The sequence below is a fragment of the Ambystoma mexicanum genome, chromosome 1p, assembly GCF_040938575.1.
Source record: "Ambystoma mexicanum isolate Mex_15411 chromosome 1p, UKY_AmexF1_1, whole genome shotgun sequence".
Lineage (NCBI taxonomy): Eukaryota > Metazoa > Chordata > Amphibia > Caudata > Ambystomatidae > Ambystoma > Ambystoma mexicanum.
The window spans coordinates 1392375923-1392448011 of NC_090921.1; positions in this window are offsets into that span (position 1 = coordinate 1392375923).

A 72089-nucleotide genomic window follows, 5' to 3' on the forward strand; every position below is an offset into this window, starting at 1 on the left:
TTGCCAACGAGTCTGCATAATGCCAATACAATCCTTTCAGATCTTCTAGTATGGTGCAGTACAATCACCATGTGGGCGAGTAGTGCTTCACAAACCCCTAAAAAATGTTTTGCTTTTCCCACTTTATTCGTAATTTCTTAAACCTTCGCTACTCCTGTCAACTGTTTATAAAAGCGCCCTTAACACACTGAGACTTCCTGTGTGATTACTAAGCAGTTTAAAACCACAGGGGATCTTGGGTGGGGTGTCCAAGTACCGTAATTAAGAAGACATGGGCTGAACGTAATGAAGAGTAAGTAATTACCTCATCATCTGTCTTCCTCATCACAGTTGTTACAGTTTGAGGATGTACCAGGACACCATGGGTGTAATTTTAGAGGGGGGCAGGGGTGTTTGCCCCCCCAACTTTCATGGAACACCATTTTGTCCCCATTCATTTGGCTGGGGCACCTTTTCTTCAGCTGTCATGTCCCCCCCAACATTTCAAGCAAAATTACTCTGCTGCAGGACACAGATTGATTCCTCCCAGAGGTATAACCAAAACACACCCAAGCAGGCTTTGCTTACAAAATATGTGCTTTGAGAGCCTGGTTACTCATCACAAGATACAAAAGCAATTGGGAGGAACTGGAGTAATAAAACAGCTACTTGTGCATGTGGTATTGGTGAAAATAATCAAGGGCAGTAGGGGCGCTTAAAGCCAATACCTGAAGCTTCCAATAAGAATCTGGCATTTGACAGCCTCACCTGTAATTCGGAGCCATTGGAGAGAAAGCATTCCCATCCTTATTTTGTTCAAAACCAATCTAAAAGCCTACCTCTTCGCCTCCAAGTTACCCTCTCAATCTACCTCTCATCTGCCTTCTAGCTAACACTTTCCCCTCCCTTATACCCTGCTGCTGTCCCTCACTTTCTTCTGCCTCCACTCTAGCACTTCATCTATCATGGTCACATCCCTAACATTGCTGGCCGTACTGCCTACCTGAATTTAAAAATGTCTAATATTGGTTGTCCTTATTCTATGTTTGTCCACCCATGTACTGTCCCTGGTGACTGTTCCATTTACTCCCTCCCCACAACCTAGTCAAAATATCACTCGAACTTACCCCATTGTAATAACCTCAAGGCTTCCTGTCAAATATGATTTTTTAAATCTATTTAACATTCTTGTGTGATCAAAAGAGCATTGCTCCTCCGTGTATATATAAATAAACAATAAATAAAATAATAAATACCCCAAAAAATACTAAGGGCCCAACAAACACAACACAAGATGTTAAACCTATTGACAAGACAGTGAGAAGCATTGTTATTGTTATTTGTTATTGTTATTTTGCATTTATATAGCGCCTTATTTACCATTGATATGGTCTGAAGGCGCTGGTAGGTTGAACGCCCTTGGGAAACGAAGTTCAGATCAGAAGAGAGAGTAGAGAGAGTCCAAAGGTGCGAGTGCGCACCAGGTATGTGTGCAGCTGGTGCGGAATTCGAGTGGTAGCTGCTTCTTAGCGGTAGGTGTGGTGGTTGAGAGATCAGGAGTATGTGTTCGCTCTGGCCAGGTTTATCCAGACCGAGTGTGGCTGCGTTAGGCCTGAGGAGAACGCCTGGCTGGGGGAGGTGAAACTAGCAGTGTTTACTTAGAGTGATGTGGAGTGAGCGGAGATGTTGATATGAGAACAGTTATACCGAATGGTGTCATAGTATCTCTGTGTTCTAGTTGAGTGGTGGTGTAAAGGAGAGAGTAAGCGTGGGGTGTGGTATGATGTATGCTCTTTCAAATGTTCCCTGTATTCCATTTGTTCATTTCTCCAAATCGTGGCCAGCTACACATGCTTGAAATCAGAACAGCTGGAGAAAACACCCAAAGGAACTTGTTAGAAGTGAAATGCAGCCATGGATAACCAAACAGCCTGACTCGACGATAGGGAAATGGTTCCTGTTGGGCAGGCTAAAAGACATGAAAAATTCATTTCCAAGCTTTTTGAATTTTGAGAAGACACAAAAGATGTCAAAAGTGAAAAATGAAGACTGATTCCAGGAAGTCAATCCTGGGTATAATAAACGCCTATTCGCCGTAATAAACAAAGGGAAGTGAGAGCAATCCCTGAACGAAGCGGAATGAAGAAACCGAGAAATAAATCTGATTTACTGCCTAATCCTAAACATCAGAGGGATAGGTGCATTGATGACCTGTTCCATAAGTAAAAGGCTTAGAAACAGGTGGTAGTGGAACAAGGCCTCCCATACAAGGCCAGCCTGCTTAGCTTGTAGGAATGTACCAGCTTCAGCCATAGTTACACCACATGGAGATCATACTCAAAATCCCACCTGAAATCCCAAATGAAAGCCCTGCAGTTACCACAGACTAGAAATCTAAAGGCCTGAACCCTGAGACCAATCTAGAATGAATGGAACCAGAGAATTCCGTTTGGCAGTATTTTGGCAGATAAACCTCCAGAATACAACCAAACTCGTAATGAGGCCCTTTAAAGTCAGCAATATCGGTGCAGATTACGCTGAGTGCCTTGCCCAAAAATAACATCGGGGACAGTGTTCCTCTGGCTCATGTCTGACATTTCACCAGAACCACCAGCTCAGGACTAGTTGAATGACCAAATAATAGTGTATCAATCGATGGGCAGGGGCTACAGCTATGACTATGTAGAATACCCTGTAGTGAAAAAGGAGCAGACATAATCCCTTTCACATGGACCTTTTTTCCAGTAGTTTAATGCAAACAACAGTGCAGCTACAAAACATGCTTAGAAATGGCATGCATAAAGTACTGTTTATTTCATAAAAAGAAAATAAACATAGCTACAAAGGCACACACACCTCCAGTTTAGGGGGACTAGGATTAGTGGCAGCTAGACACAGGACTTGTAACTTCACAGGAAATCATGTGAGTAACCAAATAACGCAGACATTATTTAACATCTTGCCTCAAAGCAACTCAACAAATGGTTTGACTGACCTCCTCTAAAGCAAGACTGCTTGACATTATTGGATGTCAAATTGAAGACATGTATTAAAAAGCCATTACCATTATCATTGAACATGTCATTCGCCTTCTCAAGAAACGTAATGACGGATTGGTTAGTATGACCTCCCAGCATAAAGGAGCAGATTCAGAATGCAGGAGCATAGATTACTCCCAAAAAAGCTGTCCATCAAGACCAAACGCAGACCAAGAACCTGCACATTCATTTTTTCAATGTTGACTTGAAAAGGTAGAATTTGCGGCCTTACTTCCTCTTAGCACTTGCAGTATTTAGTAGACAAAACAAGACTGAACCACAACGAGATTCACTCTGTACACAGAACCCCACACACAGAAGGAAGTCTGGCATGAACACACACACCATATTTTCTTTTAACACGAAAACGGATGCATGAATAGGTTAAAGCCGTACCTGCTCAACTGGCTGTCGGCAGAGCACTCTATGCAACACTGATGTGGCTTGAGTGGTGCCTTCTTTTGCTTCCGGAGGTCTAGGTTCCTACATGGCACCTTAACAGAGTGTGTTAATATCATACACATTTAAATCACAGGAAGTTTGAAAACAAAACACTGATGGGGTTCAAACATTGCAACCTGCATGCTGAAGACAGATGTTAGTGACAAGTGTTCAAACCCTCGAGTTCCATGAGAATTTACCAGGAAGTAATTTCTGCTCACATGCCAAGACTGCGGGAAGTTCAGTTCGCTATTGAGTAAGTTAGCATGAAGCCCGACATACATTTTTGCTGCTATCTATTTAAAATTGTATTTATTTTTCCCCTTGTGCTGGACTGATTCTAACCAACTGTGATTTTAGGATTTAGTTGGTCTTGGAGCTTAAACTCGTGACCCAGGGTTCTCTGTTCTACCACGTGCAAGATACGCCCGCTTAAAAAGGTACAAAATAACAATTTACATGGAAAATTCCATTCAATTCAAACATTATTGTAAGAAAGATTTTGATTGGCAACCAAACATGTATTTTACCTGCACAAATGTAACACATTATATTTTCCTTTAAAAAAAAAAGGCATAGCCTGAAACAGACATTATTGTTCGTCAAACAGATGTGCGTAGAAGGAAAAACATGAGACAGAGATGAGAAAGCTAAATTGTGTGAGCCTGCACCTGAATTCAACACTTATCTGCAGGGATGCTGGCAAGCTTGCCTGATTAACAGATCCGCTTCCGATGCTGGAGACCCTGGGTTACCATAGTAAGCAGGGAGACATGTAATTCGCAAGCGACCAGCACACACGGTAAATCCAGCATTACCCTGCTGCTAGGAGCCCAATCCTCATTCATGGTGCACTGAAGGGAACCTGCTAGCGGCTGGCCCATGTTATATGCACCGCATCTCCCTGAGGCTGTAAAGAAACACACATACAACAGAGGAGAGAGCATGGGTGAGTGGATGGGCAGAGAGTAAGACTCATAAAAGTCAGTTTGTTCAATCAGGCTCTTTCCTCGGGGCATGAATTTTACTATCCCAAATATATATCAAAACCAAGGAAGAAAGGCAGCCGCGGCCCTGCAAAATGACAATTCCTAAAGAATTGCTGCAGTTTTTTAAGTGTGTGAAACACATCTTTCTTTTCCATAGATTCTGCGTCACATTATTTGACAGCATCAGTTCACATTCCTGTGCCAAGTATGAGTGCCTGACTCTGATATCTGTCCTGATGGTTGTACGTTTTGCTTTAATAACCAGCCTCAAATCCATGTCTGGTTTTCTCCCTTTGATATTCATTGAAGAGGAACTTCCAATACAACCTGGAACCAATGGACCCAGACAAAAATCAAGCGGGGAATATTTCTGTATTTCATCAGTCGCCTGTAAACTGCCAGGTTCTGTTTTTAAGTCAGCTATTTTAAGGAGGCATACTTTTATGGCTTTAAGACAGTGCTGCAGAGGGGGCACCCGCAGCTCGAAAGCAGGGGCAGGTAACCGGAGGGGCAAGAAGGGCCGGAGAGAAGAGGGGGATATGACAAATGGGCTGCAAACCACTAGGGAAGCCTTACTAGGATACATTTAAACATTTACACTGCGCCACACCAAGTGATTTCATATGTACAATTGTACAATATTTGATTGTTGATCAGATCAGCCTGACACGTGTTTCGAGGCTTGGCTCTTCTTCTGAGGATGATACATATAAATCATATTAGTTTACAATTATTCAAGACAGTTATAAACAGTTGTACAGATTCCCATTAAAAAATGAGTAGGAAACAAACCAAGGTAGCATGAGGAGTGGTACACATAATTGCATTGTAAACAAACATTGTTATATTGTGTGTAAACAAAACAGTAAACACAATCCATGTCAAAGTAATTAAATCAACAGTTAAGGTGAAATGACCATAAACATTACCAATTGTATTGTAGTATGAAGGAGATCCGAAAGCAAGAAAACAAAATTAAGGTAAACGCCTATTAGTCACACTGGAGGGCATACATATAGCTGTGGTCAACATTTGTGGCGCACCACCATTAGCACTTTAAATTAGGAAGAGCATTAGTTATATATTTACCAGTTCCACTTGTCTACTCTGTTCAGGTCACTATAAAATAAATGTGAGTACCATTTACCTTTTCACCTTTCCACTCGATTGCGTGTATTTCCTCGTATTGTTATATCTGTTTCAAATATGTGTTATTTGCCATAAACTTACTAATTAAGTCGGTTTCTCAAGGATTAAGTTCAAAGGCTTGTTTCTATTAAAGTAAAAAAGAGAGAAAATTGCAATATATCAGATACCATCTAGCCTGGACATCTGCCATAAAATAATGATACATTCGATTCACTTACGATTCTGAGTGTTACCTTAAATGATGCTGTTGTAATTCTGCTTATTTACATACTAACTGCAACGTGTACGGGACCGCCGTTGTGCGTATAATTTAGATCATTAGTCCCAGTGTCCATGTTGACATCCACATTGAAAGTTTTGCATGTACGTAATGATATACAAAGAAAAGGAAAGCTGTAATGGCCATAAATTAGTTGAGTCCCTATGATTCTTTTGCCATCAATTAGCATCGGTCAGGGACCATGTGCAAATATAAGCGATGAATGCTTACCGGCCTCTCAGCATCTGTTTCTTGGGAGAGCGGGCTGCTGTGTCTAGACCGACTATACAGTAACGCTGCAGCGTTAACCACCATGTTGTGTTGTGCACTTCTATTTAGCCGCCATCCTAGGTGAGTATTCGGATTAAGAAACCACCTATGTATCAATGTCAAACCGCATCAGCTAATTTGCAGTGCACGCCAAAAAATCTTACTTTCTTGTAAGGTATCGTTTGTTTAGTTAGTGCAATTTACTCATTAAGGGAAATAATTCTGAACATTGCAGCGGTCAGCGACACGGGTTGCAGACTAAACTCTTATAGTGCATTCTCTATTATTAGCCATGTGCTCTGATTAGAGAAACAAGAAGGGGGCATCAAGCAGGAGACCACAGCACATAAGCTGCCTGGTCCACTTAACCACATGTATCTCAATGCTTATTATACAATAACAGACAATATAAATACACGATAATGACGTGTCACTGGCAGTTAAATAGCAATATTTCATTATTCAAATTGCACAATATTGTCATAATGAGGTCCAATATAAAGCTGTGTTCAGGCACATTCCAAACTAAGGCTAAACATTTGTATCGAAATTTAGTATAAACAAACATTTCATTGTACAATAGATCAGTGTGCGCAAACCATTAGCACAGTGCTATTGCCACTTTGGTATAACATTTTAATTGCGTTGGGAGCAAAAATAAACCTGCTGGCTTAAAGAAATCCATGGAATTCATGGTCCAAATTAAAACCCCTGATCACAGTTCTATGCTTACAAATTAGGCATGTTTCCAATTGCCTAAGTTTAAGCTCAAGGTTGCCCCCTCTTTTAGAAAGGGAGACATGGGCTAGTCCAGTGAACCGGATCCCCTTTGTGTCATCCAATTGGTGCCTTGTTTGCCAATGCGTGGCAAGAGGGTATTTTGATTCTTGATTAGAAATTGTTGACAAATGTTCTTGAATGGGAATTTCCAGAGGCCTAATTGTACTGCCAATATAGAATAAGCCACATATACAAATTATACAATAGACTACAAATTTCTGTTGCAGTTAATAAAGGAATTAATAACATGTTTGCCCGTTATTCCAAAATCTAATGTATCTGTTTCCAATGTATATGTACACATTTTGCGACCCCCACATTTGTGGAAGCCATTGGGTCGGCCCTGTGATAACCATGTATCTCCACCTAGTGGGTTACATATAAATGATGGACACAGAATATTTTTATGTGTTGGAGCTCTTCTAAAAATGATTCCAGGATTGGGATCTAGCCATTTGGCTAGGTCTTGATCTAAATGGAATACATGCCAGTGACGTTTCAGAATCGTGTAGATATTATTGCTGTCAGCATTGTAGCGAGTAATCAATCTGAGTTTGTTCATTTGCACAGGGGCACATCTTTGTTTCATTTTGGGTGTCAATAGCTCAGCTCTCATCATACTTGACACTTCTCTTTCAGCTTTAATGAGTAACGATTTCTTATAGCACCTTGTTCTAAATTGGCCTTGAATCAACACATTTCTGCCTCAAAGTCAGCATTATCAGATCAATTTCTCTTAGCTCTAATATACTCCCCTTTAGGAATATTATTTATTACAGAATTGTTGTGGCAAGTTGATGCACGCAACACTGCGTTAACTGACGTTGCTTTGCGAAATGTTTTGGTCTTGAAACCATCCTCTGACACTGATATGTTTAAATCAAGCAAATCAATTGAAAAATCACTATACTGGTGTGTGAATTATAAACCCCAGTCAATCTCATTGAGAAATTCCACAAATTGAAATAAAAGTTCCACTGTGCCGGTCCAAATCATAATCACATCATCGATATAATGTTCCAAATGTATATTGATGAAAGAAGTGTAGTATTGTTGAACACATATTGTTGCTCAAATTGGTGCATAAATATATTTGCCACAGGGGTGCAAAACTTGCCCCCATGGCAATACCAATCAATTGTTTATAGTACGTGTTATTGAACAAAAACACATTGTTTTGCAAATCACATACGAGTAATTCTTTGATCATTTCAATATGCAGATGATAAGATGCTGATTTTTGATGGAAAATATAGTTTATACTTTCAATCGCTTTCTGATGATCAATAGATGTATATAGCACCTTTACTTCGAGCATGACCAATAATAAATTGGGTCGGTATGGCAAGTTCTCTAATATATGTAAAATGTGCATTGTATCTCGTACGTGTGTCGGTGTTGTGCATACTAAAGGGGCAATACATTAATTCACATAAATCAAGATTGGTTCCATAATACCTCCCTGTCCACTAATAATTGGTCTCCCTTCAGGGATATTCTCATATGGCTTATGGATCTTCGGGAGGAAGAATGCCGTTGGCATGGTTGATTGCTAAGAGATTAAGAAGCCGATTCATGGAATTAATGTGCGCAGAAAATCGCAGCGCAAGCATGAAAATCGCAGCGCAAGCGTGAAAATCGCAGCGTAGGCGTGCCAAAGCCATGCACATCAATTCATGGAAGTCCGTGCGCGTGTAAATCCTGGGATGTGCGCTAAAATCGTGGGTGGCGCACGCGGGTGCACATGTCATCAAACGTCATGCACTACGCGCACGGCGTAAGTGCACATAGCGCAGCGCACAGCACAAAAGTGGGCGGAACATGGGGCGGAACACGCGGAATGGGGAACAACGTGTGAAACAGAAGGCGTAACTGGGGAAGTACTGAAGGGAAATACACGGAATGCCCACATGCACGCAAACAACTCGTATTCATGGATTTGAATACGGGAAACCCGTGCATGGCAAAAGACGTGCATAGGCGTCAACGCGTCTGCCACACGAAGGCAGGCGGAAGCGTCCCTGTGCACAGTATAAAAGCGCGTGCGCACAAACAACAAACACATACATACCGCTACGATGAATGCCCCATTTGTTGCAGCACTGATTGTGGGACACCACAGGAGGAGGAGAATAGCCAGGGCCCGCATTTTTTAACCCCGGACAAGACTTTTTGGGATGCCTGACGACCAGGTCAACGGCAGGTATAGGTTTCCACCTCATATCATCCTAGACCTGCTCAGGGAGTGGGAAGATGACCTTACATCCCCCACCCTCTGCTCCCAAGCATTGAGCCCCTTGGAGAAGGGGCTCAATTTCCTGCATGTTTTGGCCACTGGGTCATTTCAGCGGACTACTGCCATAGTGGGGGGGGGTCTCACAGGCCACGCAGTCACGCTGCCTACACCAGGTGTTGGCAATCATGACTGCGCGCCCCTCAGTCCGCAGGGTCATATACATGCCCAGAACACCCGCAGAAAGGCAGGCCGTGGTCCAGGACTTTTACAGGGTGGCACACTTCCCCAAAGTGCTCGGTGCCATAGATTGCACCCATGTGGCCCTACGTCCACCTAGGGCCACTGAGCACATCTACCGAAATCGCAAGCACTGGCATTCCATCAATGTACAGGTGGTATGCAATGCCAAGGGAATCATCACCTCTGTATATTCAAACTACCCTGGCTCCACCCATGACAGTTTCATATACAGAATGTCCGCCCTAAGCCAGGCCCTGGAAGCTGGGCAGCATGGTGACACATGGCTCCTAGGTGAGTACAAATGCCCGTGCACATGCATGCATATCACACACAGACAAATACACAAACCCCAATAATCACAACCATTATCACCTCTCCAGGGGACAGTGCCCCATACCCTCTCAGCAACCACATGATGACGCCAATCCAGAACCCCACCACACCACCCCAGGTAAGATACAACGCGGCCCATATTGCAACCAGGCATAGTGGAGCACACATTCGGAGTGCTCAAGTCACGCTTCTGCTCCCTTGACCGCTCTGGCGGGCAGCTACTCTATGCACCCCCAGTAGTGTGCAGGATCATTGTGGCAGCATGTGTCCTGCACAATGTTGCAACGCGGCAGGGTGTACCGGTGGACATGGTGGTGCCCCCACATCCCGAACCACAGGCGCTGCCCATGGTAGGGGATAGCGCACGTGGCGAGGCAGCCCGGACCCAGCTTGTGGCCACATTTTTCACCTAAACTCCCACCCATGCGGAGTGCACACAGGCCTGGCACATACCATGTGACAATCGATGATGACAAAGAGACAGTCAACTGTCACAACCTTACCACCCTGACAATGTTGCCATGGAGGTGCCACATTGTGTGCATCCCTAGCTACTCAAACCAACCAATCTTGTGTGACAAAACAGGCCATGACTATCACTGATATGTCACCCAAACCCTCCCAAAGCACAACATGGCATGGCAAGCAATAGCAAAACACCAACACAGTACCAATAATGTACACATTGACATTTGAAAAATGTAAAGTGGCATCAGACAATGATGCCTAACATGGAATCAGATGAAATGACTGACCAACAACCTCCCACCCAAAATAAGTCATACCCAAATGCATTCCAACAGTTGTAGTTGGAACATAGCAATGAACCCCTGTTTACATACACATTGTGCATTGCTAAATCAACACTGCAGAATCTGTGTGCTGTGTCCATCTCCTGCAACACACTGCTCAGTACACAGCATAGTTACCAGTGTGTGACGCACACCCTGAGCATCACATCAAAATGACAAACTACATCAAAAAGCAAATTATGCATGTACAGGATCCACAAATGGTCATAGATCATGTGCTGCAGGGATATAGTTGGCCCCACAAGGCAAACTGAGTGTACATGTGGACATGGAAGGGTGGTTGTACATGTTGTGGATCATAGTGCGAGTGTGTGTGTCATTAGGGACATGCACTCAATACATGCATGTGCAATCAAGTGACCATCAGTGTCCTCTACACATCACAGGTGAACATTGACCATGTATACACCCCAGCATGTCAAACCACAACTATCCCCTCACACCTGAAAGGTAAACACAACACATGAACAGGCATTGATCAGCAGAATACATCATGTACATAGGATACCACAATTACAATGTCAGGGTGCCCATCACACTGTAGGGCAAGGCAACTGTCAACAATAAAATACCCCCCTCCCTCACAAATCACCATGACCCACTGAACAACTGCACCTGGGTTATGTAGCCTTCATCCTTGAAGTTCACCTGGCCACAGGATCACCCTTCCCCTTTGTCACCATCTTCCACCTTGTGTGTAAAAAGTGTCCAGCACCCTCAGAGGCCACCTTGACTTCCAAAAACACCAAATCAAAGAGAACTCAAAGCAGGGCAACACAGAAGCCAAGCAAAAAGCCTGCAGGCAGCAAAACAAACCAGAAGAGCCTCCAGTAGATGACTTGAAGTAGCAGTAGGTCACAAAGCCCAAGTACTACCACAATGATGTAACAACCAAGGTAGCACAGTAAAACAATGTCACAACAGGATGTGTACCATGCGTGGTACATAACATAGAATGATGCACCACAAACTGATGTGTACTGTCACAGCTCCCGTGTACAGGCGCAGGAGTGGCACGAACCAACCACCCCCACCATGGTCTGGGTGCCTGCAAGGTCAAACTCACACAGGCCTCTGAGACCCTGGTGGGGAAGGAGGGTCAGGGATATGCAGTCGGGACAGGCATTGGTATGCTGGATAACCGGATTGAGGGGCCGGAGAGGGGAGTAGGATTGACAAGGGATAGTAGGGAGTGCACAAAAATGTACTACTCACATTAACACATACACAATCAGACCAAACTTGTTCATCATGCACATAGTACAAAATTACTCAAATCGAAGTCAAAGAGAAACTTATCTCTGGGGTGAGTGCTGGCCTCCTGCCTGCGCACTCTCAGGTCCGGTAACAAGAGCAGTTCAATGCTTCAAAGAGAGGCAAAGTTACTAATCTGTGTGTGCCCATAACACACAAACACACCACCATACATGCCCAAAGTAACAAACTACTCTACAAACAAACAATCTGGTGTGGTGCTTCGCACCCATACATAACATTCCCCCTGTGATGGTTCATACACAGTCAATGCAGTAAGTAAGGTACCGGTCGGTGCGTTGCAAATGGAAGACCAATGTGTCAAGATTCACACAACATGCAATGTTCCCTGGGTAAGCAGCCAGACGCATATAGCAAGGTACGACTTCAGAACAAGTCGTGTTCCACCATAACCGAAATAAAGTAGGTAGTGGATGTGTCAAATTCTACATGGAAATGAAATGCACTGCACACGAGTCTGTCCCTCGCTGTCTGTCCCTGTGAGCTGCTTATTTCCATGTCTTGGAACGCTACATGGCTAATACAACTGCCTCAATGGACCATTGTCGACTGGAGGGTATGTGCCATGGCCCCTGCAGGTGCCCCAGACAACTTTCCCATCAACTAGCCATTAGTCCACCAACGCATCTCAGCTGTATTGTGCAATTCAACAACAATATTTGTCCAAGCTTACCGTCAGTGCTGCTACTAAGCATGCATGTGCAACTGGCCTGGTGGAAGGTTGGCTACGGTGTGTCCCCCCTGTGCTGCTCACCTTGCCTGGAGTCCCTTGAAACACATCAGCTTTTTTTGGATATATGAGCACAATCCCTGTGCCTCTGCTTGCGCACACATGTTTTGGATGTATGAGAGCAATCCCTGTGCCTCTGCTTGCGCACACATGCGCATGTCGGCACCACCAAACGTGTCCAGCTTCCAGACGTCCAATGGGCGATGTCTGCTGGCAAAGGTGGTCTGGAGGCTCATCCCCTTGCAGAAAGGGCATGAAACACATGATTAATGCTTTACAATCACCTGTGTGTGTCTCTTCAGGCATTTCATGACTGGACCATGTCAGAGGCGTAAATCAGAAATCACACCATCAGTGCGTCTTTCACAGGCAAAGTGTGGTACACACTATCTACAGCATGAATTGCAACAAGCACATGTACAGTAAAGATAAGAAACATACTACACAATGTATAGCAATTAATGTACACATGAATCATGAAACCCCCCATCTAGCAAAAGAAGAAAAGTGCTCAATAACTCCCCTATTATCCCCACTAGGGGTGTTAACACAAGTAGGACAGCAGCAGACATGCCACAGATATGACAGTCCAAAGCCCTTGTGTAATAGGCTGTTACACCGAACCATCCTTGCGGCCCATGGATAAGGGAAGCAGGAGTGTCACATGAAAGCACAATAGACAAGCAATTTTAAACTATATTAACTAATTACACTAACTATGAAAAACCTACATTACCTAATTAAACTAACTATCAAATTGAAACTTAACTAACTAAACTAAAAGAAAAATCAAAAATGGCCACATACGACCCAGGGGGGAGGCACCCAGGTGGGGGGGAGATACAGGGTGCTGCTCAACACCCACATGCGATGATGTTGAGGAAAAAAAACCTCCATGGGCTCAACGCCTGCACAACCCGACCTATGTGGGAGATGCATCGTCGTCCAAGTCTGGCTCTTCCTGGAAAGGAGGATGTGGCACAGGAGCCTGACCACGCCTAGCCACAGCTTGCCCCTCGTCGGCAGCAAGTCTGCCGGACGGGTGAGCCTGGTTCTGTGTGGCGATGACACGTAGGTCTGCATGCAGAACCTCCAATGATACACGTGCTTCCTCTTGCAAGGTAGCACGTGTAACACGGAGTTCCTCCTGCAAGGCCTGGCTGGACAACTGATGCACCTCCCGGCAAGCATGTAGCTCAGCCGAGATGGTATGCTCAAGCTGCACAAACCTCTCCTCTGACCGCTCCCTCTGGGACATCATAAGGACACCCACAGTGGATCTGAGGGAAGCATACTCCTGCCTCAGGGCCTCCATGTGTGCCTCTGTGTGAGCAGCAATTGCTTTACGCAGAGACAACATTTCAGCCTGGTGTGCCCTGTCTGAGGCCGCCATGCTAAGCCTGAGTGAGCGGGCCGTGGACCGTGCCCCCTGCTGCTGGAGAAGTACCTGCCTAGCAGGGGGGAACACGGATTGGGCCATACGCTCCATGCTCACAGTGATGTTCTCCATTGCTGCCCCCTGGCGTTCAGAATTGGCAGTCATGTCTTGCTCCCAGTCAGTATACTGCGGTTGCGCGTGGCGACCGCGTTGCTGGGCTTGACCCTTGCGGGACCCAAGGACCGGGTGTCCTTGTTGTGTTGGCACCGCCCGCGGCTGCACGACTACATGCCCCTGTCAACGTGATGGCCCAGGCACATCAGTGACTGGGGTGGAGGGTGACCCTGCGTCCCGATCCACCACAGATGGAGGTTCCAACATTGTCTGACCCCTCAGTGCAGGTGTCGCGGACAGAGGAGTGCCCACATCAGAATCACTCATCCCTGACATATGGACCTGATGCACATCCAACTCGACATGGGCGTCAGAGTGGTCATCAGGGCTGGACTCATTGCCAGCCAGAGACAAGATGGACTGTAGCACATGGGGGTTTTCGTGGCCTACCACCCCACAACCCCCACTTGTGCCGGGTTGCTGTAGTGATAACAACTCTGTGCCTGGCATGACAACACTATCCTCTGGCTTCATTGCGTCATCATCTGAAAAGTAGAGAGAAAAAAGGTCACTACACATGTTAGAAGCACACAACACACACACACACAGACATCACACAGAGACCAAATACATCTAGCAGACATGTCACTCACAAAAGAGAACCTGCCATGTATGCTGGGTCAACTTGACATTGCTTCTGTGATTAGGCATGTACAATGGTGTTATATCGCTCAGAAGTGGGTCGATGCAGTGCAGCAACTTTGTACGTTACTCACTATTTACATGTACAAGTACTTCATGATGTGTATTTGAAAATGTGAAGCCAGTGCAAGGTCAACTTCAGGCATCACGTGCAATGTGCATTGAATGGGTAGCATGGCTACAAGCAACCCACCCCTCCCCCCAAGTGCAAATGCAGGGATGCCTTGCATGGTATCAAAAGGATGACCAGAGACCTGTGTATTGACAGACAGTGTTGACTGGCATCCATTGCATCATGTGAGTCAAGTGAAAACACAGCAGATGATGATGGGACAGTAAGCAGGACACATGATGAAATCTCCTGAGAACACCCACATGTGAAGAAGACACTACACCAGTTGGTACAGAGTCATTGGCCATGATACAGGCTGAGGCCTGTGACCCACACAGACTGTCACACCCTAAACATGTGTGCAACGCCGGACTGAGCCACAGTCGCCATTGGAAGGCTGATTAAAATCATGTCCCTGCGGGGCATCTGACCTCTCCACAGTCCAAGTGAGACACCCTGCATCAAGTACAAAGGATGTACCCCACAGCATATGTCTGGCAGATTGGCTGGTGGAAGTTAGCATGTACACAGGATGCATGAACAGGCAAGTACTCAACGGCAAAATTGAAACAGACCAGTGCAAAGGTGGAATTGGGGTGCAGAGGCGGGGTGGAGGGGCAAGGGAGCATGTCTACATGGAGGACCCACATGCAGGCAGAGGACACATACACGACAGTCATGCCATGACATACTCCCAGGGCTGAGAGGAAGGTCACCCCAGGCTACATGCAGAAGGGCTAGTGAGCTGGAACATGGACCAGAGGGACATCCTGGTGACCAGCATGTGAGTAGGGTGCAATAGTGGTGAGGCGGACAGTCCCCGTCCACTCCACATGTCCACCATCCAGCAGAGCAGCTATGCATCAGTGAAGCATTGTATTACTTGCACATCAGAACCATGTACACGTGACATGTAGTGGCAGTCATGCACACCACATCACACAAGTAAAACACACATGTCCTCAACAAACACGCAGCAACACTCACTGGACTCGGCATCAAAGTCCGGCATCTCTCCCACTCCTTCGACCGATTCAGGTGGTATGAACTCCGCAACGAGTGACTCGTGCGGAGTGAGGTCTTCCTCCTCAGGTGCTTGCCCACTGCCAGTCACCAGAGTCAAGATGTAATTTGAGGCACGCTTTGCCTTAGCGCTGCGTTTGAGGTCATTCCAACACCTTTTGCACTCTTGCGCCGTGCGCACCTCATGGCCGAATGCACTCACATGTTCCGCAACTTGCTTCCAGTGGGTATCACAGTGGGCAGCTGTAGTCTGACAATTAGGCCCCACTAGCATGTCACGGCTGTGGTCCTGCACCTAGTCCATGAAAAGTCCAGTTCCTGGTTGCAGAAAGGCTTCTTGCTCAACATGCAGGAGGTCGTGGCTGTGTGTGGGGACCCAGCCTGTGCTGCAGGTGCAACCTTCCTCCTCTTGGATTGTGGCGCAGACTCTGGCTGGCAAATGCTGCCCTGATCAGTATGGCCAGTGGCACCGGTGGATTGAGCCAAGGGAGTGGCAGGTGGAGGGACGACCAAAGGCCTGACTTGCGTCAGTGGCAGCTGGGTGCCCTCTAATGGACCCTGCGCAGCAACATCCGCTGTGGCAAGGTCATTGACCGCGACTGTCCTGGTTGGCAGACTCAGAACCGGGGTGTTGTTGGCTGCATCTGCTCCTGCACTTGCCAACACCCGGCTGGTCGGGGCAGCAGATGACATTACTGCCCCAGGGACAACTGTCTTGGTCAGGGCAGCCCTGCGTGCACCTACGGTTTCCCTCCTGCCCTGTTGGAAATCTTCCAAGGACTCTTCAAGTGCCAACGCAGCCTGCGCTGCCAGATCCTGAGCCTGGGTGCTGGTGTCCACAGCTGCACCTGCAGCTACCACTACCCTTGGGCCCATGGCAGTCGATGAAACGGACTGCCGGGTCACACGGGCGCCAGAGCCAGATGCAGAAGCTGCATCTCCCAGAACCACAGGGGGTGGTGGCATGACTGCACCGACACATGGCACAACATCGGGCTCAAGTGGCGCACCCCTGCCTCTTCCCCCTCTGCGGCCACCCTAGACACCCTGGAGTCCCCCTACTTCCTAGTCACCCCGGTCACGTCCCTGACCACGCCTGCCACAAGGAGGACGACCAGCTAAGGCGCCCCTCCCCTTTGGTGGCCTCCCAACGATGGCACAGATGGAGTAGTGCCGGCACAGATGGAGGAGTGCCAATGGAAGGTGTACACCATAATTGTCCTGGGCAATTGGGGTGAAGGGGGTGGGATGCAAGATGTTAACAGCCCCCCTGCACCTGCAAGGCTGTATGTGACCCCGGTGTTGTAGTGACGGGTCACGCAACGCTCAGGCACCCCAAAACTGCAGTAAAACCATGCATGCAACCCCTGCAGCCTACGTGCATGGAATTAACCTCCCGCAGTACGCGGTGGCACCCAGTAACATGAAAAACGCATACGCGTGGGACACGCAGGCTACTATGACCTAGAAAATGGGTGCGATACATAGGGGCACCCACAGTGGGAAAAATAGCGTGCGCGACTCACCGTCAGACTAGCGTGATGATGAAATACACGCGTAGCCAATACCCCCGCCAAAAGAAGAGATACGTCCTTGATCCGCTGTGAAGTTGCGATGGCGCATGAAACAACACGAAGTAGCAACACACGTCAGTCTCCACGAAAGGCACGTACAGCAAACTACTGGCCCCACTCACCTTTAACCTGTGCTGAGGGAAACGCCCGCGTGCGTCGCTTAAGCGCGTATGCCCTTTCCTCGGATTACATGCATTCACATGTGGATGTGCAGTTTTTTCACGCGCTGAACCACTATGCACATGTCACGAGGGAAACGCCCGCGTGCGTAACGTCACTTACGCGCTTACGCGCTAAGAGCCTTCCCTCGGATTTCACGCCAAATCACTCCGTATCAAGCTGGCCATGCGAAAAAACATGGAAGACCACGCTCCTGCCCAAAAGGCCATTTTCCTGCCCCCAAGAGCCCCGGGCATGCTTCCACCAGCCATATGCTGCTGCCTGCCTGCTGCCTACGTGCCCTGCTATTTGGTGCCTGCACGTCATCCATCTGCAGGGGTCCAGTTGCTGTGTCCACCCCTGCTGGAACAGAAGACTCCTGACTGGAATACCATCACTCCACAGCCCAGCCCCAGGACCCAGTTGCCCACCCACGCCTGCCTCGGGGGTCACCATGTCGGGCAAACACCATCTGAGACCACTGGCGACCACTGGCGACCCCCAGCCAGAGAGGTAGAGGGCCACCAGCTTCAGTGAGAAGGAAGTTTGTGTCCTGGTGGAGCATGTCCTGGGGCATTATGATGCCCTCTTCGGAACATCACGCGCCAACAAGGAAGGACTGGAGAGGATCTGGGAGGACATAGTGGTTGCCATCAACGCGGAGGGGGTGGCAACCCGCGACATCAAGCACGTCCGGAAGCGCTGGGAGGACTTCAGGTCCAGGACCCTCTACAAGGTCCGGCGCCTCGTGAAGGCAGAGGATGCAGATGGGTGCCGGGTCAGCATGAGCAACATCCATATGAGGGTCCTGGAACGCGTAGGCCCAGCACTCCACACCCAGATCCTTCGGAGGCAGACCCGTCAGGAGTTGAGCGGTAAGTGGCCAATCATTGCTGTGTGAGACAGGGCATGTTGCCGTGTGCTGGTAGTCTGATACTTGCCTGTATGTGTGACATAGGCCGTGTATGGATGGGTGTGTGCAGGGACATCATGGTCATGCATGTGAGACCAGTAATGTGTGAACCACATGGATGGTGCATGTGTTCCAATGCAACATGGAGAGCTGTATGCGGAATGCACACATGAATGCATGCCAGTCTCTGTTCTTGGACATGGAGGGGGGGTGAGGGATGGGTGCTGCTCTCATGTACATGTATGGTGCACATGTGGGTGTGTCTGAGAAGTGTGTGTGTGAACTTGAAACACCATGGATGCATGACACATGTCCGTGATGATGTGTAGATTCACTCATGCAGTGCAGTCACCGTTGTATCCACTGTGTCTGTGGTGTACAAGCCATGATGCATGACCCTCCGGTGATGTGTGTGCATGGGATCAGTATGAGCCATGATGCATGTGAGTTTTAAGGCAACATTTTGGTTAAAAGTGGCCCTTGTACAATGATGCTGATGTTGATTGCAGGCGCCGTGCCTGTTTCGGCATGTGTGTTGCGTGCATTCACCCATGTGTTGTGGAGGGACAGGATGGAAGTGACATATGACAGTGCCACTCATCTGTTATTGCTTCCTGTCTAGGGGAATATTGTACTGTACCCTGATGCTTGTGTTCTATGTCTCCCTCTATGCAGCGTCGAGTGAAGGAGAGGGCGGAGATGGCACTGTGGAGCCAAGCGGCGGGGATGCCTCCACCGGGCGGCGAAGCAAGGCCCAGCCACCCTCCTAGGAATTGCCATCATCCGGGAGCGAGGGGACTGGCGCCGCGGCTTCCATTACGGCTGTAGCGGAAGGGCCGGTGAGCCACCACAGGGGCTTGCAATGGCGGAAGATGGTGCGGAGACATCCAGGTTGTTGGTCTCCACAGAGGAGAAGGAGCCCGCTACTGAGCCGCACATGGGGCCTGGTGGGGGTAGTCCCACTGGTGCAAGTAGTGCAGTCCAGGGCAAGGGTCAGGAGGCAGCACAGGTCACCGCGGAGGGGCCTGTGCATGTCGCTGTCCTTGACCCTGTGACTGCACCACCATGCACCAGCAGGGATGCCCCATCACAGGCCCTTCCGCAGGTAGGGGAGAGGCCCACGTCATCTGCCTCTCCAATACCTGCGGACGAGGGGTCCCATGACCGTATGGGCTCCATCCTGATTGGTGTGGCGTTGCGCACACGTGACATTCGTGATGACGTGCATGCTTCCTGGGGGGAGCATGCACGCCATCACGAAGAGCAGCATCACGACATGGCACTGTTGGGAGGGGCCCTGGTTGGTGGGTTCCTACATGTGTCACGCACTCTGGCGGACCTCTCCTCCTGTGTGGAGACTATGCACCAGTCATTCTCCCTGCCATCCTCCGGCCCAGATTCCACCAGGGCCCCCTGTGGACCTGGCCTGACCAACACAGCCAGCTTGGTGGAGATCCCATCCCTGCCACAGTCGGGAGTCGGCGGTCCAGCAGGGGCGGACACCACAACAACTGGAGACCAGCAGATGGAGGATGTGCAGGCATCATCGGACAGGGCACATGGACAGCAGCAGCAGCAGCAGGCTCTAGGTGGGAGCAATGATGGCTCTGGGCCATCGACATCAGAGGGGCAGGCATCGGCCAGAGGGCAGGAGGACCCTGGAATGGGTGTGTCTTTTGTGTGGCTGCGGTTGGGCCGACGTATAGATGCGGAGTGGTGGCGGGCAGAAGAGGCACGTCTCACAATGGTCAGGGCGGCGAACTCCATGCAGAGGGCACTGAGGCGGGCCGAGTGCCTCGAGGCTATTCGCAGGGAGTTGGAGTCCAACATGGCATCGTCCCTGCGAACCCTCGGGGCCATGGAAGAGGACCGCCTCCAGGACATTGATCAAGAGTTCGATGATGCACTGGCCCAGGACATCGGAAATTGAGCCGTCCGACTAGCCTGCCGCCATTGTAAATATTTTTTAGTGTTAGGTTTCCTTTTCGTTTTCATTTCTTTTTGGGTGATTGGACTATGCCCCACTATGCCCCACACTTTTGTATATAGTTCTTTTCTTAGGTAGTTTTTTTTCGTTGGGCTCATGGACCCTTTCAAAATTGATTGTACATAGTTGGACTTTAGATTTATGTGTGCATTTTCTTTGAACTTCACCATGGGGCAATGGATTTTCATTTTTACATTTCCTTCGGATTTGTTTCGGTGGACTATGATTTTGGACCATTTTTCTTCTGGATTTTATTGGATCTACATTTCATTTTTCATATTTTTGGACATGCATTTCATTTCATTTTTGTATTATTTTTTTGACTTTCAATTCATTACATTGTTTTGTTAATAGTACATTTTGATATTTTAATTCCATGTGTGGGATTCGCTCATTGGGTTCATGCATGTCAAATTGTGGTTTTGCACAATCTATGGCAAACAGTGTGTGTGTGTGACCGACATGTGTTAATGTGCATGGTTGACTTTTGATTTGTTTCGTGACATAGGCATGTCAATGTGTGGTGGATTGGTGAAATCATTGCATGTCAAGACTGGGGTGGCATGCTGTGGAATTGTGGTACACGTGAGGGCCATGATTGTGCAGCTTCCTTTCGTGTTGCAGGTGGACATGAGTCGGAGATGCTGGGTGGATGGGGGTGCAGGGGGACATGAGTCGGTGCCTGCTGGCAGGTGCCCCTCAATGCTGGGTGGAAGGGGTGCTGGGGGACATGAGTCGGGGCCTGCTGGCAGGTGCCCCTCTATGCTGGGTGGATGGGGTGCTGGGGGACATGAGTCGGGGCCTGCCGGCAGGTGCCCCTCAATGCTGGGTGGATGGGGTGCTGGGGGACATGAGTCAGGGCCTGCTGGCAGGTGCCCCTCAAGGCTGGGTGGATGGGGGTGCTGGGGGACATGAGTCGGGGCCTTCCGGCAGGTGCCCCTTATTGCTGGGTGGATGGGGGAGCTGGGGGACATGAGTCGGTGCCTGCCGGCAGGTGCCCCTCAATGCTGGGTGGATGGGGTGCAGGGGGACATCTGTCGGGCCTTCTGGCAGGTGCCCTCAATGCTGGGTGAATGGGGTGCTGGGGGACATGAGTCGGGGCCTGCTGGCAGGTGCCCCTCAATGCTGGGTGGATGGGGTGCTGGGGGACATGAGTCGGGGCCTGCTGGCAGGTGCCCCTGAATTCTGGGTGGATGGGGTGCTGGGGGACATGAGTCGGGGCCTGCTGGCAGGTGCCCCTCAATGCTGGGTGGATGGGGTGCTAGGGGACATGAGTCGGGGCCTGCTGGCAGGTGCCCATCAATGCTGGGTGGATGGGAGTGCTGGGGACATGAGTCGGGGCCTGCTGGAAGGTGCCCCTCAATGCTGGGTGGATGGGGGACATAAGTCAGTGCTCACTTGTGCATGGTGACATATGGGCTGGCTGGGGGGCTTCAGCAGGGTGGATGAGGTGCCTGTGTGGCATGGCCAGGGGGTGCAGTGTGTACCCCTGTGTTGGAGTCTGTCTCCAGGCCCTGGGGAGGGGGGAGAGGGCACACCTGGGAGGGCACACACTGCCTATTCATTGGGGAACCCCCGAAATACACGTACCCCACTCGCACAGGGCCAATCACGTGTGAAACTTCCCATGCACCCCCGAAATACATGTACCTCGCCCGCAAAGGGCGAATCGCGTGTGAAACTTCCCGCGCACCCCAGAAATACACGTACCCCGCTCGCACAGGGCCAATCGCGTGTGAAACTTCCCGCGCACCCCCGAAATACACGTACCCCGTTCACACAGGGCCAATCGTGTGTGAAACTTCCTGCGCACCCCAGAAATACATGTACCCCGTTCGCACAGGGTCAATCGCATGTGAAACTTCCTGCGCACCCCAGAAATACACGTACCCCGCTCGCAGAGGGCCATTCGCGTGTGAAACTTCCCGCGCACCCCAGAAATTCACGTACCCCACTCGCACAGGGCCAATCACATGTGAAACTTCCCGCGCACTCCCAAAATACACATGCCCCGCTCGCACAGGGCCAATCGCGTGTGAAACTTCCTGCGCACCCCCGAAATACACGTACCTCGCTCGCACAGGGCCAATCGCGTGTGAACCTTGCAGTGCACCCCAGAAATACACGTACCCCGCTCACAGAGGGCCAATCATGTGTGAAACTTCCTGCACACCCCAGAAATACACGTACCCCACTCGCACAGGGCCAATCGCATGTGAAACTTCCCGCGCACCCCCGAAATTCACATTCCCCTGCTCGCACAGGGCTAATCGCATGTGAAACTTCCTGCGCACCCCCGAAATACACGTACCCCACTCGCACAGGGCCAATCGTGTGTAAAACTTCCCACGCAGCGTGGTAAGTGTATTCGGATGGGTGTGCGGGGATTTTTACAGACTTTTTCATGGTTGGGGGTTGTATGTTGGTCCACTGGCCTGTGCGCCATGTACAGGATTTGTGCGCTGTTCATGGCGCACGGGGAAGAGTTAGAGGCGTAACTGGAGCTGCTGCAGGGTCGCTGCGCCACTCTGCGCCACGGCTGGTTTTGGATGTTAAAATCCATGAATACGCTGTGCTCAGAAATGGATTTTGGCACACGCGGATCGCGCAGACTGCCGCACGTGCACACTGTGCACCTGCCGCGTGCGCCAGTTCTGTGCTGAATTCTATGAATTACCCCCTAAATATAATTTCTCCACATCTGTAATGATACCTGCATTAAACCATATGTCAATAAGAGTATGCACTTGTTTACGTATACTCTGTATTAGGTTGCTTTTTAAAATTTCATAGCAACCAGGCGAATTAAGATGGGATAGTCCCATGCTGATATAATCTTCCTTGGCCATGATTACAACATTTCCTCCGCTTATCAGCTTCTTTAATGATAAGGGAGTCATTTGAGGCTAACTTTTGCAAGGCTAGTACCTGTAATTTGGTGAGGTTTGAAGATTTATGGTGTTTTTGTTTTTTAGTTCGGTCACCCAATACATGAATATGATTGGTCACAGCTTGGTGAAAAGTATCAATAATATTGTCTTCAGGAAAGATAGGCATAAACTTTGATTTATTTGTAAATTCTTTTATTTTGAGATTTTGTTGCTGAATTTCCAAATCCTTCAATGGGCCTCATTACGACCCATGGTGAATGGCGGAATTACTGCCCCATTCCAAGGTTGGCGGGGCGGTAATTCCCCATTCACCATGGGCCCTTCCCCATTCCCATTTTTGCCCCATAAGGCTCAATGGGAATGGGGAAGGCGCTAAGTACGGAGCCGCAAATTGCGGCACTGTATTTAGCACCACGGTCCCTTTGCGGGTTGGATTTTAACGCCTGCAAAAGGAAGGCGTTAAAATCGCCAACCCGCAAAGGGACCTCGTAATCAGGTGTTAAGGGGTTAACGGCGCCGCCACCTTTTGCGGCGCCGTTAACCCCTTAACGCCAGGGTTGTAATGAGGGCCATTTTATCTAATATGGGAATGGGAATTTCCAGAGGCCTAATTGTACTGCCAATATAGAATAAGCCACATATACAAATTATACAATAGACTACAAATTTCTGTTGCAGTTAATAAAGGAATTAATAACATGTTTGCCCGTTATTCCAAAATCTAATGTATCTGTTTCCAATGTATATGTACACATTTTGCGACCCCCACATTTGTGGAAGCCATTGGGTCGGCCCTGTGATAACCATGTATCTCCACCTAGTGGGTTACATATAAATGATGGACACAGAATATTTTTATGTGTTGGAGCTCTTCTAAAAATGATTCCAGGATTGGGATCTAGCCATTTGGCTAGGTCTTGATCTAAATGGAATACATGCCAGTGACGTTTCAGAATCGTGTAGATATTATTGCTGTCAGCATTGTAGCGAGTAATCAATCTGAGTTTGTTCATTTGCACAGGGGCACATCTTTGTTTCATTTTGGGTGTCAATAGCTCAGCTCTCATCATACTTGACACTTCTCTTTCAGCTTTAATGAGTAACGATTTCTTATAGCCCCTTGTTCTAAATTGGCCTTGAATCAACACATTTCTGCCTCAAAGTCAGCATTATCAGATCAATTTCTCTTAGCTCTAATATACTCCCCTTTAGGAATATTATTTATTACAGAATTGTTGTGGCAAGTTGATGCACGCAACACTGCGTTAACTGACGTTGCTTTGCGAAATGTTTTGGTCTTGAAACCATCCTCTGACACTGATATGTTTAAATCAAGCAAATCAATTGAAAAATCACTATACTGGTGTGTGAATTATAAACCCCAGTCAATCTCATTGAGAAATTCCACAAATTGAAATAAAAGTTCCACTGTGCCGGTCCAAATCATAATCACATCATCGATATAATGTTCCAAATGTATATTGATGAAAGAAGTGTAGTATTGTTGAACACATATTGTTGCTCAAATTGGTGCATAAATATATTTGCCACAGGGGTGCAAAACTTGCCCCCATGGCAATGCCAATCAATTGTTTATAGTACGTGTTATTGAACAAAAACACATTGTTTTGCAAATCACATACGAGTAATTCTTTGATCATTTCAATATGCAGATGATAAGATGCTGATTTTTGATGGAAAATATAGTTTATACTTTCAATCGCTTTCTGATGATCAATAGATGTATATAGCACCTTTACTTCGAGCATGACCAATAATAAATTGGGTCGGTATGGCAAGTTCTCTAATATATGTAAAATGTGCATTGTATCTCGTACGTGTGTCGGTGTTGTGCATACTAAAGGGGCAATACATTAATTCACATAAATCAAGATTGGTTCCATAATACCTCCCTGTCCACTAATAATTGGTCTCCCTTCAGGGATATTCTCATATGGCTTATGGATCTTCGGGAGGAAGAATGCCGTTGGCATGGTTGATTGCTAAGAGATTAAGAAGCCGATTCATGGAATTAATGTGCGCAGAAAATCGCAGCGCAAGCATGAAAATCGCAGCGCAAGCGTGAAAATCGCAGCGTAGGCGTGCCAAAGCCATGCACATCAATTCATGGAAGTCCGTGCGCGTGTAAATCCTGGGATGTGCGCTAAAATCGTGGGTGGCGCACGCGGGTGCACATGTCATCAAACGTCATGCACTACGCGCACGGCGTAAGTGCACATAGCGCAGCGCACAGCACAAAAGTGGGCGGAACATGGGGCGGAACACGCGGAATGGGGAACAACGTGTGAAACAGAAGGCGTAACTGGGGAAGTACTGAAGGGAAATACACGGAATGCCCACATGCACGCAAACAACTCGTATTCATGGATTTGAATACGGGAAACCCGTGCATGGCAAAAGACGTGCATAGGCGTCAACGCGTCTGCCACACGAAGGCAGGCGGAAGCGTCCCTGTGCACAGTATAAAAGCGCGTGCGCACAAACAACAAACACATACATACCGCTACGATGAATGCCCCATTTGTTGCAGCACTGATTGTGGGACACCACAGGAGGAGGAGAATAGCCAGGGCCCGCATTTTTTAACCCCGGACAAGACTTTTTGGGATGCCTGACGACCAGGTCAACGGCAGGTATAGGTTTCCACCTCATATCATCCTAGACCTGCTCAGGGAGTGGGAAGATGACCTTACATCCCCCACCCTCTGCTCCCAAGCATTGAGCCCCTTGGAGAAGGGGCTCAATTTCCTGCATGTTTTGGCCACTGGGTCATTTCAGCGGACTACTGCCATAGTGGGGGGGGTCTCACAGGCCACGCAGTCACGCTGCCTACACCAGGTGTTGGCAATCATGACTGCGCGCCCCTCAGTCCGCAGGGTCATATACATGCCCAGAACACCCGCAGAAAGGCAGGCCGTGGTCCAGGACTTTTACAGGGTGGCACACTTCCCCAAAGTGCTCAGTGCCATAGATTGCACCCATGTGGCCCTACGTCCACCTAGGGCCACTGAGCACATCTACCGAAATCGCAAGCACTGGCATTCCATCAATGTACAGGTGGTATGCAATGCCAAGGGAATCATCACCTCTGTATATTCAAACTACCCTGGCTCCACCCATGACAGTTTCATATACAGAATGTCCGCCCTAAGCCAGGCCCTGGAAGCTGGGCAGCATGGTGACACATGGCTCCTAGGTGAGTACAAATGCCCGTGCACATGCATGCATATCACACACAGACAAATACACAAACCCCAATAATCACAACCATTATCACCTCTCCAGGGGACAGTGCCCCATACCCTCTCAGCAACCACATGATGACGCCAATCCAGAACCCCACCACACCACCCCAGGTAAGATACAACGCGGCCCATATTGCAACCAGGCATAGTGGAGCACACATTCGGAGTGCTCAAGTCACGCTTCTGCTCCCTTGACCGCTCTGGCGGGCAGCTACTCTATGCACCCCCAGTAGTGTGCAGGATCATTGTGGCAGCATGTGTCCTGCACAATGTTGCAACGCGGCAGGGTGTACCGGTGGACATGGTGGTGCCCCCACATCCCGAACCACAGGCGCTGCCCATGGTAGGGGATAGCGCACGTGGCGAGGCAGCCCGGACCCAGCTTGTGGCCACATTTTTCACCTAAACTCCCACCCATGCGGAGTGCACACAGGCCTGGCACATACCAGGTGACAATCGATGATGACAAAGAGACAGTCAACTGTCACAACCTTACCACCCTGACAATGTTGCCATGGAGGTGCCACATTGTGTGCATCCCTAGCTACTCAAACCAACCAATCTTGTGTGACAAAACAGGCCATGACTATCACTGATATGTCACCCAAACCCTCCCAAAGCACAACATGGCATGGCAAGCAATAGCAAAACACCAACACAGTACCAATAATGTACACATTGACATTTGAAAAATGTAAAGTGGCATCAGACAATGATGCCTAACATGGAATCAGATGAAATGACTGACCAACAACCTCCCACCCAAAATAAGTCATACCCAAATGCATTCCAACAGTTGTAGTTGGAACATAGCAATGAACCCCTGTTTACATACACATTGTGCATTGCTAAATCAACACTGCAGAATCTGTGTGCTGTGTCCATCTCCTGCAACACACTGCTCAGTACACAGCATAGTTACCAGTGTGTGACGCACACCCTGAGCATCACATCAAAATGACAAACTACATCAAAAAGCAAATTATGCATGTACAGGATCCACAAATGGTCATAGATCATGTGCTGCAGGGATATAGTTGGCCCCACAAGGCAAACTGAGTGTACATGTGGACATGGAAGGGTGGTTGTACATGTTGTGGATCATAGTGCGAGTGTGTGTGTCATTAGGGACATGCACTCAATACATGCATGTGCAATCAAGTGACCATCAGTGTCCTCTACACATCACAGGTGAACATTGACCATGTATACACCCCAGCATGTCAAACCACAACTATCCCCTCACACCTGAAAGGTAAACACAACACATGAACAGGCATTGATCAGCAGAATACATCATGTACATAGGATACCACAATTACAATGTCAGGGTGCCCATCACACTGTAGGGCAAGGCAACTGTCAACAATAAAATACCCCCCTCCCTCACAAATCACCATGACCCACTGAACAACTGCACCTGGGTTATGTAGCCTTCATCCTTGAAGTTCACCTGGCCACAGGATCACCCTTCCCCTTTGTCACCATCTTCCACCTTGTGTGTAAAAAGTGTCCAGCACCCTCAGAGGCCACCTTGACTTCCAAAAACACCAAATCAAAGAGAACTCAAAGCAGGGCAACACAGAAGCCAAGCAAAAAGCCTGCAGGCAGCAAAACAAACCAGAAGAGCCTCCAGTAGATGACTTGAAGTAGCAGTAGGTCACAAAGCCCAAGTACTACCACAATGATGTAACAACCAAGGTAGCACAGTAAAACAATGTCACAACAGGATGTGTACCATGTGTGGTACATAACATAGAATGATGCACCACAAACTGATGTGTACTGTCACAGCTCCCGTGTACAGGCGCAGGAGTGGCACGAACCAACCACCCCCACCATGGTCTGGGTGCCTGCAAGGTCAAACTCACACAGGCCTCTGAGACCCTGGTGGGGAAGGAGGGTCAGGGATATGCAGTCGGGACAGGCATTGGTATGCTGGATAACCGGATTGAGGGGCCGGAGAGGGGAGTAGGATTGACAAGGGATAGTAGGGAGTGCACAAAAATGTACTACTCACATTAACACATACACAATCAGACCAAACTTGTTCATCATGCACATAGTACAAAATTACTCAAATCGAAGTCAAAGAGAAACTTATCTCTGGGGTGAGTGCTGGCCTCCTGCCTGCGCACTCTCAGGTCCGGTAACAAGAGCAGTTCAATGCTTCAAAGAGAGGCAAAGTTACTAATCTGTGTGTGCCCATAACACACAAACACACCACCATACATGCCCAAAGTAACAAACTACTCTACAAACAAACAATCTGGTGTGGTGCTTCGCACCCATACATAACATTCCCCCTGTGATGGTTCATACACAGTCAATGCAGTAAGTAAGGTACCGGTCGGTGCGTTGCAAATGGAAGACCAATGTGTCAAGATTCACACAACATGCAATGTTCCCTGGGTAAGCAGCCAGACGCATATAGCAAGGTACGACTTCAGAACAAGTCGTGTTCCACCATAACCGAAATAAAGTAGGTAGTGGATGTGTCAAATTCTACATGGAAATGAAATGCACTGCACACGAGTCTGTCCCTCGCTGTCTGTCCCTGTGAGCTGCTTATTTCCATGTCTTGGAACGCTACATGGCTAATACAACTGCCTCAATGGACCATTGTCGACTGGAGGGTATGTGCCATGGCCCCTGCAGGTGCCCCAGACAACTTTCCCATCAACTAGCCATTAGTCCACCAACGCATCTCAGCTGTATTGTGCAATTCAACAACAATATTTGTCCAAGCTTACCGTCAGTGCTGCTACTAAGCATGCATGTGCAACTGGCCTGGTGGAAGGTTGGCTACGGTGTGTCCCCCCTGTGCTGCTCACCTTGCCTGGAGTCCCTTGAAACACATCAGCTTTTTTTGGATATATGAGCACAATCCCTGTGCCTCTGCTTGCGCACACATGTTTTGGATGTATGAGAGCAATCCCTGTGCCTCTGCTTGCGCACACATGCGCATGTCGGCACCACCAAACGTGTCCAGCTTCCAGACGTCCAATGGGCGATGTCTGCTGGCAAAGGTGGTCTGGAGGCTCATCCCCTTGCAGAAAGGGCATGAAACACATGATTAATGCTTTACAATCACCTGTGTGTGTCTCTTCAGGCATTTCATGACTGGACCATGTCAGAGGCGTAAATCAGAAATCACACCATCAGTGCGTCTTTCACAGGCAAAGTGTGGTACACACTATCTACAGCATGAATTGCAACAAGCACATGTACAGTAAAGATAAGAAACATACTACACAATGTATAGCAATTAATGTACACATGAATCATGAAACCCCCCATCTAGCAAAAGAAGAAAAGTGCTCAATAACTCCCCTATTATCCCCACTAGGGGTGTTAACACAAGTAGGACAGCAGCAGACATGCCACAGATATGACAGTCCAAAGCCCTTGTGTAATAGGCTGTTACACCGAACCATCCTTGCGGCCCATGGATAAGGGAAGCAGGAGTGTCACATGAAAGCACAATAGACAAGCAATTTTAAACTATATTAACTAATTACACTAACTATGAAAAACCTACATTACCTAATTAAACTAACTATCAAATTGAAACTTAACTAACTAAACTAAAAGAAAAATCAAAAATGGCCACATACGACCCAGGGGGGAGGCACCCAGGTGGGGGGGAGATACAGGGTGCTGCTCAACACCCACATGCGATGATGTTGAGGAAAAAAAACCTCCATGGGCTCAACGCCTGCACAACCCGACCTATGTGGGAGATGCATCGTCGTCCAAGTCTGGCTCTTCCTGGAAAGGAGGATGTGGCACAGGAGCCTGACCACGCCTAGCCACAGCTTGCCCCTCGTCGGCAGCAAGTCTGCCGGACGGGTGAGCCTGGTTCTGTGTGGCGATGACACGTAGGTCTGCATGCAGAACCTCCAATGATACACGTGCTTCCTCTTGCAAGGTAGCACGTGTAACACGGAGTTCCTCCTGCAAGGCCTGGCTGGACAACTGATGCACCTCCCGGCAAGCATGTAGCTCAGCCGAGATGGTATGCTCAAGCTGCACAAACCTCTCCTCTGACCGCTCCCTCTGGGACATCATAAGGACACCCACAGTGGATCTGAGGGAAGCATACTCCTGCCTCAGGGCCTCCATGTGTGCCTCTGTGTGAGCAGCAATTGCTTTACACAGAGACAACATTTCAGCCTGGTGTGCCCTGTCTGAGGCCGCCATGCTAAGCCTGAGTGAGCGGGCCGTGGACCGTGCCCCCTGCTGCTGGAGAAGTACCTGCCTAGCAGGGGGGAACACGGATTGGGCCATACGCTCCATGCTCACAGTGATGTTCTCCATTGCTGCCCCCTGGCGTTCAGAATTGGCAGTCATGTCTTGCTCCCAGTCAGTATACTGCGGTTGCGCGTGGCGACCGCGTTGCTGGGCTTGACCCTTGCGGGACCCAAGGACCGGGTGTCCTTGTTGTGTTGGCACCGCCCGCGGCTGCACGACTACATGCCCCTGTCAACGTGATGGCCCAGGCACATCAGTGACTGGGGTGGAGGGTGACCCTGCGTCCCGATCCACCACAGATGGAGGTTCCAACATTGTCTGACCCCTCAGTGCAGGTGTCGCGGACAGAGGAGTGCCCACATCAGAATCACTCATCCCTGACATATGGACCTGATGCACATCCAACTCGACATGGGCGTCAGAGTGGTCATCAGGGCTGGACTCATTGCCAGCCAGAGACAAGATGGACTGTAGCACATGGGGGTTTTCGTGGCCTACCACCCCACAACCCCCACTTGTGCCGGGTTGCTGTAGTGATAACAACTCTGTGCCTGGCATGACAACACTATCCTCTGGCTTCATTGCGTCATCATCTGAAAAGTAGAGAGAAAAAAGGTCACTACACATGTTAGAAGCACACAACACACACACACACAGACATCACACAGAGACCAAATACATCTAGCAGACATGTCACTCACAAAAGAGAACCTGCCATGTATGCTGGTTCAACTTGACATTGCTTCTGTGATTAGGCATGTACAATGGTGTTATATCGCTCAGAAGTGGGTCGATGCAGTGCAGCAACTTTGTACGTTACTCACTATTTACATGTACAAGTACTTCATGATGTGTATTTGAAAATGTGAAGCCAGTGCAAGGTCAACTTCAGGCATCACGTGCAATGTGCATTGAATGGGTAGCATGGCTACAAGCAACCCACCCCTCCCCCCAAGTGCAAATGCAGGGATGCCTTGCATGGTATCAAAAGGATGACCAGAGACCTGTGTATTGACAGACAGTGTTGACTGGCATCCATTGCATCATGTGAGTCAAGTGAAAACACAGCAGATGATGATGGGACAGTAAGCAGGACACATGATGAAATCTCCTGAGAACACCCACATGTGAAGAAGACACTACACCAGTTGGTACAGTGTCATTGGCCATGATACAGGCTGAGGCCTGTGACCCACACAGACTGTCACACCCTAAACATGTGTGCAACGCCGGACTGAGCCACAGTCGCCATTGGAAGGCTGATTAAAATCATGTCCCTGCGGGGCATCTGACCTCTCCACAGTCCAAGTGAGACACCCTGCATCAAGTACAAAGGATGTACCCCACAGCATATGTCTGGCAGATTGGCTGGTGGAAGTTAGCATGTACACAGGATGCATGAACAGGCAAGTACTCAACGGCAAAATTGAAACAGACCAGTGCAAAGGTGGAATTGGGGTGCAGAGGCGGGGTGGAGGGGCAAGGGAGCATGTCTACATGGAGGACCCACATGCAGGCAGAGGACACATACACGACAGTCATGCCATGACATACTCCCAGGGCTGAGAGGAAGGTCACCCCAGGCTACATGCAGAAGGGCTAGTGAGCTGGAACATGGACCAGAGGGACATCCTGGTGACCAGCATGTGAGTAGGGTGCAATAGTGGTGAGGCGGACAGTCCCCGTCCACTCCACATGTCCACCATCCAGCAGAGCAGCTATGCATCAGTGAAGCATTGTATTACTTGCACATCAGAACCATGTACACGTGACATGTAGTGGCAGTCATGCACACCACATCACACAAGTAAAACACACATGTCCTCAACAAACACGCAGCAACACTCACTGGACTCGGCATCAAAGTCCGGCATCTCTCCCACTCCTTCGACCGATTCAGGTGGTATGAACTCCGCAACGAGTGACTCGTGCGGAGTGAGGTCTTCCTCCTCAGGTGCTTGCCCACTGCCAGTCACCAGAGTCAAGATGTAATTTGAGGCACGCTTAGCCTTAGCGCTGCGTTTGAGGTCATTCCAACACCTTTTGCACTCTTGCGCCGTGCGCACCTCATGGCCGAATGCACTCACATGTTCCGCAACTTGCTTCCAGTGGGTATCACAGTGGGCAGCTGTAGTCTGACAATTAGGCCCCACTAGCATGTCACGGCTGTGGTCCTGCACCTAGTCCATGAAAAGTCCAGTTCCTGGTTGCAGAAAGGCTTCTTGCTCAACATGCAGGAGGTCGTGGCTGTGTGTGGGGACCCAGCCTGTGCTGCAGGTGCAACCTTCCTCCTCTTGGATTGTTGCGCAGACTCTGGCTGGCAAATGCTGCCCTGATCAGTATGGCCAGTGGCACCGGTGGATTGAGCCAAGGGAGTGGCAGGTGGAGGGACGACCAAAGGCCTGACTTGCGTCAGTGGCAGCTGGGTGCCCTCTAATGGACCCTGCGCAGCAACATCCGCTGTGGCAAGGTCATTGACCGCGACTGTCCTGGTTGGCAGACTCAGAACCGGGGTGTTGTTGGCTGCATCTGCTCCTGCACTTGCCAACACCCGGCTGGTCGGGGCAGCAGATGACATTACTGCCCCAGGGACAACTGTCTTGGTCAGGGCAGCCCTGCGTGCACCTACGGTTTCCCTCCTGCCCTGTTGGAAATCTTCCAAGGACTCTTCAAGTGCCAACGCAGCCTGCGCTGCCAGATCCTGAGCCTGGGTGCTGGTGTCCACAGCTGCACCTGCAGCTACCACTACCCTTGGGCCCATGGCAGTCGATGAAACGGACTGCCGGGTCACACGGGCGCCAGAGCCAGATGCAGAAGCTGCATCTCCCAGAACCACAGGGGGTGGTGGCATGACTGCACCGACACATGGCACAACATCGGGCTCAAGTGGCGCACCCCTGCCTCTTCCCCCTCTGCGGCCACCCTAGACACCCTGGAGTCCCCCTACTTCCTAGTCACCCCGGTCACGTCCCTGACCACGCCTGCCACAAGGAGGACGACCAGCTGAGGCGCCCCTCCCCTTTGGTGGCCTCCCAACGATGGCACAGATGGAGTAGTGCCGGCACAGATGGAGGAGTGCCAATGGAAGGTGTACACCATAATTGTCCTGGGCAATTGGGGTGAAGGGGGTGGGATGCAAGATGTTAACAGCCCCCCTGCACCTGCAAGGCTGTATGTGACCCCGGTGTTGTAGTGACGGGTCACGCAACGCTCAGGCACCCCAAAACTGCAGTAAAACCATGCATGCAACCCCTGCAGCCTACGTGCATGGAATTAACCTCCCGCAGTACGCGGTAGCACCCAGTAACATGAAAAACGCATACGCGTGGGACACGCAGGCTACTATGACCTAGAAAATGGGTGCGATACATAGGGGCACCCACAGTGGGAAAAATAGCGTGCGCGACTCACCGTCAGACTAGCGTGATGATGAAATACACGCGTAGCCAATACCCCCGCCAAAAGAAGAGATACGTCCTTGATCCGCTGTGAAGTTGCGATGGCGCATGAAACAACACGAAGTAGCAACACACGTCAGTCTCCACGAAAGGCACGTACAGCAAACTACTGGCCCCACTCACCTTTAACCTGTGCTGAGGGAAACGCCCGCGTGCGTCGCTTAAGCGCGTATGCCCTTTCCTCGGATTACATGCATTCACATGTGGATGTGCAGTTTTTTCACGCGCTGAACCACTATGCACATGTCACGAGGGAAACGCCCGCGTGCGTAACGTCACTTACGCGCTAAGAGCCTTCCCTCGGATTTCACGCCAAATCACTCCGTATCAAGCTGGCCATGCGAAAAAACATGGAAGACCACGCTCCTGCCCAAAAGGCCATTTTCCTGCCCCCAAGAGCCCCGGGCATGCTCCCACCAGCCATATGCTGCTGCCTGCCTGCTGCCTACGTGCCCTGCTATTTGGTGCCTGCACGTCATCCATCTGCAGGGGTCCAGTTGCTGTGTCCACCCCTGCTGGAACAGAAGACTCCTGACTGGAATACCATCACTCCACAGCCCAGCCCCAGGACCCAGTTGCCCACCCACGCCTGCCTCGGGGGTCACCATGTCGGGCAAACACCATCTGAGACCACTGGCGACCACTGGCGACCCCCAGCCAGAGAGGTAGAGGGCCACCAGCTTCAGTGAGAAGGAAGTTTGTGTCCTGGTGGAGCATGTCCTGGGGCATTATGATGCCCTCTTCGGAACATCACGCGCCAACAAGGAAGGACTGGAGAGGATCTGGGAGGACATAGTGGTTGCCATCAACGCGGAGGGGGTGGCAACCCGCGACATCAAGCACGTCCGGAAGCGCTGGGAGGACTTCAGGTCCAGGACCCTCTACAAGGTCCGGCGCCTCGTGAAGGCAGAGGATGCAGATGGGTGCCGGGTCAGCATGAGCAACATCCATATGAGGGTCCTGGAACGCGTAGGCCCAGCACTCCACACCCAGATCCTTCGGAGGCAGACCCGTCAGGAGTTGAGCGGTAAGTGGCCAATCATTGCTGTGTGAGACAGGGCATGTTGCCGTGTGCTGGTAGTCTGATACTTGCCTGTATGTGTGACATAGGCCGTGTATGGATGGGTGTGTGCAGGGACATCATGGTCATGCATGTGAGACCAGTAATGTGTGAACCACATGGATGGTGCATGTGTTCCAATGCAACATGGAGAGCTGTATGCGGAATGCACACATGAATGCATGCCAGTCTCTGTTCTTGGACATGGAGGGGGGGTGAGGGATGGGTGCTGCTCTCATGTACATGTATGGTGCACATGTGGGTGTGTCTGAGAAGTGTGTGTGTGAACTTGAAACACCATGGATGCATGACACATGTCCGTGATGATGTGTAGATTCACTCATGCAGTGCAGTCACCGTTGTATCCACTGTGTCTGTGGTGTACAAGCCATGATGCATGACCCTCCGGTGATGTGTGTGCATGGGATCAGTATGAGCCATGATGCATGTGAGTTTTAAGGCAACATTTTGGTTAAAAGTGGCCCTTGTACAATGATGCTGATGTTGATTGCAGGCGCCGTGCCTGTTTCGGCATGTGTGTTGCGTGCATTCACCCATGTGTTGTGGAGGGACAGGATGGAAGTGACATATGACAGTGCCACTCATCTGTTATTGCTTCCTGTCTAGGGGAATATTGTACTGTACCCTGATGCTTGTGTTCTATGTCTCCCTCTATGCAGCGTCGAGTGAAGGAGAGGGCGGAGATGGCACTGTGGAGCCAAGCGGCGGGGATGCCTCCACCGGGCGGCGAAGCAAGGCCCAGCCACCCTCCTAGGAATTGCCATCATCCGGGAGCGAGGGGACTGGCGCCGCGGCTTCCATTACGGCTGTAGCGGAAGGGCCGGTGAGCCACCACAGGGGCTTGCAATGGCGGAAGATGGTGCGGAGACATCCAGGTTGTTGGTCTCCACAGAGGAGAAGGAGCCCGCTACTGAGCCGCACATGGGGCCTGGTGGGGGTAGTCCCACTGGTGCAAGTAGTGCAGTCCAGGGCAAGGGTCAGGAGGCAGCACAGGTCACCGCGGAGGGGCCTGTGCATGTCGCTGTCCTTGACCCTGTGACTGCACCACCATGCACCAGCAGGGATGCCCCATCACAGGCCCTTCCGCAGGTAGGGGAGAGGCCCACGTCATCTGCCTCTCCAATACCTGCGGACGAGGGGTCCCATGACCGTATGGGCTCCATCCTGATTGGTGTGGCGTTGCGCACACGTGACATTCGTGATGACGTGCATGCTTCCTGGGGGGAGCATGCACGCCATCACGAAGAGCAGCATCACGACATGGCACTGTTGGGAGGGGCCCTGGTTGGTGGGTTCCTACATGTGTCACGCACTCTGGCGGACCTCTCCTCCTGTGTGGAGACTATGCACCAGTCATTCTCCCTGCCATCCTCCGGCCCAGATTCCACCAGGGCCCCCTGTGGACCTGGCCTGACCAACACAGCCAGCTTGGTGGAGATCCCATCCCTGCCACAGTCGGGAGTCGGCGGTCCAGCAGGGGCGGACACCACAACAACTGGAGACCAGCAGATGGAGGATGTGCAGGCATCATCGGACAGGGCACATGGACAGCAGCAGCAGCAGCAGGCTCTAGGTGGGAGCAATGATGGCTCTGGGCCATCGACATCAGAGGGGCAGGCATCGGCCAGAGGGCAGGAGGACCCTGGAATGGGTGTGTCTTTTGTGTGGCTGCGGTTGGGCCGACGTATAGATGCGGAGTGGTGGCGGGCAGAAGAGGCACGTCTCACAATGGTCAGGGCGGCGAACTCCATGCAGAGGGCACTGAGGCGGGCCGAGTGCCTCGAGGCTATTCGCAGGGAGTTGGAGTCCAACATGGCATCGTCCCTGCGAACCCTCGGGGCCATGGAAGAGGACCGCCTCCAGGACATTGATCAAGAGTTCGATGATGCACTGGCCCAGGACATCGGAAATTGAGCCGTCCGACTAGCCTGCCGCCATTGTAAATATTTTTTAGTGTTAGGTTTCCTTTTCGTTTTCATTTCTTTTTGGGTGATTGGACTATGCCCCACACTTTTGTATATAGTTCTTTTCTTAGGTAGTTTTTTAGATAGGTTTTATTTTTTTCGTTGGGCTCATGGACCCTTTCAAAATTGATTGTACATAGTTGGACTTTAGATTTATGTGTGCATTTTCTTTGAACTTCACCATGGGGCAATGGATTTTCATTTTTACATTTCCTTCGGATTTGTTTCGGTGGACTATGATTTTGGACCATTTTTCTTCTGGATTTTATTGGATCTACATTTCATTTTTCATATTTTTGGACATGCATTTCATTTCATTTTTGTATTATTTTTTTGACTTTCAATTCATTACATTGTTTTGTTAATAGTACATTTTGATATTTTAATTCCATGTGTGGGATTCGCTCATTGGGTTCATGCATGTCAAATTGTGGTTTTGCACAATCTATGGCAAACAGTGTGTGTGTGTGACCGACATGTGTTAATGTGCATGGTTGACTTTTGATTTGTTTCGTGACATAGGCATGTCAATGTGTGGTGGATTGGTGAAATCATTGCATGTCAAGACTGGGGTGGCATGCTGTGGAATTGTGGTACACGTGAGGGCCATGATTGTGCAGCTTCCTTTCGTGTTGCAGGGGGACATGAGTCGGAGATGCTGGGTGGATGGGGGTGCAGGGGGACATGAGTCGGTGCCTGCTGGCAGGTGCCCCTCAATGCTGGGTGGAAGGGGTGCTGGGGGACATGAGTCGGGGCCTGCTGGCAGGTGCCCCTCTATGCTGGGTGGATGGGGTGCTGGGGGACATGAGTCGGGGCCTGCCGGCAGGTGCCCCTCAATGCTGGGTGGATGGGGTGCTGGGGGACATGAGTCAGGGCCTGCTGGCAGGTGCCCCTCAAGGCTGGGTGGATGGGGGTGCTGGGGGACATGAGTCGGGGCCTTCCGGCAGGTGCCCCTTATTGCTGGGTGGATGGGGGAGCTGGGGGACATGAGTCGGTGCCTGCCGGCAGGTGCCCCTCAATGCTGGGTGGATGGGGTGCAGGGGGACATCTGTCGGGCCTTCTGGCAGGTGCCCTCAATGCTGGGTGAATGGGGTGCTGGGGGACATGAGTCGGGGCCTGCTGGCAGGTGCCCCTCAATGCTGGGTGGATGGGGTGCTGGGGGACATGAGTCGGGGCCTGCTGGCAGGTGCCCCTGAATTCTGGGTGGATGGGGTGCTGGGGGACATGAGTCGGGGCCTGCTGGCAGGTGCCCCTCAATGCTGGGTGGATGGGGTGCTAGGGGACATGAGTCGGGGCCTGCTGGCAGGTGCCCATCAATGCTGGGTGGATGGGAGTGCTGGGGACATGAGTCGGGGCCTGCTGGAAGGTGCCCCTCAATGCTGGGTGGATGGGGGACATAAGTCAGTGCTCACTTGTGCATGGTGACATATGGGCTGGCTGGGGGGCTTCAGCAGGGTGGATGAGGTGCCTGTGTGGCATGGCCAGGGGGTGCAGTGTGTACCCCTGTGTTGGAGTCTGTCTCCAGGCCCTGGGGAGGGGGGAGAGGGCACACCTGGGAGGGCACACACTGCCTATTCATTGGGGAACCCCCGAAATACACGTACCCCACTCGCACAGGGCCAATCACGTGTGAAACTTCCCATGCACCCCCGAAATACATGTACCTCGCCCGCAAAGGGCGAATCGCGTGTGAAACTTCCCGCGCACCCCAGAAATACACGTACCCCGCTCGCACAGGGCCAATCGCGTGTGAAACTTCCCGCGCACCCCCGAAATACACGTACCCCGTTCACACAGGGCCAATCGTGTGTGAAACTTCCTGCGCACCCCAGAAATACATGTACCCCGTTCGCACAGGGTCAATCGCATGTGAAACTTCCTGCGCACCCCAGAAATACACGTACCCCGCTCGCAGAGGGCCATTCGCGTGTGAAACTTCCCGCGCACCCCAGAAATTCACGTACCCCACTCGCACAGGGCCAATCACATGTGAAACTTCCCGCGCACTCCCAAAATACACATGCCCCGCTCGCACAGGGCCAATCGCGTGTGAAACTTCCTGCGCACCCCCGAAATACACGTACCTCGCTCGCACAGGGCCAATCGCGTGTGAACCTTGCAGTGCACCCCAGAAATACACGTACCCCGCTCACAGAGGGCCAATCATGTGTGAAACTTCCTGCACACCCCAGAAATACACGTACCCCACTCGCACAGGGCCAATCGCATGTGAAACTTCCCGCGCACCCCCGAAATTCACATTCCCCTGCTCGCACAGGGCTAATCGCATGTGAAACTTCCTGCGCACCCCCGAAATACACGTACCCCACTCGCACAGGGCCAATCGTGTGTAAAACTTCCCACGCAGCGTGGTAAGTGTATTCGGATGGGTGTGCGGGGATTTTTACAGACTTTTTCATGGTTGGGGGTTGTATGTTGGTCCACTGGCCTGTGCGCCATGTACAGGATTTGTGCGCTGTTCATGGCGCACGGGGAAGAGTTAGAGGCGTAACTGGAGCTGCTGCAGGGTCGCTGCGCCACTCTGCGCCACGGCTGGTTTTGGATGTTAAAATCCATGAATACGCTGTGCTCAGAAATGGATTTTGGCACACGCGGATCGCGCAGACTGCCGCACGTGCACACTGTGCACCTGCCGCGTGCGCCAGTTCTGTGCTGAATTCTATGAATTACCCCCTAAATATAATTTCTCCACATCTGTAATGATACCTGCATTAAACCATATGTCAATAAGAGTATGCACTTGTTTACGTATACTCTGTATTAGGTTGCTTTTTAAAATTTCATAGCAACCAGGCGAATTAAGATGGGATAGTCCCATGCTGATATAATCTTCCTTGGCCATGATTACAACATTTCCTCCGCTTATCAGCTTCTTTAATGATAAGGGAGTCATTTGAGGCTAACTTTTGCAAGGCTAGTACCTGTAATTTGGTGAGGTTTGAAGATTTATGGTGTTTTTGTTTTTTAGTTCGGTCACCCAATACATGAATATGATTGGTCACAGCTTGGTGAAAAGTATCAATAATATTGTCTTCAGGAAAGATAGGCATAAACTTTGATTTATTTGTAAATTCTTTTATTTTGAGATTTTGTTGCTGAATTTCCAAATCCTTCAATGGGCCTCATTACGACCCCGGCGCTAAACCATGGTGCTATTAGCACCATGGTCCATGCCGGGCTCCGCCATGGTGAATGGCGGAATTACTGCCCCATTCCAAGGTTGGCGGGGCGGTAATTCCCCATTCACCATGGGCCCTTCCCCATTCCCATTTTTGCCCCATAAGGCTCAATGGGAATGGGGAAGGCGCTAAGTACGGAGCCGCAAATTGCGGCACTGTATTTAGCACCACGGTCCCTTTGCGGGTTGGATTTTAACGCCTGCAAAAGGAAGGCGTTAAAATCGCCAACCCGCAAAGGGACCTCGTAATCAGGTGTTAAGGGGTTAACGGCGCCGCCACCTTTTGCGGCGCCGTTAACCCCTTAACGCCAGGGTTGTAATGAGGGCCATTGTATCTAATATTCCGTATTCCCTCTCTAACACGGCATCATCCAGAGACATCAGTATATGAGTAGTCATCATTATTTGTAACGACAATTCCAATGGTTCTAATACCAGAGTTGTGGGAGAATATGTTTTAACTTGTGTAACAAAGTATTTTTTCAGTTTTAGTTTTCTAATAAATTTAAATAAACAAATCTGAATCTGTACTAGATCATTCACACCAGATGGTGCAAATGAAAGTCCCATATTGAGAACCAAGTGTTCTTCTGGTGAGAGCTGATATTTGCTAAGGTTATAGACTAGGTCTATCTGTTCTGATTCTGTAACGATTTCTGGTACAAAGCTCTTGTTAGACGATGACCTGGCGGTGCGGCTTTGCCGGTGCCCATGTTGGCCACCCCTTGTGCCCCTAGGTTTGGACCTGGTGTTGAAGTATTGGAGCTGGGGGAGGCAAAACCTGACCTGTTTTCTTATTGCTTCTTGTCTGTTCCCCTTTTTGAACCGCCTTATTTGTTCTAAAAAAGGCGGCGGGGTGGGAGGGTTCATGAGAAGCTTCAGTCACCTCCTCACCATCATTGGTTGTTTCAGCATCAGTCACTGCTGCTTCATCAGATATATTCTTGTTGGGTCTATCAGAGGCACTCTCAATGTCAGAACTTACAGGTGATGAGGCTACACTACTGTTTCGGGATCTCGAGACATCATCAAATTTTGCTTGGTAGGTATATACCCAGTTATCTCTATAGTCTCTATCGTCTCTCGAAAATGTTCTTGATTTCCTCATTTTAACCTCATCCTGGTGTTTCCTTAGTATATTATACATAGTTTTAAATTTAAAGTTTTTATCAATATTTGCACTGGGAGCGTCAAAAAGCTGGATTTCTTGTTTTAATTCATCAATCCGTTTACCTATACGGGCCTGCTCCCTTTCTGCATGTTCAATTAATAGTTTCATCATATTATTTGAACTAGAGGTCAGGTTTGCTTCCCACTCAACAGCTTAGTCACTATCAAGAGTATCCTCAAAATCCGGTACAATAAGTATTCTAAGTCCTCTCTGTATTTTCTGTTGTTGTAAATAATGTTTGAGCGTTGTCATCTCCCAAAATGTGTTTATTTCCTTTTTGCCCCTTCTCTCTTTTCGCCACTAGGGAAGCCCAACACTGCTTCCTTGTCCTTTCACAGCGCAGCTAGGGAATAATGAGCACTGGAAGGTGCTAACTGTCATGGGTGTCAGCTTAAACTTGCTTCAGCCGTGTCGCAGCAAAAAGCAACAGGCCAATCCCTCATCAGGCGGGGATCGTTCGCTGTTACATCTTCAAAAGGAGCGAGTCAGCAAAGAGGTCGCCACATCGAAAAGGAAGAAGAAAAACACAATTTGTATGATACTACGCACTGAGCACCAAACTAGTAGTCTGCGCATGCAAAATACTTTTTTTTCCCGAAACCCACCCAGTAAAAAGGGGAAGAAAGAGAATAAAGAAGATACAGGGCAACAAACGGGGACCACGTCCTTGTGGGAAGAGGAAGGCAGCACGGGCCAGGGGGGACAACCCTGGACCTGTGCCCAAAAGTGTACATTATGCAATATATGATAAGTATGATAATTGTTTTATTACGTGATGTGCAATAAAATCTGTGGCCTTTTATTGCCAAACCCACACTGTTTCAGTGGTTTCTGGGGAAATGGTAAGTGGGCGGATGGCCACTGGGAAAATAGAGAGTGGGGGTCAGTCACTAACCTCTTGGGTCCACAGGTTACTACTGCCAGCGGTGTGAAGAGTAGGGGAGCCACAGAGATCCCCCATTGACCACATTCGGGATCGCACTATGCATAGGGTGGCTCCAGAGTGACCGAGTCTGCAGAGCATGGCCAAATTACATTCATCATAGCAATGCAATGCACATCAAAAGGTGTACATGCAGGATCAAATATAGATGTGTAAAGAGTTGAAAAACAATTTAGGAACTTATAAATCAAAATTCATGGCTGCGGTGCTGAGTGATATGCTACGACTAAGCACCACAAAAATACTGATCTGCAATTATAGAAAAAAGAAAATGGTGACAACGCAATTGGCTCACGCGACAACGTTCATCTATCATGAGTGGCCATTGCTTGGTATAAGCACTTGGCAACGACCAAAATAAAGAAAAACAGCACAACCTGAGACATGAACCGCTTTCCCATCACTGTGCCCACGGCATGGAACACTGCGCCCGCCCCGGCTTCCGCAACAAACCCTCATACGCAATCTTCAGAAAGCTAGTCAAAAGTTGGCTGTTTGCCAAATATGACCAACTGCTCCTCTGGCCTGGGCATGAGCCAGGACCATGACCAAGTTACCTTGTTCGCCGTCTTGATGGACTATATGTTCTACTTCTCTGTTTGTTCCTTCTTCCTTTCCTTTCAGGATGTAAACAACCGTTGTAATGCCCAGGGTCTGGGCGTTACGTAAATGCAATAAATAAATAAATACATAAATAAATAAATATGTGCCCTTTACAGGTTGTAAACAAAGGCTCGTAAAGGCTCGCAGGATGTTTCAGCTTCTTTCACGGCCCATCAAAACCTACAGTTTTCGTCTCCATTAATGATAAAGGGCCTGATTCACAGAAGCCTTTTATAACGGTGCAATCCCATAGGAAAATGCTGTGCGTGCCCAAAGTGTTCCCTTGTTGCATCTAGTTTGGAAGGACAAACATGGTACACATTGTTTATGGTCAAACTTGAGGCTATTTTGGTTGTGTTTGGATGACATAAAGGTGTGACTTTCTACTTACGGGTAAAGTCCAACACTTCAGTGGCCCAGAAGCAGCATCACAAAATGAGGGTCCTCTTTGCTTCTGCTATAGTTCAACTCTCAGAAGAGTTTGAGTCAAAGCCTGCAGATTGCGTGGCCGCTCCATGCCTCGCTTGGTGCAATCCATTTGAATGCAAAGCTGGTGTGCAATCGATCCATGCCCGAGACCTGCGGCACTACATCTTTTCAGTTAAAGTCACTAACGAGGCATGAATGAAGACTGAGCTAGTGTCAACCTATGAAAGGCTGAAATGATGAATTCATAATCTCTAATGACAATATTGATTTCAGCAGTCACAATCTCTCAGAAGAAAAGAAGCTCTGAGGGAAAAAATATAGCAGCATTAGATGAACAATGTGTGCCCTGGCCACAGACACGGTGATATAAGACGGTACCGCAGTCCAATAATGTTTAACGGAGAGGAGCTTGCATTTGGCATCTGATTAGTATTAATGAATGCAAACTGTTCGCTTCCCCCTCTTTTTCGAAGCAGGAGGACCTTGTGTGGTTGTCCAGGTTTTCTTAAAGTCTGTCAGATGTTCTTGAAGGATACTTACTGCATCCTTAAACCTTTCCATTCCCCTCTCTATTCTCGTGTATCCAGTAGTTAACACTCTTCTTAGCTCAGAAAATGTAATCACATACTTTAATACTCATCCTAACCTACATCTATATAAAAGGCTAAGACCGTCTCTGTAAGCTATGTCCCCCATGCATACCGCTCATCACCAGGTTCCACCTTGCCCATGGTGTGCCTCCTGTGGGAGCCTGAGTCCCTGCCTCACCACAGCTCTGCCCCTCCACACAGCACACTCCAGCAGGAGTCTGAGTCGCCACCACACAGGTGCACACAGCCAGGATCTTTGTAGCTCCAGAAGTATAGCGGGAGCTTGAGTCCCTGCCTCACAGAACATCTCATAGACATGACTCCACAGCAACACACAGCAATATATGTACAGTTTAAACTCACTGACGTCACTCACTCCTCACCTCATTAAGCCCAGTATTGCCGCTGTGAAGGTCACCGCGACCTGCCAAGGTCTTGTAAGACCCGGAACGGACTCAATAAGTAGATAGATAGGGGCGTCGACATAAACAATGTGAGTTACCGAGCGGAAGATCCCCAGTGAACTCAGAAGGTGGAGATGCCTTGATTTTCATTAAAAATAATTGCACACAAAACTGGTGTAGAGTATAATTTCTTCCTTCGTCGAATAATTGTCCACCCGTGCATAAATGGCGGCGAGGTGCGACCGACATTTGATGAAGGAACGATAAGCACAGATACTACATGCAGGGTTCAACAACAACCCACCTTTCTTACCTACATCAGGTAGGCCAGAGAGTGTCGCTCTTTTCCAGACACATTGAAGCATGGGGTGGGGCACCAAAGAGAAAGAAGGTGTTGCTTCTAAACACCATGCATGCAGAAAGATTAGACTAGAATATTCACAGTAATGAACCCAGAAGCTACAGTAGGAGCAGATGATAACAATCATACAAGGAAGCCATTCTAAAGATAGCAAGAAGGTTCTCAAATAAGGAAAATAGTTTGTTTATTTATTTATTCATTTATGTGCATTTATAAAGCGTGCACACAGCCCAGGGGCATTGAGGCGCTGTTACAAGAATATGTCTTAGTTGCAGAACATATGTAGGAAGCTAGGTTACATTAGCCCACAAGATAACATGGCTTAGTTACATTACTTATGTGAGTGGCTCAGTTACATTAGCCCTTACCCAGTCTAGCTATGCAGGATTGGTTATATTGGTTACACGTGTGTGATAGGCAGCAGGGTTACATGTTGAGCTTCATATCATGATTGTCAATAGGATACAGTTGTTTGACTAAGCACAGATTACGATTTTAGACATGGAAGCAAGACATGTCGGAACTGTAGACGCCTACGTAAGGGGGAAATGCTGCTGCTGCGCGGGGTTGTAATCGGCGCAGAATACATGATTAGAGGCACACTTATAGTTCACACAAACAACAAAAAGGATTAGTGTGCAAGGACATTACTGCAGGCAAGGCCATCCAGATTGCTAGAGCGTAGAAGAAAAACAAACAAGCGGCAAGGAAATGGCGGGAATCATACCTGCGAGTAAGCTGCATGTGTTGCAAATTAGGAAAAGGCGTGACAATATGATGATGACAAAGAAGATATGGAAAAAATAAAAGAACCCTTGCGATGTCAAGCAGAAGCCTCTCTGACAGCAAAAAGGAAGTTGAAAAGCTTTACAAGTCAGCAAAACCTTAGCGAGACACATTAGGAGAGCAAAGGGAGGTTTTACTAGGCATGATGTTTCATACATCATGGCACAGTATCATTGCATGCTGCCAAGCAACTGATCATGCAGAAACAAGTACATTCATACCATGATACTGCTGTTCATTTAAAACATGTATATGCCCAATGGAACCCTATGCACGTGCTTGAGTAATAGCCCGAAAGGGCTTTCGTGACTTCACTGCATTCATAATAAATGCTCTCAAGGATTCCCTTCAAAACATAGAGATAAAAGAAGAATCTCAGGGAGCACTGGAACCCCAGAAGAAGCAATGTCTTTAGCACTGCGTGAACGAGTCATTCTCCACTCCTCCCTCCTTGACTTCCTTCCTTCTCACTCCTCCCCTCTCCTCAGTCCCCCCATCTCTTTCTTACCTCCCACTTCCACCCCTTCTTCTCATACTGTGGAACCTAAATCAGACAACTGAATTTGATCCCTTTCCCCGACTACCCCCACTCCCTTTCTCCTCACCCTTCCCTCGTCTCCTCCATCTAAGGAAACTGTTCTACGCACTGTTACACTGGTTTGTATCATGATTGTTTATATGCTTCTCCCTCCATTGTACCTGTTGTTGTATTGTAAAGCGCTTTGGGTTAAAGCGCTATATAAATTTAATAAACATAAACATAAACATTTTGACACCAGATTAGGGAATTATGCGGCATTTGAGGCAAGGAACAACATTCATGGCCAAAGGGCTAAGAAGGCGCATATATCAACATGGTCTGTACATACATGTCAGTGGTGTAGCTGTGCAAGGTAAATCTACTCCTGCAAAATAATAAACTTGACCATACAAGGGAGATGGACTGGGCAATTGCAGGAGACTACAGGCTACCATCCCAGAAGCCAGAATCATTAAAGACTGCGTCACATTGTACACGCTCGGTACATTGTGTTTCCGAGCTAGTGGCATGGAGAACATCAGTGAAGGGTGACAGATGTTAGGGAGGTTTATCATTTGTATGCTTCATCCCTTCTCCTAGTGAGACTCCCGCACTTTTTGCTGGACGTCTGGACCTTTTGCTGTTATCCTGAATGAGTGGAGCCTTTTTCCACTCATTCATTCTTATGGGCTCTGTCTTTTGGAACTCTGTTTTCTGTTTTTTAGGTGTCCTATCGAGTCTACTTTCCTCTATACCTCTTTAATGCATCTGTATTTTACTATTGAAACACCAAGCTCCTTATGGGCAGTTGGAGAGGGGGGGGGTCGTTCCTGGGTATCTTGCTTAGTAGATTTGAAAGAATAGTTCTTACACGTTTTTGACTGCGATGTAATTCGCTTTTATTTGTGCAAGTGGTTGGTTTATGTTGTCATATACATATTGTACATTGGGGGGTTCTTGGTCCCCTTGTTGTCAGCCGACATGTGTTTCAACCCGAGGGTCTTTATCAGGGCTATTGGTATTGGCTTGTCACCCCCTGTTGGGTCCTTCATCGCAGGACGCCCATAGCGGGCTTTACAAGGCCCAACCGGATCCACTGTAATCACAGCGTAAGCACCAGACACCCCATCCAGAACCCCACAGGGGGCAACAAGCCAGTACCAATAGCCTTGATAAAGACCCTCAGGTCGAAACACGTGTCTGCTGACAACAAGGGGACCAAGAACCCCCAATGTACTATATGTATATGACAACATAAACCAACCACTTGTACAAATAAAAGCGAATTACATCGCAGTCAAAAACGTGTAAGAACTATTTTTTCAAACCCACTAAGCAAGATAGCCAGGAACGACCTCCCCTTCTCCTACTCAACAAATTAGGTGTTTAGCTAAACCTCAAACAAGTTAACTGTGATCTTGCAACCTGTTTTTTCAACCAAGAATACAGAGCCCAGCGAGGTAATTTCCATATCTAGAGCCAACTACTCCTCTTCCTTATGGGCAGTGTTGCTGGGAACCCTTTGGGTTCTCCTTTGAGATTCTTTTCTTCATCTTAGAGTAACTACAGTTCTTAAGGATAGAGTGATTCCTTGTTTCTCTCATAAAACTTTATATTCTGAGAGAATGGCACACACCACCTGATGTGGAGTATCAAGGGGCTACCTAGTATTCTGTTCTCTCTGCTCCAGTGACTTTTTAGTCACATAGACAACCTTCTAGTTATGGCTGGTGTGTAAGTGACTTCAATCCAGCATTCCAACTACGTCAATGCCTAGTCTGGGATGCCCAATGGAAACCCTTATTTATATATTTTTATGTCAAAAGTTCTTTAAATCTGCATGATGAACCCTTATATAACGCCCCTCTCTTTGAATCTCCCCGACCTCACTGAGCCAAGAAGTAGGTTTGTTTTGCAAATTAAAAGGTTTATTTGAAGAATTGAATAATATATATATATCACACTTTTATGAATAGAATAATATCTGAATAGCACACTTATGAATATGAACAGTGATCAGCAAAGGGTAATATTACAATATCAACAATCTCTTTAATCACTTAGGAGTAGGAATAGGAGGGATAAGGTATCAGAGAATACTTTGTATGGTTCAAGGAAATGCAATGATGGAAAAGAATGCAACACAGAAATAAACTTGATATGATTTCAATCAAAAGATAATATAATCACTTTTTCCCCTGTGACTACTCACTCCACCCACTATGCAATATGAAGAGATGGAAATGAGGGCACACAGGTTTCAGGAATACAATCAATAATGCAGTTCAATCCCAGTTCCCCAGCAAGTTTAGAGAGAACAGGTATGATTTTAAAGCAGGTCAATAGGCTTATGAATGTGATTGCAATGAATGGGAAAAATGCTAAAATGATTTTAATTCACTAAATGAGATTCAGGATTAGTGAGAGTTATTTTGAATTGGTTCAGGTCAACACTAGCAATGATTCATGAATGATTATCAGATTGAAAACGAACTTCAGCAGTTGAAAACAAGAAACAGCTATTCTGACATGTGTTGAAATTGAGCTAAATTGCAATTCGTGGCAATTTTTCCACGAGTGGGAAACGCGGTTACGGAAAAACTATAAGATTCAAAAGTTACAGAGGTTTTTGTGAAGGTAGATTTTTCAGAAACAAAGTCAAGATTTCAAAAATGACAGTTGCGCTTTAAAGATTAGAAACAAAAATGTCTTAACACTAAAAAGTCTATGGAGCTGCAAACTACACAACAGCCCAGCCACCTATCCAGAGTCGCCTCCGGATGGTTTCTGTCTGAACGAGACGATTGCCTTTCTCCAGAAAATATATATTAGCGCCAAGATGATTATCACTACAATTATCAAGGATTATGTGGAGGAGAGAAGAATTAAGGATAGACAAAAGATTCTATAAGTCAGTTCTGGATAGATTGAAATGGATGGAATAGTATTACTTTAAACTAAGAGATTGGTTATGTAAATCTCTAGACTGGATACTCACTCCTATGGCTTGGGAATGGAGTGGGCCCCATCAAAGATCTGGAAAAGGGTTTGGCTGGGATTCCCTCGCCACCGGACAGGTCTCAGTTCTGCTCTCAGCACTGCACTGCGGTCTCTTGGACTGGATCTGACAGGTTCTGGATACAGCTCTGCTTTCTGGGTCTGGATCTTGGTTCTAGCACAGGGTTCTTAGCTAGAATAGCAAAACAGCTCAGCCCGGCTGTTGAATGTGAGAGCCCCTTGGAAGTTTAGGGGTTAGAATCAGGTTGCTAGGTTCTGAAGGCCTGCTGAGAAGGGTTCAGCTTTTGGGTTAGGCCTCTCTGCTTCAAAGCTCTAGAGTTTGGTTCTAGAGTCTCTGTCTGGATATTGTCTGGATCTGGTCTGGATCTTCTTGCAGGGTGCTTCGCCAAGAAATCAGTTGAGGAGTGGAACAATGTCTGTCCTATCTGTCCTCAGCAGTCCCTATTTATGTATTTCCAAAGTGGGTGGGAAGGCTGATTCTACAATGCCCAAACCTCTAAGGATCTGATAGGTTAGAGGATTCCCTGTCCCCTGATTGGAGAAAGGATCAGCGTGTCATCCTGTGTCATCTTTATGGCTTGGGGGAAAACACTCCCCTTTGTCTCTGTACAGAGTATCTTATTTTTCATAAAACACATATTTACAATATGCACAACTTGTTAATACTACATAAATCACATGACAGATTAACTAAGGTACATTTCTGTTCAACTCTCATCTTCCTAAGAGCTTTGGTTCAGAAATGACCACTTTTTGCGCTTTTGGTGGGTTTCTCAATATTATTTCTGCACCAATTTTTAGACATGCATGCACACCCCCTCTGAGCACAATTCTGTAATTTTTCCGGTTCCTGGCATAAACACAGTAGCTACAATATGAATAATGCCGGGTTTGGTCTCAGAACATCGCACGGAGTCCAGCTTAGTCTTCAACTGTGAGCGAATTTTTCATTTTACCAATCTCAAAGTTTCACATTTTTGTCAGTTCGGTACAATATTTTATAAGCATTTTTCTAAAACATACATTTGCTGTGGTTTCTGAATCCACACAATGGTTTGTCTCCGCCTCCAAGGTCTGGGCTGACTCAGAGGTCACATGTCTCTCCTTCCTGCCAGCAGTTTGTTGTCAGTCACACCCACATTAGCATTTTCTATTCAGCCCAAGTATTCCTTTGTCTGCACTGAGAGCAACAGGCCAGGTTGCCCCTCCTAGTTCCTATTCACAACAGCCTGTCAATCTCTTAGTCAAGGGCAGGGGGAAGTCTCTTTTGTCCAGGGAGAAGGTGTGGAATTTGTTTGAACACAGTGTGGGAAATTTTAACTCTTAACCCAATGTCTAAAAATTGTATTTTCTTATAATATAACACACATTTTTTACACATACATTAAACAATTTCTTGCTTCAAGCCTTTTCAGAATATGGTTTTAAATTGTATGCACCTCTTAGACTTCTGATAGCAAGTCTTTCTTTGGCATAGTTTGAGTTCCATGTCCAACTTTACCCAAAATGGTTTTAAAATGCCGGCTTCTCGTAGAGGTGAGTAACGGTATTACACCCAATTTTGACAGATTTCTTCCAGAAAGCAATCCTCAAAAGTATACTTTGTTCAGATATGGATACACTTCTCTGGACCTTATATTTATGTAGATTCTAGAAGGAGAATGATGTTGACCACCCAACAAGGAGGTTGGATCTTTTTGGGTGGTTTGTGAGCCATGACTTCTACAAATTTGACACCAAATAAAAACGGATTTTTGAAACCAGCTCTGTTTCTTTTGCAATGATTTTGCTCTGTGAGCAGCCAAATGATGGGTTTTGGCAGTGGCCTCCTGTGTTACCTCTGACATAGGAAAAAGTAGATGGTGGCCTATTTTTTCAGGTTTTCACTGCGCACTTTCTGGGGATTTCTGGCAAGCAGCATGCTTTCCGGAGGCCATTATGATGTTTCTGCTGCCAGCAATGCACAGTGATGTTGCAGGGCTTGGATTAGTGGGTTAAGACATCCCACAGGTGGCAGTGGAAGTGTTCTACAAACTATTGTGTGGATTATTCTACCCCAGGTTATGTCCATAGCCCTGGTTGTGCACAATAGTACTAACTTCAATGCTGGTTTCTTTTTCGCCATTTCTAGCATGGTTTTTCCTTGATAGCCCTTCCTCTACCATTCCGGGTGGGGGAGGTCTGTGTGCGTGTTTTGCCTTTGACATGAACCCTTGGGTGTCCCCACCTATACTCCAGTCTGACTGTGCAGGCAGGAAGTAGGGGAGGAGTTTTCACTCCTCTGCTCTTTGTCTGCCTGAGTGCCTGAATAGAACCAGCTCCCACTGAGGGTCTGGCTGTCCTGACTGGACAGCCATATGCCCCTTTCAGTAAACTGCTCAGAGAGATTGCAGAGAAATGTGTGCTGAAACTGAAAAAAGGTGAGGTTCCTGCGGTAAAAGTGACACGACCACTAGAAACTGAAGTAACCAAAGTAGAAGATGGCCAGAGATGCTTGCAGACACTTTGCAACACTGTGAAGAAACCACTGCTGTCTTTACCCTGTTTTTAATGCATCAGAGGAACATTGAAGAGGATGACTCCTCCCCTTTGACGTGTGGGAACAGCCACTCCCAAGACAAACTTTACTCACAGCCATCTGCCGAGGTCCTGTGACTTTCCAGAGCTGCAGAACCCCAATACCAGGAGACCTCTGACGCCATTGAAGTGTATCATCGTGAAAAGGCTGAATATGTTCAATCTTTGCTGAGCTCCAGGTGAACCTCCAGAGACACAATCTGATCCATCCAAGTCCCCTCACTAGAGTGCAGGACTTCATGAACCGAATAAGACTGACAGGGGGCGAATCACATCCTTTGTTGGTGCTGCAGAAAAGGTGCCAAAACTGATGAGTAACCAGAGAAGTTGATGAAATCTGCGCTAGAGGTCTTCCCTCAAGACTGCTGCTGAGAGGTCCCATCCTTTGTCCCGCTTTTCATCACCAGACCAAGGAATCTGGAGGTCAGGTCCAGCGCTGCCACATCGAGAAGAATCTAGCCACGAACATGTCTTCAAACCAAAAGGTATTGTGGGGAAAAAGGTATTACTTACCTTAATCCGAAAAAAGTCACTCTAGAGCGTTGGAGTGCACGTATAGGTGTCCAGGGCAACCCCCTCTTACCTTCAACCCAAGCTGCTGCTTGTGTCCCTTTAGCGAGTCCATTACAGGATCACCAATGTTGGTTATATCTTCTTGCATCTTAGAGACTACAGACTAGAAGATATCCACAGGAGTTACTGTTGTTATGCTGCTTGTCAAGACTTTGAGACCTCTCCAAACTGCCTTTAGCTAGGGTTGCATTTTGGACTTAAAAAGCCTTGGTGTGCAAAGAAACTTCTGCTAGAACCTTATGCCCTCCTAGTGTTACACAAACCAACTGTTTTCCTTCCTAAAAGTCATTGGCCCTCATTAGGACTCCGGCGGAAAATCATGGTGCTATAAGCACCATGGTCGATGCCGGAGTCCGCCATGGCGGAATGGGGAATTACCACCCCATTCCAAGGTTGGCAGGGCGGTAATTCTCCATGCCACCATGGCCCTTCCCCATTCCCATTTTTGTCCCAAAGGGCATAATGGGAATGGGGAAGGTGGTAAGTACTTACCTCGAGAGTCCCTTTGCGGGCCCCTACTTTAACGGCTGGTCTAGACCAGCCGTTAAGGTTGGGTCCCGCAAAAGGGACCTCGTAGTAAGGCGTTAAGGGTTTAACGGCGCCAACACCTTTTACAGCGCCGTTAACCCCTTAACGCCTGGGTCCTAATGAGGCCCATTATCTTGTGTAGTTTTGCTAGATAAATACAATTACTGTGTTACCTTGTGTGTGCGCAAGTGCGCGTTATTACCGATAATACAGTAGAACTGTCGTTAGTGTCAAATGCTGTAACAATTGTAACTGCAAGCAACTACCAACTAAGCAGTGGCCTTTGAAAAGTATTCTGAATTGTTTTGGTTTGATGTTCTAAGTTTTTAAAAGTGATTCTTGTGTATATATAATAATTCTATGTTTTGATATACATTTACTGAGTAAGTGTTTCTTTTAATTGCATTACTAACTAGGTTTGGTGTACTTACCTACAGCTCACATCCCTTCCTTTTATGATAAACCTGACTGTTCTGCCACTCTACCAAGGTTTCATAAGTAGTTCAGACTGATACTAAGAGTTGGAGATCTACATACCATCGGGATAGTTTTGTGAAGTCTACCTACAAAGTGGACTTTAGGAAAACTCCCCTAACACTTGTGTTACAGCTAGTGGGATTTGTGTAAATTGGATTACATTGAATTCTGGTTGTATTGATTTCAAGGAATCCATCCTTAAGGCTGCTATACTGTAAAGTACTAAAACATGTCCACTTTGGAAAACTATAAGGAAGAAGCTCTTTTTGCTCTTGCTGTTGAAAACCTGAAAGAATTATGTAAGGAAAAATGCCTTATTACTCAAGGAAAGAAAGCTGAGTTAATCCAAAATGTGTTGGATTACCAAACCACTGTGAGTAGGCCTGTATCATACTCCCATAATTGATCTGGAATTTAATGTTGGTCAAAATGTAACTCTTAGTCCTCATCTTCCAGAATGTGAGGTAGATAATGATGTGGATAAACATGTAATTGTTAATCTACATACCAATCCTCTGACCTCACCCCTACCTATGTCTAAAATATCAGCTGAGCTGGTTCTAGAAATAGAGAAAATGAAAAATGCAGTTTGAATTTAGGAAGCTGGAGATTCAGTAAGAAACGAGAGATAAAGAAATGATGAAGGAACTGCCATTCAGGGAAAAAGAGATGCAGCATGAGTTTGACATGAAATGGATGTCCCTTTCTTCCACTTCTGTTTCAGAGTCCTCTATGTCTGACACCTCCGAGAACTGGAAGCCTCTTCCCCCAAAGATTTAGTGAGTTTATTGATGCAAAACTGATATTCTGTTTTGGTTGGATATATTTGAGTTTACATGTCAAGTGAAAGATATATGTGAAAGTAGGTTTGTTCTATGGGTAATCTCTAGGCTCCCCCAGAATGGTTGTGATACTGTGATGGAGTTGAATGATGTTGAACTGAGGGCCCTGGTCCCCATTTTCTATCAAGCACCAGCCATCTATGAACACTCCTTATAGAGAGACAAGAGAAACTCAGACACCTGGAAGCATTTTCATCATGGTCTTTATTTGCTGGAATAACAGAACACACTCAGGACACACTCAAAGAACTATTTTCCTTTATCGTGCTTTATAGGCTATTTGGATGATACAACATCCTTATGAAAATAACCACCTTCATCATGGTGTGTTTCTGATAGGTCCCCTTAGTCAGAGAAAAAATCCCTTCAATTTTATTAGGTGGCTTATCTGGTGTACACCAAGCTCACATTAGCATAGCTGGCATGCACAATTTTCTCTGATGCATGAACCTTATAAGCTTATTCAGACTTGGCTGGACACAACTATGACAGTGTTCAACCCCTGCCAAGAACACCTTCATCGCATCAATGTCTACTCCTTATCTGATTGTCGACATCCTGCCAAGTTAGTTAGCGCCTTATACTGTTGGAGAAATAGATATATTCTATTATATGGTGCCAAATAATATAGCTGGTCTCTCAGAATGGTCTGCATGACACACGTTGTGCCCTTTTCAATAAGAACATAGATAAATGCATCTAAAACTCCCTTACTTATCTGGCTTCATCATAATCGTGTCTGCTTTTCCTGCCAAATTCCATTTTTAACCCAACAAACCCAATTACCTCACTGCAAGGTGCTGCCAAAGACTGTATCCAATGAATCAGCCTCTGTTGCTTGTCTGAAAACGTTTGCCATGATTCATAGTTCCTCACATCTGGCTTAGGACTGGAAACCATTTTGCACTTGAGTTATCCATTTTGAAATATATTTTTGTCTGACACTGTATTATTCTTCAGGGAGCTATTATGTATTTAATTAAGCATCTTTCACTTTGTATACTTGTGCACTTATGGAGTGTGTGTAACATTAAGAGTACCATTAATTTCCTTGGCCATCCCAACCAAAATATGCACCATGCCATGTGCACTTTTTTCTTTTGATAAAGGCACTCTAATCCTGTTTACTGAAATAATAATAGATGGGAGAGTCAACTTATTTGATCTGCCTACCATGTTATCTATATTCAGTTGAGGGGGGAAGGGTTGGCACCCCTATACATTTCCCCCTTTGGTCGATATTCAACCAGTGTTCAATATTCAACCACTACATCCAGTGTCCACCCTCCTCCATATGCAGTGTACATATGCATCCCTATCTCAGTCACCCCCTCAATGCAATGTTCTATCTCAGCATGGAAGTTATTATAAAAAGCACTTCTAAAGAATCAATAGTGTCTTCAACCATATTGTATTCTCCTAATCTAAGATATGTATGTATATCTTCTTTTCTGTCAAAAGGTTATGGCATGTGTTTTGCCCTCTTTTAATCCTTGTATGTACATATCCCCAAACAGTACATTTGTTTGCTCCCAGCTGGTTCCCACTCCTGTTGCATATTTAAAACGTTAAAATAACATGCACAGCAAGTGATTTTGGCCACCGCGAGAATAGGGAGAGATCTCTCGAACATTTGCTAATTCCTTGAGGGAACCCACCAGCCCATTTTCTACTTTTTCTTCCATGTGCAACATTTTATTCATGTATATACATTGTCTTCTTCCTCCCACCCCACAACACTTCCTTGGTCCCTGCCATCTCCCCATGTACATTCAGTGTTGTCTTCATTTTATTCGTCTTCGATCTGTACATCTTCCACCCTATTCTTTATTTTCCTCATTCCAACTCCAAGGACTTTCTCAATTTACTCCACACTTTTATTTTATTTGTCCTTTGGGCTGCTTTGCAGCAAGTTAAGGGGCCTCTTAATTCATAGGCCAGTTTTTTAGGAGCCACTGTTTTGTGACCACAGAGGACTCAGACTCGACTCAAACTCTCAATCTTCTGATTCTAATAAAATAGTCAGTTGGGGTGCATTAAATTGTTTCTGGGGAACACAAGGATGGGGGCATTTCATAAAGAGACTCTTCAGTTTTAGTTACAACTGGGCATCTGGCTTGTTCCCTCAGAAACCCTTTTCATGACAAAGGTTGTTCTCCCTGCTCGCAGGATCGGTTCCCTTTAATCAAACCGAGCGCGGGTCCTGCCGTCCATCTGTAATATAAAAACTGTCTGAGTTTCTTGAAGAATAAGCACTCCTAACTCCTAAAACAATTGCTACTGAATTCACTCATTTCCTAGATATAATAGAATAGCTGCTTATTTCTCCCTTTCCTGCATATCTTAGTGTCACCTGTGCTATATATGTATATACTGGCTGATACATGGGTGTGTCTATAACATGAGAGCATAAAGCACATACATAATTGTTTCTCTTTTACTTGCCCCATCCTTCCATGGTCTTACACTCTGTTTTATTTTTTTATAGTTTGCTTATTTTCTAAGGGACAAAGGAAACATTTTCTCTGTGGTTGTGTCATTCTTCAAACCACCAGTTACATTGTCTTCTTCTTTATGATTAAAATAACAAAAGACAAAACAGACAACATGACACATTCAAAATGTTTTCCCCAAAAAAAAGATGTCGTCTTTTTCAGCCGCCACCCCTTCTTTTTTCTTGGCATATCCATGGCTAATATGGTTTCTTTCTCCCAGTAGAAACCAAAATAGAGGCAAAGTCTTGATAAGGTAGCAAAGTGATCAGTTATTTTTTTTTTTTTTTTATTTGCGTTTAATTGTTTTACAATTTTTGCAAAAACTTTCTGTTGGCTGTTGTTTTTCCGCCAATTATATTGCGAATCCTTGATTGCTGAAATTAAAATTCTCCCTGTTTCTATATTTCTTTCTTTAAAATCCATGTTTTTCTGGTTTTTTTTTTGTTTTTCTTTGTTTACTCTCGACTTAGTTTTTCTTCCAGTTTTAGGCCTTCGAAAAATTTAGCTGTTGCTACTGTCAATGTTGTGGATTCTCCACTCATTAGCATGTTCCACCAGTCTTCATCACTGGTGGTGAGATGTTTCATTTTGTGTGGTCGTAGGTAGGTCGTTCTGAGACTATTTGTACCTGGGCAGTAAAGAAGTAGATGTTGCACTGTTTCGATTTCTAGGGTGTCACAGTACCGACAGTTTGTGTCTCGAACCTGATTTCTGAGGTATAAGATTTCTTTCGTTTTTAGAATATTCAGACGTGCTCTCAAAAAGATTATACGCAGAGGTTTGTCTGGAAATTGTTTTAGATAATTCCTTGTCTCGTCTATCCTTTGTGTGTTGATTGTGCGGTGACTCTGTGATGTGTGCTTCTCTGCTTTTTCCAAGGTCTCGATCCAATCATAGATTTTTAATTTTTTCTTGATTTTTTCTGGGGTACGTTCTATCTCCCATTCCGAACATCTGATTTTCTCTGAGTGCTGTAATAAGTTTTTGTACCATTTAGTCAGCATGTTGTTTTTTTGGTTCGTCATTTCTTGGTAGATGATATTCAGAATAATAGGTCGTGGAGTTCTTAAAATTTTTCCCAGGAACAGGAGTCCGTTTCTGATTACTACTGATTCCAGTGATTGAAAACATAGTTCTCTTCGGATTACTGCTGTTGGGGTTTAATTGGGTAGTCGCAAGACTTTGCGCCAAAACGCGCCTTCCAATTTTTTCCACAGTGTAGAAGGAAGATAAGGCATTGCTTCGGCCCCATAAGTTAGTGCTGGAGTGACTTTTGCTTTGAAAAATTTCAGTACTGGGAGAATGGTAAATTTTCCAAATTTCCTTTCCAGGAGTGTTGCTTGTGCAGCCAATGTTTTCATCTTTAAGATAAGGTGTTCTTGCATCGATAGTTCTATTTGGCTGCGAGATATTTTCACTCCTAAGTATGTAAAGGTTTTCACTGTCTCCAGCTTCTCCGAGTTGGCAAACCATTGTGGTCTTTTAGTTGGCCTGGATGATTTTTCTAGGATCATGATTTTAGTTTTGGCAGTATTCAGATCCAAGTCGTTCTTCTTTAGATAGCTTACAAGACTGTCTAGTTGGCGTTGCAGACCGATCGGTGTTTGATCCAGCAGAAGGATATCGTCCGCATAGAGCAGTCTTGTCACTTTCGATTCTCCTATTTTTGGAGGGAAGGAGCGTTTGTCAATTTCTGCCTCCATTATGTCAGCCATGTACGCCTTATAGAGGGCCGGAGCTAGAGGGCATCCTTGTTTGACTCCTCTTGCTGTTGGTATACTTTCTGATAGTAGGCCAGCTTCGTTCAGGCGAACTCTGATTGAGGTGTTACTGTACAGTGCTTTGATAGGGTTGAGGAGTGAAGTAGGGCACCTTTGTTTTTCCAATTTGCACCATAGTTTTCTCCTGTTTACACGGTCGAAGGCTTGTACCAGGTCGATCGATGCTATGAAGATTGTTGGATAGCCCTCGGAGACTCTGGCCTTCAAAATACTAATCATCATAATGTTGACCGCGGTACCTAGATTTTTTTCAAAGCCTGTTTGTAGGGGATCTGCTGTGTGTGCCATTTTCTGCCAGTCTTGGAGTTTCTCTAGCATCAGGGATCCGAAGAGTTTGCCCAGCACGTCCAATAGTGCGATAGGTCTGTAGTTTCCTGGATCATCCTTCAGCCCCTTTTTGTAAATTGGAAGAATATTAGCTGTTCGCCATGTAGCCGGAATAGATTGTGTTGTCCTACATCTTCTAAAGATTTCTGAAATTAACGGGGCCCAGGTTTCCATCTCTTGTTTGAGATGTAAGTTTGTAATTCCGTCCGGACCTGGTGCACGGGAGTTATTTAGTTTAGTGATTTTCTTTCGAATCTCTTCCTCCGTGCATGCCACCCATTTAGTTTTTGCAGGTTTTGGTGGTCTTTTTTCCGATGTCTCAGTTTCTGCAAATAGTTTTGTGAAGTGTTTTAGCCATCTGTCTTCTGGGACGTTGTTGGTGCTTGTTTTTGTTGGACCTGATAGTAGAGTCCAAAAATCGTTCGAATTTCTTTTGCAGACTGCTCTAAGCATAGTCTCTGCGTCTTCTTGGTACAAGATTCTTCTGAATGTTTGAAGCCACCGTTTATACTTTCTTTTTTGTTTATTCGCGAGATCTAAGTTTAACTGTGTGGGGTGTTTTTTGGCTTTCCTTAATGATTTACGTAGCTCAGATTTCTTTGAGCGGATTTCGTCATTGTATTTATGCAGATGGTTTTTTTCTGATTTCCTTGCGTACCTAGTTTGAAGGAAAGGTATGAGCAACGGGCGATAGTCCAGATTTTTCAATGTGTTATTGTTTTCCCCTAGCTCTTTTTGTTTGTAAGACTCTGTAATCGAGGCTATTCCCTCTTTTGTGATTCGTAGTCGGTTTCCTTGGGTATTTATGGCCATCTTGGTTGACATGCTGAGTTGCGGGGGTTTGTTGGCATACCATGTCGCTTTGAGTAAGTTATGGTCACTCCGGGTGGATTCTACTATCTCAAAGCTTTTGATTAGTTGGTATAGATCCCTGGATACAAATATGTAGTCGATGGTACTTGCGTTTCCTTCTCCCTTCCAGGTTGGAGTTCTCGGTCTAGTTATCTCCAGGGAATTTAGATTGTACAGATCTCTGGATTCCATCAGTTCTGCCCATGCAAGGCCTCTTGCTGTTGATTTTGGGCAGGTGTTTATTTTATTTCCTAAAGTTTTCACATCTTCTACCATTGGGCAAGTCGAGTTTAGGTCTCCACATATTAAAATGTGGTCCACATTGAGTGTTGTTGTAGCCAAGGTTAATATTTTTTCTATCTCTTTTAAAAAAGTGATTATATTAGTTTTGGCCGGGTTCCAATAGATGTTCAGCAGCAGGATAAGATCTTTCTTCTTTTTTCTCGTTGCGATTTCTTCTTTTGCCCATTCTAGGACAATCGCTTGGATTAGTGTGTCTGATACCAGGTTATGGACTATTCGGAGTGATCCGCCCGTACGGACGGCTGTTAAAAGGCCCGAGGTTGGGCGACCTTTTTCACCTTTCTGGGCCGGAGACAGTTGGATCTCGTAACCATCCATGCTGGGTGGCAACTGCAGCCAGGTTTCTTGTAGGCTTAGTAGGTCGAATCCGCCTAAGTTTATCTCCCCGGGTTCTGTCAGATGGATGTGGCCTCTGGTGTTCCATGATCCGATAGTGATTGTTTGCTCTTTGTTGTACAGAGCATTTGCCATCTTTGTTTGATACCTTTCTTTACCCGAAGAGAAGCTCTTTGACTGCTATTTTCCAGTATAACGTGTTAATGCCTGAGGGAGCCATGTCCATATTTTTGAACTTTTTTTCGCTAGATCTAGTCGGTTCTGGGTAGAGGTTGTTTCTCTCATAGCGGTTTTTTCTGTTCCTGTACCCTCCTGCGGCCTGATTGGGCCATATATTTTCCTGGATTTGGTTTTTTCTGTATCCTCGTCATCGTCTTTGCGGTATCTTTTAATATGATGATCTTCTCTTGAGAGTTCTTTTCTTGTTTCTTTTGTAATTTCTGCCGAGCTTGAACCCTTAAATTTGCTAGTTGTTTCTCTCTCTACTTTTTTCGTATGTTCATAATTCCTCGGGCTTGCGGGATATTTTCTTTTTTCTTTCTGATTATCTTTTCTGTTCAGAGTATTCTTTGTCCAGTCATTGGTTTTACTTGTTTTATCTTCATAGCTGTCCTTTTGTTTTCTTTCGTTCGTTTTTTGGATCTTTTGTCCTCTCTCATCTGCTGTTGTTTCTCGCAAGAGGTAGCCCCGATTCAAAAATTCTTTTGTCATCTGAAGCAAGAGTTTTTTTACAGTTTGGGACGTGATGTGTAGATAAATGCTGTCTGTCCGTCCCTTATGCGCAAATTCTACTATGTTTATGTCTATGCTTTTGATTTGATCTCCATTTGTGAATTTGTCCAGGAGCTTCAGCAATGTTCTTCTATTCAGGATGGTTTTCTCTTCTGAGGTGGATCTTTTTTCAAGTTTTAATGTTCGGGTCAAGTTACTTTTGCGAGTAAATATCGCCGAATTTCTAGTTTGGTTTTGCTGAAAAGACTGATCTAAGGGTCTTTGATTAGACCTGTTTCTCTTATCTGAAGATTTATCTCTTCTTCTATTATCGTACGTCTCGGTAGCTTGGCTTCTTCGTGTTCTTATCTCGCTTGCCTTGTCCTTCTGTCCTGTGGGGGTCTAGTAAGTTTGTTGATGTCGTCTATCGCCTCTCTTTTCTTTTTCATCTTGTCTCTCATTTTCGAACGATCTTTTGCTGGACTTTGGGTAAGCTTCCTCGTTAGATCTTTGTCTGTACTCATGTTTGTTGAGCTTTCTTTTTGATAGACGGAACAGCGTTTTTCTTTCTGGGGAGATCCGATCTTTTTTATGTTCTGAATCCTCTAGCTTTTCTCTTTTTTGTTCAGCATTTCTCTTTTGTTTTTTATATTGGTTTTCCCTTCGGTTTTCTGCTGGTATTTCATTTTCCGCAAATGATACCTTCCTTTTTTTTGTCATGGAGGGAGGTATTTCAGACTCAGAAGTTTCGATTGAGTAAGTGCTGATGTTAGATATGTCGATCGTGCTCTCATCTGGCACCTGACTTAGGTCTTCTTTTTGATTTATCTGAGTGTTGCTGTTTTCTTTCATGGATAATTTTTTGTCTGTGATTGTTATCCATTTTGTCATTAGTTCGTTTGTTTTGGTTGTTTTTTCCACTTTCCTCTTGGCCTGTTGTATGTTGGCGTTTTCCAGTTCTTGTGGAGTTTTTGAATGATCGGCTTTCATTTCACTTTTTGTTAGTTGCTCCGTTACATTCAGCTGATCTCTCGGGTTCGTATGTTTTTTAATACTAGTTTGTTCTCGTGTGTCTCTCTTGGGTTTATCTTTGTTGCATTTTTGTGCTGATCTCTTAGCATGCTTTTCTAGTGCTTCTGGTAGCTCTTTTCCGTTAGGGATCTCACTTATTTTCATCAGTATAGTTTGAGTGCTGTTATTCACGGATTTTTTCTTGAATTGAAACACGTCGTTCTTTCCTTGATCTGTTTTATCCGTTTGTGTTCCTTGGTTTCTTGTGCTAGCCTTCCACGCTTCGAGAGCCAGAATGTATCCTTCTAAATGGGTCAGCTTTGAGTTTACAGATGCTAATATAGAGGTGTGGTCCTTTAACGTATCGTTGATGGTCTCATATAGTTTGCCGAATGGTGTTAGACCAACTGTTACTGCAGACATTACTAGTTGTAGGTCCGGCTTTTTTCCAGGTGAGTTTTTTTCTTTTATTTTTGTGTTTTCTTGTCCCGGTTTGGTTTTGTTTGGGGTCGAATAGAGTGGGCGTAGAGCCTCCACCAAGGAATCTTCTTTTCTTTGCTGGCAAGTAGGTTTCAAATCTGGATTCGATTCTCTGCGCCGAACCATGTTTTTATAGTTTAGTATGGCTTCTGTCAGCTGTATTTCTTCTTGACTTCTTTCACGAATGGTAGTTGGTTTCTGTATGTTCTCATGGTTTTTTTCTGCCTCCGTTGTTAGCGCTTCTTGATTTGGTTTTCTAATTTCTTCAGTTGCAGGTTTTTCACTTAGTATGGTTTTTTCCTTTGAAAATTCTTCTGTCAATGTGACTGTTTTTTTGTTGTTCATACTTTGATTATTTAGGTTATATCTCGATTTCTGGTTGTTCTCATTTTCGTCAGATGACACTTTGGGTTCCAAAATACTTTCTTGTTCCTTGTTTTGAGTCGTTTTCTTTGCACATGTCCGAGTTTCAGTGTCTAATTTTGATTTTTCTGGTTTATCTTGAGGGGTCTCAATTTGGCCGAAGTGCCATCGTAATTGAGGTGTCGGGGTTCCTGTTGCCAGGGAATGCGTTGCTGGTATTTGTTTGAGTGGAATTCTTTGAGGGGATGGAGGGATTCCCTCTAATATTTCCATATCAGAAAGTTCAAACCGATTCGTAGTTTTCCCTAACTTCTCAAAGAATCTTCCGATCGGGTTGTTTGTCTGGGGCGTCATTTTACCTTGTTTTTTTTTATGTGGTTTCAGCACGGATTTGGAAATTGGAGTTGATGAAAAAGTAGCGTCAGGGATACTGACTTCTGTTTTTTTTTAATTTCTATTGTTTTCAAGCTCTTTGGTTTTTAGTTCCTGAATATTTTCTTTGCCCGTGTTGTCGTTCTGGTCGACACGTGAGAGGTTCAAATCCTTTTGGGACGGGATTTTGTTACTTGGGTCTATGGCTTGGTATGTTTGAAGTTTGACCCAGTTGTGTTCTCTCAAGATGTTAGTGTCGTCAGTTTCTTGACCATCTTGATCTGTCAAGTAGGATATAGTTCCGTTCATTGAACAGTTTTCTCTCCAGTTGGTTATATTCAGTTCAGGGCTTGATAGATCTGCCCTGGCTGTTACTGGATGTATCTCTGTTTGAGTCAACATTTCAAGGATAGGGGGATACGTATTGCTCCCTTTTTGATTCTTGAAAGAGGTATGGTCTGGTAAGTTTTTTAGACTTTTTTCTGTGAGGAAAGTCTGTTGTAGTGGTTTATCTGTGTTGAAAGTATTAAGTTTCGGGTCGACCGGGGTCCGGCTGTATTTTTCACCAGTCTCTGTCTTATGGATCTTTACGGTGGTGAATGCAGAGTTCGTTGTCTGTGGAACTCTGACGGGCCCGACCGATGTTTCCTCTTTTTCCTCCTCCGTCTTGCCTCGTCGTGCCTCTTCTAGGTTCACAGATGGTCGCGAGGCCGGGAACTGTGCGGGTTTTATATTTTGTGTAGGACTTCTTTCACTACCCGACGTCTCCCCTGGTTTTGGATCCGAGCACCCTTTTCCTTCCCCTCCACCTGCTACCGCCCGCAAGGCGGTGCTGCAACCAGATGTGCTCCTTTCTCGGACCCCAGAGGGATCGTCAGTACCTGGCGTGTCCGATGAGCCTGCGTCGTCGCAAATAGGTAGGTTGTATCTGTGTGGGGATCGAAGAGGGGGTATTGGGGGTGACAGTATTGCTGTCGGGGGTGTGCAGGTCATTTCAGGCAGGTTTTTTATTGTTATGAGGCCACTTCGTAATATACGACCTGGTTCGTCGATGATGTTAAATAGGGGTTCTCCTGGGAGCGGGCAACTGTCTTTGACACTCTGGGTCGCCATCTCTACCTTCTTCATGTTAGTTTGTGATGTTTACGGTTTTTCTATTATTTGGTTGTGCTGATTTTAATTTATGGGTGGATGATTACAGAGTCAGTTTGCCAGACCACTCTCCTTGTATGATTTTATGCAGCTGAAACACTGGAAGATATTTGAGTCGTAATTTCTCAACACTTACCCACGAACCGCCGGGACCAGCCGGAAACAGCAGAAACAGTCGCGCCCTTTACTCCTGAGCGGGCTTCACGCCGCAAGGGTCGCGCTGTTCTGCTTTTATGCAGGAGGACTTCCTGGAGGTGTGGCCCAAGTAGTCACGTGACCGATGTCACGTCGGGATCTCAACGATGAGCCGCTCGCTTCAACTGCTGCCAGCCCCTGCTGGCAGACTCACGCGAGTCGGAGCGGCTTCCTCCTGATAAGATAGTGAGTTCAGGGAATCAAAATGCAGCAATGAGTGAATGACAGGGTCCCAGCCGAACAGCAGAAACAGTCGCGCCCTTTACTCCTGAGCAGTTATTTCCTTAAAATAGGCCTTGGTTATTTATTTTATTTTCTTCAATATGATGTTGCTGGGGTAATTGTAATTTCTTTGTATCCTCACCCCAATAATATGCAAGGTTGCTTTCCTGAAAAATAGGAATGATGGTGCACTTTTAGTCTCCTTTGAATAACCATAAGTGTAGTGACAGGCCTGTTTTTAATATTTTCTACTATGCTGAAAAAGTCCTCCTCCTGATGCAGTGGGACTGCTGTCTCTTCTTTCTTTGCTCTATGTATTCTTTTAAGACACATTTAAAAAATATTGTTGCCCTTCCTACACTAATCCTACCTACATGTGGTATTTGAAAATAAGCACTGATCCTATTAAGTGCATTCAAATGTGGCATATAGGCATATAGTTTTTTGCCTATCCCTAAAGTTTCATACATTTGCCAAAGGTACATGTTTGATATTCTTTATCGTCAGGATTAAAAAAGGTTACTCCACCTTTTACCCAAAAGTCTTACTCATTCTCTTCATTTCTGATGGGCATACTGGCATGTATGTACTATACTGTGCTCAAACCTGTTTACACCTTTCTTGGGGAAAATGCTACCTATTTAAAAGGACTGTATCCCTTACTACTTTTTCCTGTACTCACCTGGGACCTCTTACTCCTAATAATGATCAATAAGGCTATTCACACACTTACTGTGTCCACTGGCACTTACCTTTTCTTTCTCTACTTGTCCACTAGTACTTACTTTTGTCATAATATTTCTTCCCATTATATTGCTATACTCCGCTGAGGCCATATAGACATCCCTCCCACGCTCCAAAAATGATAATTTTTCAACTGTAATACATAAATCAACATTTTCATAAAAACACAATGTTCTTGTTACTTCCTCTGATATGTTCTTTTGTGCAATTCTGCTAAAAGTTCTCTCATACTGCTAGATCAATATTGGCAGTCCATACCTTCTTGGCCTTTCATTAATCACATTTATTTTTATCCAATATACTACACTGATCATTTTAAACAGGCACCATCCATTTCTGCTCATTGTTTGACAATCAGACTATTGTATCCATGTCTTCCTCCATCAACCTTGTGTGACAATGTAATTTTTGTTCCTTTATTTGCAGCTTCTATCACTTGTGTTTTTTGTGGCTTTAGTATCCATTCTTTATTTCACCGCCTGGATTGATGCCAATCTTTTGATTAGGAACTTCTTAGTTTAGCGCTTTAGTTTTAACTCTTTATTATGATCTTATATGAATCAGTCTAAACACAACACAAACCCTTTTACTTGACATACTATAATCCCTTACATGTGTATACTTTTATTGTGTCCCCCTATGCAAATCTTCTCTCCACTGGATTAATGGGTATATTGTCTTCTATTTTTGTTACCCCTTTGGGAATTTGATGGGCACTCTTCTACCTGGCCCTGCCAGTAGGAATCCTTACCACTCTTACATGAAGTTGTAAAGTGTGCACCCTTCCTGTCTCTTCTAGAGCATGTAAATTCAAGGTATACCTATCTCTCTTACATTTATAGTCTCCAAAAATCCAGCTACTCTTATATCATGTTTCAGCTTGACATAATGTTTCTAACTGATGTTCCTAATGTAAAGTAAAAACGGCCTATGTGTGTGTTCTCACTGCAGTAGTGAATTCCTTTTCTGACTACCTAAATGTATTTTTATGTGAATTGAGCCTGTGATCCATTGATTGCCTGTGCTTCCACAAGATTGTGTGTGTGCGTGCGCGTGTGTGCATGTCTATGTGCATGTGTGCGTGTGTGCGTGCATGTGTGTGTATTCATGTGAGTGTGTGTGTGTGTCTGTGTGTGTGTGTGCGTGTGTGTGTATCACTCCCCCTCCCCTTATAAGCCTATCACGACAGGGACTCTAACCTAATTATCGCTATTTTCCCACAATCGCATGAAAAATGTCTTCTCTTTTTATATCTCCAAATTCCATTTATCTCTACTCCTCCTAATAAATGAATTCATCATGCATAATAATAATCCATATCGTGCTCAATAATTGTGCCAAGCTCTCCTTGTTTCTCTTTGTCAGCTCTCAGTCTGTTTGCACTTATTAATTAATATTTTTAATCTAAACAACCCCTGAAAGTAATCTAAATAATGCACTCTTTATTCTTGAAAATCATACTAATCAAGGTGTGTGCTCTATAAAAAATACTCCTTTGGCGTAGTGGCACACACCTTTACTGTTCAGGCCTTAAAAATACTAGCGTGATTTCTTAACTAATCCCTAAACTAGTGATGTTATCTCCGAGTTACTATCATGCGATGAAGTATTGGATGCTTGACAAATGCCCTCCTTGGTTCCCTCCTCCTCCTCCTCACCTGTACTAGGTTCTTCTGCAGAACTGTCTGTGTCTATGGCTCTCCTTTCTCTCCAGAGGTCCAGTCCTTTCCTGTTGAGTTTGGGACGAGCTCCTCCGGAGGCCACCTTGCCTGCTGGCAGACAGCAAGGCAGAGGGGGCCCTCCTGGAGTACGCCCCCAAAACCAGGGAAAAGCGTGGCTGAAAAACCCTGGTGTGCTGGAATGTAGTCAGCACTACGAATGTAAAGGCAGGAGGCTTTCCGTTGAAGAAGATGAGAGGACTTCAATTCACAGAAGACACTGCTGGAGGCGAGCTAGCGTGGGTATCCGGAGCGGCTGCTTGGAGGGATACAGTAGCCGAGGAATGAGGAAGAGGGCTGCAGAATGCTGCGGTGGGAAGGAACGTACAATGGCAGCTGTACGCACAAAACAGGGAGAGAACACAGAAAAGCACTCGAGCGGGAGAAGGAACAAGGGCTGCTCGAGCGGGGGGAAAAGAGGAGAAGAGGAAGCACCAGGAGGGATAAAGGGCTCGGAGCCGAGCGGGCTATCACTGCGGGCGGACAAGAGGAAGCAAGCGAGGAAACACAAGCGGAGCAAGAGAGGAGCACTAGCGTACGAACCTGGCGAGGAAAGCAAGGTTGCAACGCGTCGACTTCCGCGTGTGACGCTTATTTGTATGCGTCATGACGGTGACGTGCAGTGCGTGGGAGACTAGACCTCTGGTGGAGGAACGGGATCAGCCCTTCCATTGGCTCCATAGCTTCCATGGAGCGCGCGTCATGAGAGTATAACCCCTTCGCCAAGGCCTTCCTCCAGGCTTACCTGGATGGTGTCTGTGGAATATACGTAGGAGTCTGAAGGCATGTAGATTTTTGGCTGGTTCCCAAGATCTTTCCGTCCAAGGGTATCCTTTCCACAGTATGAGGTATTGTAGGACTCTGTGTTTGTAACGAGAGTCCAAGATGCGTGAAACCTCATACTCTTGGGCGTCATCATCCACACTGGGTATCTTTCTTCTGGTGGTTCTCGAAAAAGGATCAGGTTTATAATCCTTAAGAAGCGATGTATGGAATACTGGATGTATTCTTCAAAGAGAGTGCGGGAGGTTTAACCGAAAGGCCACAGGATTGATCCGTTGTTCTATGGAAAACAGTCCAATATATCGCAGAGTGAATTTACCTGGATGGACTCTCCTGGGGAGGTATCTAGTGGACAACCATACCTTGTCTCCTTTCTTCCAATCGGGATTAGGTCTTCTGTTCTTGTCAGCCCATCTCTTGTAAGTCTGGCGACTGGCTAACAGAGTTTCTTGAGCAGACTTATGAGTTTGTTTAAGAGTGTCCAGTAGTAGGTCTATGGTAGGGACATTGGTGGGTTGAACTGTAGGAATTGGGATGTGCTTCGGTTCGTACCCATAGGTACATTTAAAAGGACTCATTCCTATTGCAGTATGTTTGGTGTTGTTATATGAGAATTCTGCAACCAATAAGAGATGATACCAGTTGTCCTGAGTCTGGTTGAAGTAACATCTTAGAAACTGTTCAAGTGTAGCGTTGAGGCGTTCGCTCTGTCCGTTTGTTTCGGGGTGAAAGCCAGAAGACAACGCTCACTGAATATGCACCTGTTTACACAAGGTTGTCCAAAACTTGGAGGTGAACTGTGTTCCTCTGTCAGACACAATTGAGGATGGTAGACCATGGAGACGGACTATCTCCTTTAAGAATACGTCCGCTGTGGTAGTGGCAGAAGGAGTGCCTCTAAGGGGAAGGAAATGAGCCAGTTTACTAAAGGAGTCGACTACTACCATGATAGCTGAACATCCTCCCGACTTGGGTAACTCAACGATAAAATCCATGGATATATGTTGCCAGGGTCCGGCAGGTGGTTCATCTTGTTGTAGAAGCCCCAATGGTTTAGCCGTACTGTGTTTGCTTTGAGCACATATGGGACAGGAAGAGACGTACTCCACGACGTCCTTATTCATCTTTGGCCACCAGAAATTCCTCTTTAGTAGATCCAGTGTAGCTGTACGTCCTTTGTGACCAGCCATTGGCAGATCATGGCACCACGAAATAGCTTGGTTCTGGAGATCTTGGGTGGGCAGGTAAAGCAAGTCGTCTTTAAACAGGTATTCTCCTTTGTAGGTCAAAGAGGGGTCTCTTGGAAGAGAGGCAGTCTTTTGGGCTTCCAGAACTTGTTGTAAATATTTATTGACGGTTCCTATGAATCTCTTCCCATTGAGCAGACATTCCTGTTCGGTGTAATTCCCTGACCCTTCTTGGTGGCTGCGGGAGAGTGCATCTGCCAAGTGATTGTCTTTACCAGGTAGGTATGTGAGTACGAAATCAAATTGGGAGAAGTAATAAGCCCAAAGAGCATGACAAGAGTTCCTGCATTCCATCTGTTGGAGAATACTTAGGTTCCTGTGGTCAGTCCGAACTTGAAACGGGTATCTCGCTCCTTGCAACAGATGACGCCACTCCTCACAAGCCTGTTTGATTGCTAACAGTTCCTTTTCAATCACTGAATAGTTTCTTTCACTGGAGGTGAGTGTTCTGGAATAATAGGCAATGGGATGTTCGAGTTGATCCTCCTTCCTTTGTAGTAGAGCTGCCCCAATAGCCCCTTGTGAGGCGTCAGCTTCTACGATAAAGGGTTGAGACTGATCAGGCTGCCTGAGTATAGGTGCAGAGGTGAATGCTTGTTTAAGCTGATGAAAGGCGGAATCTGCTTCTGGCGTCCAATGGAACTTCACCCCCTTCTTTAGCAAAGCCGTAATAGGTAGGACTTTGTTGGAGAAGCCTGTGATGAATTTCCGATAGAAATTTGTCAGCCCCAAGAACCTCTGGATGTCCTTGACTGAGCTGGGAACAGGCCAATTGTTAATAGATGCTGTCTTGTTAGGGTCCATCTCAATGCGGTTTTCCGACAGAATAAAGCCCAGATACGGAACTGTAGAAACCTCGAAAAGACATTTCTCAGGCATGACTAATAGGTGGTGGTCTCGGAGTCTCTTGAGCACTTCCCATACATGTAGACAATGTTGTTCTAAAGTGTGAGAGTAAACCAAGATGTCATCCAAGTAGACTACCGTGGACTTAAACAGAAGATCACTGAAGACTTTGTCCATAAATCTCTGGAACTGGGCTGGCGCGTTGACCAACCCAAAGGGCATCACCTTGTACTCGAAATGACCTCATGGAGTACGAAAGGCGGTCTTCCATTCGTCCCCTTGTTTTATTCGTAAGAGATGATAGTGAAGTGGGAGAATGGGAGAAAAGACCCCCCCCCAATCTCCTCGCGACCCTGGCCCAGAGGATCGCGGCCCAGACACCCACCACAAGATGAATTTGTCTATCTACCAGACGACCAAATACCTTGGTTCAAGAACATACGGATGTGCCCACCAGCCTGCCCACCAGCCTGCCCTACTCAAGCCGACACCTGCGGCATGGATGAACTCGACTAAAACCTCAACAACAGGCACCCACATTGTTAGAGATGCCATGACGACCTAGCCAACTGCCAAGAACACACGTGCCACCATGCACACTGGACACTCACATACCAACCCACACGAAGAATATAATCAGTGCTATGACGTAGGTGACGGATACACCCACTGACGCGCATCTTTATTATTTTTCACATAGATTTCCGAAATGCAGAACCACAAGACGCACAGAGCATTTGCTTACACGCTTGCCGACGCCTCCCCCGACCCTTGCATCGTGATGAGAATATAACGAAGACATGATACTGCCTATGAAGTCATGTTGCACCGCAACACAGGTGCCGTACATTACACATCCCCACCTATGAACCAGGCCCAAGTAGGCCGCAAGCAAGAGCCGCCATGAACACTGAACGAGCAAGAGTACAAGTGCTGACCATGCAGAACGAGCCCAGCGAGAGCTGACAGCCAAGTGAGCGATGTTGCAACTCGTATGCTACCAGCCGATGCCAAGGTCACACCTGTAAGCAAAACCAGGCACGCAGAAGCAAATACAACTTTAAATGTGCAGAATTCTGCCTCAGCCACGGCCTCTCCTCACGTGACCAAGCCAAACCTGACAAGGTGCCAGACCCACGAGGGAGAAGTCGCCTGGGTCCCACGTCTGGGACACAGGCTGCAACAATGAAATGACCCAATGGACACCTACAGCTATGGGAATGGTCTGCTCTCAGGCCTATGAGCAAATCCACACATTGTCTGCACGAACACATAGTTACATATTGTTGCAAATGACAGGTACACCACGAGCTGGGAACAACGATGGTCCCAGGCTGGGGGGCTCGCGAGTGGACCAATCAGAACATGGGGGCACTCATCAATGACTCCACTAACATTAGCCAATCATTAGGGGTCTTCGTGTAACAATTTTCAAGTATCTAATAGAATGGACAGCCCAAGTATACCACCTGACTGACCCTTAACCACTAACAATGTTCTCTATATGTATGCTATACTAACCCTACCACTCGAGGAACCAATCCAGAGTGGCGATAGGTTTTTTTGCTAACTTTCCCAGGTGACGGAAGTAGCGCGTCAAGCTGAGGCAAAAAGGGGCCTGCAAGCCCACGAATTTTGAGAGTCTGGATGGACGCATACGATCCTAGACTCATCCCTGCCGTTGTTCAATAAACAGCAGAACCACCTTGCTTCTTGCGTGTGT